General features: G+C 38.2%; 1 protein-coding gene across 3 annotated transcripts; it reads left to right on the top strand.

The window, feature by feature from the left end:
* The first annotated feature begins 2,414 nt into the window (after positions 1–2,414).
* Positions 2,415–41,929, top strand: LOC103103755 (uncharacterized). 3 transcript variants are annotated; one of them, XM_056809963.1, is made up of 13 exons: positions 2,415–2,629; positions 3,146–3,310; positions 6,870–7,024; positions 7,123–8,246; positions 9,117–9,344; positions 22,654–22,872; positions 24,388–24,415; positions 26,084–27,471; positions 30,223–30,283; positions 32,945–33,469; positions 36,355–36,491; positions 37,199–37,370; positions 37,911–41,929. In XM_056809963.1, the coding sequence occupies exons 4-13, from the start codon at positions 7,188–7,190 to the stop codon at positions 38,174–38,176; spliced, it is 4,083 nt and encodes a 1,360-aa protein (XP_056665941.1). In that variant the 5' UTR covers positions 2,415–2,629; positions 3,146–3,310; positions 6,870–7,024; positions 7,123–7,187; the 3' UTR covers positions 38,177–41,929. The 3 variants fall into 3 exon arrangements, with proteins under 3 accessions (XP_056665941.1, XP_056665942.1, XP_007480186.2); XM_056809964.1 differs by lacking the exon at positions 2,415–2,629 and having other exon boundaries at positions 2,941–3,306; XM_007480124.3 differs by lacking the exon at positions 2,415–2,629 and having other exon boundaries at positions 2,941–3,310.
* Positions 41,930–60,948: the final 19,019 nt, after the last annotated feature.

The following is a 60,948-nucleotide window of genomic DNA, read 5'->3' as shown; positions in this document are numbered from 1 at the left end:
CTTTACTGATTTAGAAAAAACCATAACAAAACTCATTTGGAATAACAAAGGATCAAGGATATCCAAGGAAATAATGAAAAAAAAACCACAAATGATGGGGGCCTTGCAGTCCCAGATCTCAAACTATATTACAAAGCAGCAGTCATCAAAACAATTTGGTACTGGCTAAGAGACAGAAAGGAGGATCAGTGGAATAGACTGGGGGCAAGCGACCTCAGCAAGACAGTATACGATAAACCCAAAGATCCCAGCTTTTGGGACAAAAATCCACTATTCGATAAAAACTGTTGGGAAAATTGGAAGACAGTGTGGGAGAGATTAGGAATAGATCAACACCTCACACCCTACACCAAGATAAATTCAAAATGAGTGAATGACTTAAACATAAAGAAGGAAACCATAAGTAAATTGGGTAAACACAGAATAGTATATATGTCAGACCTTTGGGAAGGGAAAGACTTTAAAACCAAGCAAGACATAGAAAGAATCACAAAATGTAAAATAAATAACTTTGACTACATCAAATTAAAAAGCTTTTCTACAAACAAAACCAATGTAACTAAAATCAGAAGGGAAACAACAAATTGGGAAAAAAATCTTCATAGAAACCTCCCACAAAGGTTTAATTACTCAAATTTATAAAGAGCTAAATCAATTGTACAAAAAAATCAAGCCATTCTCCAATTGATAAATGGGCAAGGGACATGGATAGGCAGTTCTCAGATAAAGAAATCAAAACTATTAATAAGCACATGAAGAAATGTTCTAAATCTCTTATAATCAGACAGATGCAAATCAAAACAACTCTGAGGTATCACCTCACACCTAGCAGATTGGCTAACATGACAACTAAGGAAAATAAAGAATGCTGGAGGGGATGTGGCAAAGTAGGGACATTAATTCATTGCTGGTGGAGTTGTGAACTGATCCAACCATTCTGGAGGGCAATTTGGAACTATGCCCAAAGGGCAACAAAAGAATGTCTACCCTTTGATCCAGCCATAGCGTTGCTGGGTCTGTACCCCAAAGAGATAATGGAGAAAAATTCTTGTACAAGAATATTCATAGCCTCACTCTTTGTGGTGGCCAAAAATTGGAAAACGAGGGGATGCCCATCAATTGGGGAATGGCTGAACAAATTGTGGTATATGTTGGTGATGGAATACTATTGTGCTAAAAGGAATAATAAAGTGGAGGAATTCCATGGAGACTGGAACGACCTACAGGAAGTGATGCAGAGCGAGAGGAGCAGAACCAGAACATTGTACACAGAGACTAATACACTGTGGTATAATCGAACGTAATGGACTTCTCCATTAGTGGCGGTGTAATGTCCCTGAACAATTTGCAGGGATCTAGGAGAAAAAACACTATTCATAAGCAGAGGATAAACTGTGGGGTTAGAAACACCGAGGAAAAGCAACTGCCTGACTACAGCTGTTGAGGGGACATGACAGAGGAAAGACTCTAAACGAACAATCTAATGCAAATATTAACAACATGGCAATGGGTTCGAATCAAGAACACATGTGATACCCAGTGGAATCACGCGTTGGCTATGGGGGGTGGGGGGGGAGGAAAAGAAAATGATCTTTTTCTTTAATGAATAATGCTTGGAAATGATCAAATAAAATATAAAATTAAAAAAAAATGAATTGTACTCACTTGTAGCCTCTATGATGTGATCATGCCTCAGCTTTTTACTTGTATAAAAATGACAAATGAACCAAGGAGACAGATGAGATCACCAAAGGAAAGCTTACAGAGGAAAAAAGGGTTCAGCATTAGAGCCTTGAGAAACACCTATTCTTAGAGGGCAGGAGATGCATGATAATCTAAATAAATGTAGAATGATTTAACAGGGAGGAGAATAATAGCTAACATTTATATAGTGCTTTACAAATATTTTATCCATCCTACAACTGAGAGGGAGGTTCTATTAGCCCCATTTTTCAGCTGGAATGCTCACCTTCCTCATTGGCTTCCTTGGCTTTTTTAAAAGACCTAGTTAAACTCTTTTCTTTTACAGAAGACCAGGCCTTCCCTCTCTTGATTATTTCCAATCTATCCCTTTTATAGTTCATTTAGATATAGTTGTTTGCATATTATTTTTCCAGGAGACTGTAAGCTTTCTGAGAGCAGGGATTGCCTTTTGCCTTTTTTGTAAGTCAGCACTTAGCACAGTGCTTGGCACATAGCAAATGCTTAAATGCACTGACTGATCTGTGCATAGGAATCGGAGATTTAGATCAGGAAGGGTTCTGAGAGAAACTAAGCTAACACCCTCTTTGAACAGATTAAAAAAAAAACAAAAACTTGAGGCACCAATAGATTAAGTCATTTGTCCAAGTTCACACAGATAATGTAATTAATTAACAAAGGTAAGATTTGACCCGAAGTCTCCTGCCTCCAGAGCCTGTACTCTTTCCACTATACCAGTAGTGCCTTCTTGGTGCTCTGGAGGACACTTCCGGGTTGGGGGTGGTGTGGAGGAGGGAAGATTGCCGGATAAATCTGTCACCTGAACTTCATTCTAGCTGTCTTGCAATCCATAGTCTCATTTGGCGGAGGGTGAAAAGACAACCGCTGATTACTATCTTCTGTAGTAGAACCTATTAATGTTTGGAAGGTAGTTATTCAGTTTTCCCTTACTTTTTTCCTCTTTTGCAGATTGAATAAGCCCTCAGAGTCCTTTAATCTTTTCTCTGGAGGTTCTATCTTTTTCATTACTTGGTCGGTTTCCTCTAGATCTTCCCTTGCTTTATGGATGAAACAGCTGCTGCTGGATTGTTGCTTACTGAGCTGTAGGGGAGGAAAGGGGTGGGAAATAATTCAGTTTCAGTTTTGAGCACTTAAATCGCTGCAGAAATGGAAACTGAGAGGGGCGAGGGGCGGAGGGACGGAGGGGGTGGGGTTCAATTCTAGCTTTAAAGTCTTCAAATTTTCTCCATTTTCTCCTCACCTATCTTTATTCATATGCTCATCCTGAAAGTGTTGAGGTTTGATAAACTCGTATATATATCTCTCTTTGTCAATCTCTCCCCTCACCCCCACACCCCATATACATTTTAAACACCACCTTCTGGAGTAAAGGGATTGGGTAAATTTTCAAGGAAATGAAACTGAAATATAATTGTCTTTGGAGAGCTTGACGTTTTGATTGCTGATTGTGGGAACGATCCTATATAAAAAGAAGAGAGTCATTTGGCAGAATATACTGGATGGTCAGAGGAGAGTCACAGGGATATCTATGCTGGGAAAAAGTGATTTTTGGTAAAAAGGAATGATGGAGCCAGTATCACTTCGGTAGGTGAGTGTGGGATGTTTTTTTTTTTTTAATGTTAAAAATTGTTTAAAATAAAAGTGTCACATGTGTGGCAGACTTGGGTTTTTTTTGTTTGTTTGTTTGGTTTGGTTTTAACTCTGTTTACGGCTTAATAAATTCCTCCCAGTGAGCTCAAAACCTCAGAGCCACTTAAAGAATAGTAAGATTATGTGACTGGATGTTTATAGAAATGACTTCCTCTGGGTGGCTGGGTCTTCCATACTTGATTTAATTCAACAGCTGCTTAAGTGCCTCCCTCATGTAAGGCACTGTACCAAGATAAAAAAGAATTTTGTTCCTCAAGCACCAATATTCTGCTTGGGGATATATATTCATATGTGTATAGCTCTCTATCTGTGTATATATGTGCCCAAGTATGTGTACACACACTTATGTTATATGTGTTTAGGCACACATGTGTGCATATATGTATATATGAATGTGCACACATACCTATACTATCACAGATAAATACAAAGTGTTTGATTAAGGAAGGAGTATTAACTGTGTGAGGGGGAATGGTGGAAAGCATAACTGAGGAGATAGTATCTGAAGTGAGCTTCGAAGGAAGATAATGAAGTTGAGGATAGAATTGAGAAATACATTCACAGCATGGGATATAATTCATGCTAATATCAAGTCAGTAGATAATATATTGACTTTGGAGAATAGCCAGGAGTCCAAGTGTCTGTGATACAAAATATTTGTACTATACATTTGCTTTGTGTATCGACTTGCTACAATATTAATAATTATTACAAAACACTTTTCACACAAATAAAGACAAATTTAAACAAATGGAGAAATAGTAATTGCTGATGGGCAGGCTGAACAAATGTAATAAAAATCAGAATCTTACATAAATTAATTTACTTATTAAATGTCATCCCATATGACCAAAAATTACTTTGTAAAACTAGAAAAAATAATAAAATTTATTAGAGGGATGAAAAGTCAAGAATATTAAGGGAATCAAAGAAAAAATGTGAAGGAACATGGCCTAGTACTACAAAATTTCAAATTATACTAGCAAATGGTAAGCATCAAAACAAATAGAGTGATAGATCAGTGTAACAGATTAGATATATAATATATCAAAATAAATGACCACTGTAATTTAGTGCTTGATAAACCCAAAAACCAAGGTATTAGGGCAAGAATTATTTGAAAAATCATTTCATTATTTGATAGAATGATTTGGGAAAACTGGAAAGAGTCTGACAGAAACTAGGCGTATTACAGTACTTCATGACACTAAGATAAACTCAAGATGCATGCATGATTTAGACATGAAGGATGATATAAGAAAATTAGGAAGACATGGAAAAAATTACCTGTCAGATCAATGGATGAGAGAAGAAAGTTCATGACCCAAATAAGAGATTGAGAGGATCCTGAGAAGTGAAATAAATCAAAAAGGTTTTGCACAAACAAAACCAATATAACCAAAATTAGAAGGAAGGCAAGAAACTGGAGGGAAAATATTTATAGAAGTTTCTCTAACAAAGATTTCATTTCTCAACTATGTAAGAAACCAAACCAAAGTTATAAAAAGAGCGATTCCTCAATAAATAGTCAAAAATTATGAACAGGTTTCATATATGAAAAGCTTTTTTCAGAAGAAAAATGCTCGATACCACTAATAATTAGGGAAATGTAGTTTAAAACAACTCAGGTTCTACCTCATACCTCTCAGACTGGTTAACATGACAGAAAAGAAAAATGATAAATATTGGAGGGGATGTGGAGAAACAGGGACACTAATGCACTATTAGTAGAGTTGTAAACTGATTTGATTGGGCAGCAAGCTCAGTGCTAACAGTTTGGACCCTTCTCCCTGTTGAAAGGGGCCCACTGGTGGGAACACCAGCATCATTTAAACATCCTGCTATCAGGAATCATTTTGGAAACCCACTGGTGGGAGCTCTGGGACTGCTCCTCTCCTGATAAACTATGAGAGAATAAAATGCCCATGCTCTAATAGCACGGGTGCTCTTCATCTGAAGATGGCTCATTGCTGATAGTAATGAGAGAAGGCTTCTTGCAACAAGGTGAGAGTGAGTGTAACTCTTTCCCCCCTCTAAGTACCACCACCTACTTCCTCGCTCCTTGATCACTAGTGTGTGTTTGTGTGTACCCCACCATCCTGCTGACTGAATTGCCCAGCTGCCTCCTTTCCTGTAACTTCCTTGCCAGGCTAATAGTTTTAGTGATTGACATTCCAGGTATCTCTACTTCATTATGGGATCTGAACCCATTCACTGTTTGTTTAGCTGGCTCCCCAACCATTCAAGAGAATAATTTGGAACTAGGTCTAGTGGCCATAAAACCGTACATACTCAGACCCAGCCATTCCACTACCAGAACTGTATCCTAAAGAGATCAAAGCAAAAGCAAAAGGCCCCAATATGTACAAAAATGTTTATAGTGGTTCTTTTTGTGGTGGCAAAGAAGTGGAAACTGAGAGATGCTCATTAATTGGGGAATGGCTAATCAAGTTGTGGTATAATTGTGATGGAATACAAATGTACTATAAGAAATAATGGATGATTTCAGAAAAGACTGGGGAGACATATGAGCTGATGCAAAGTGAGGTGAACAGAACTAGGAGATCATTGTCTACAGTAACAGTAATATCATAAGGATAATTAGCTGTGAAAGACTTGGCTACCCTGATCAATACAACTGATCCACAACAGTTTCAGGGGACTCATTATTAAAAATGTTATCTACTAGGGGCAACTGGGTGGCTCAGTAGATTGAGAGCCAGGCCTAGAGGTCCTAGGTTCAAATCTGGCTTCAGACTCTTCCTAGCTGTGTGACTCTGGGAAAGTCACCCCATTGCCTAGCCCTTACCACTTTTCTGCCTTAGAACCAATACACAGTATTGATTCTAAGATGGAAGGTTAAGGTTTTAAAAAAATGCTATCTACCTCCAGGGAGAACTGATGGACTCTTAAGTGTGGATTGGAGCATATTTTTTTCACTTTATTTTTCTTGCTTTTTTTTTCACAACATGACTAGTATGGAAATATATTTTACATGACTTCATATGTATAATGGTTTCATATTTCTTGCTTTCTCATTAGATGGGAGAGAGGTTGGAGGGATGGAGAGAATTTGAAACTGAAAGTGAAAAATTAAAAGAATATTATATCATGATATTTATAGGTCATAAATGGAATAACGATTGCAAGTGAGCTATAGTAAAAAATTACTGTAGGAAAAATGCCTTCAACCCTGACATAAGAAGGAAGTAAATGGGAGGAAGGGAAGGAAGGATAGAACTAGAGTATAAGTAGGGGCATTACAGTGAACAAACAGCTGAAAAATATAGCCTCAATTTAGTTTTAGGAATATATACAAAGGTACAATCCTGATATTCCTACATAGGTTTGAAAATCCTCTGATAGCACTCCTAATTTTAATTGCATCCTAGTTTGTTTCTTATGCCATTGGGTTTTAAATAATTTTGCTCCATTCACACAGCTCTACTTCTGGAGCTCTTCCTTTAAGTGGTCTTTCTTTCCTTTTATTCCTCCAGTTCCACTCCCATAACCTTGACTAATAGGGAACAGAGACACATAGGATGAAAAAGAGAAGCAAAGAAAGACAGAAATCAAATTTTTATCCTGGCCCAGCCCTACTCCCTTCAGAATGCAAGTTGGTAAATTCTCCTGAGTATCATCTCCCACAGGGGTGAGTACATAGAGAAGTCGCTAATCATACTTAACTATTATCAATACCAGGCTGTGATTATTTTTCTTACATGACATCCTTTTTTAACCCTTTTCCAGAAAAGTAGGGGAATCTGGCAGGTGGCTTTTGAATTTTGATATAGAAGTAAAAAGGTCGATCAACTATGTCTGGGTCTCTGACCTGCAATGGACCTCATCCAAAAGCCTGCTATAAAAAAGTCTCAAATGATAAAGATCTTTGGGATCCCAGGTTCAGCTGGGACAGAGCCAAACCTTCTGATCCTTTCCTGAGAATCTCGGGGAGACAACCAAAAGGCCCCTCTGGGGACAATAAAATCTGGTTGATACAGGATCACCTTCAGAGATACCCCAGGACAAATGAAACGCTCTATGTGACCCCTGAGGAGTTCTGCTTATGGATGGTCCTACAGGAAACACTGGATTTGTCTCTCTGGAAGGTGCAAGTTGGCTGGCAACTAATCGAGAACTCTGCAATCATTTCCTTCTTTGGTCCTCAGAAAGTGGCCTCTGAGGCCAAGACTGCCATCAGTAAACTGATGATCTTTCTCAATTCCACTGTGAGGATGAACCTATGGCCTGGCCTGATTCAGGAGCGTAGAAGGATGAGTGGTTTCTTCCAGCTAGGAGATGACCTTAGTCTCTTTCTCTGGAAAGGAGAAGCTTGCACTTTTCGAGCCTCTGTTACCATAAGCCTTAGCAGTAGTCCAATGGATAGACACAGCATGGGCATAACAGCCCCCAAGGTAAGGGTGCTGAGACAGCATATAGTGAATGAACGAGGTATTCCCCAAGTACTCCTACAAGTGACACTCTTATCTTCCTGGTCTGGGCACAGCTCACGGAAGAGGCAGGCTTCTAAGGCTGAAAGCCAAGAGCTGATAGCCAATGCTGTTACTCTGGCACTGCAAGCAGCATCCCAGGAGAAAAGTGCTTCAGTGGTGATCCACCCCTCAGACCTGGCAGCTCTAGCGAAGGGAATCACTCTGGGAGTCAAGGCATTTAAGAGCAAGCAGCCTCCAGGCAGCAGCCTGAGGAACCTGACAATTGCAGCAAATGACAATGACTTTGTAGCTGAGTGTGAGGCAGAATGCTGCAGGTGGTGGCCCCGAGGAAAGGATCACCACGTCCTCCTTCCCTATGTCTTGAGCTCTTGGGAAGCTGTAAAAACGAAGGTGGTAGTTGGAAGCCTCATTGACCAGAAGGTAAGTGATCACTTACTGAGTCTCATTCCCCTTAGATCAGTAGTCCAAATTGGAGAGAATCTATGAGTGATCATTAGGAATCATCAATTGGGCAGTGGGGATCTAGGGAAAGCTCAAAGAACTGCGAATAAAGAGAAAACTAAAGGAGAGCAATAACAGATCTTAACTAGTCTAAGGGATTCAGAAGATGTAACAATGTATTTTCTATCTCCTTTAAAAGTAGAACAGGGGGCAGCTGGGTGGCTCAGTGTATTGAGAACCAGGCCTAGAGATGGTAGGTCCTAGGTTCAAATCTGGACTCTGACACTTCCTAGCTGGGTGACCCTGGGCAAGTCACTTAATCCCCATTGCCTAGCCCTTTCAGGGGGCAGCTGGGTAGCTCAGTGGATTGGAAACCAGGCCTAGAGATGAGAGGTCCTAGGTTCAAATCTGGCCTCAGCCACTTCCTAGCTGTGTGACCCTGGGCAAGTCACTTGATCCTCATTGCCTAGCCCTTACCACTCTTCTGCCTTGGAGTCAATACGCAATATTGACTACAAGAGTGAAGGTAAGGGTTTAAAAAAAAAAGTAGAACAAAATAAAATAAGATGGACAAAAGAAAGACCATCTAGACAGTGAGGATTGATACTTGGAACTGGTGATCTAGGAATACTTTGGACTTTATTTCCATGGGGATTTTTCAGCACATAAGGGATCTGGGGATCCCTATTTGGGCCAAGGGAAGGAGGAATAGAGGGCTCTGGCAATTTTAAGGCTGAGGGAAATATCTTTGAATTCTTTTACCTGATTGAAACATTTGTTTTTTTTTTTTTAAGAGGATGTTCATCTTCATTTTTGTTCTGTCTTCTTGGGCTTCTTGTTTGTTCACAGACAGATGTGGTGGTTTTACCTTGGTTTCTGAAGCCCCACAATAGGAATGGGGTCTGGGAGACTTCTGCCCAGGTCCAGGCAGCACTGAAGATCATTCTTGATGCCCAGGCTCTCTTCCATGGAAATATCATCACCCTTCCTGCTTCCAGCTTGCCTGGTCTGCATTGCCAGATCCTATACATCATCTGCCTGGATATAAGATTAATTCAACAGCACCTAGAAGACAAGGTGGGACCTAACATTTGTTTGAATATGAATGAATGAAGAAGCATTTTACTAAGCATTTATTATGTGTAAAGCATTGTACTAGGTGCTGGGGTTATAAACAGAAAAGCAGGACAGTCCCTGCTCTTGAGGAGCTCACATTCTGATGGGGGAGATCAAACATTTAGGAGGTTTCAGCTGCAAGTCAAATAGAAAGATCCCATAATCCTTAAAATACCACAACAAAGCAAATGATAATGCATTTTCTTTAATGTCATTTCCACTGATAAAATCATGTCTATTTCTGATGTTTAGTTCTTTTATCATTCCAAGGGCTTTCGAGGTAAGAACTTTCTTCTTGAAGTTTTCAGTACCTGTGGGTGCCAAGACCAAGCTGTAGTAACTGTAAAAACATCTCCATAGGGCTGTTCCCCAGGAAAATGGCCATAGGGGCTAGACTAGAAACAAGACCATGGTGTAGTGTGTGTTGATTTTAGTAGGGGTCATAGACTTATCTGCTTGTCCTTGGGAATTGGTCAGCCGTTAGTGTTGGTAGGAGTTGTGAGAAAGAGGAGCCTTTTTAATAACAATTACTTTTTCCAGTGATGGCTGACGCTGGAAATAAGGCAATGCTCTGGGTGGGGAGTAGCTATTCTCAAGGAGCTTGAGTTTAGGTTAGGGGTTATCTTCATTGAGCTTTGAGGGGAGGTAGAAATTGAGGTAGTGGTAGTGGTTTGATTTGCCTGGTTCCTGTCTTTTCCTCAGAGAATCTTGCCAGTGAGGAGTTGATCCATCAAAATTCTCACCTGTTCCCCTTCCCCTGTTGATGGCAGGTTAGTGATATGCAAGTCTCCTGCTCCACAGCTATCCAGAAGTCCAGTTCTACCCATTCATAACTGACCCTGTAGTGATTTCCAGTAAGAGACGAAGGACTCATTTGGCCTCATGTGGTTACATCTAGCTTAAGTTGGTTTTGTTTACTGAGTAAGGCAAATCTCATATTTCTCCCATCATCTCGATTTCCTATCTGTTCTATGATGGGAGTAATTCTTTGGGGGAGAGTTTCATAAAGGAATTGAGTACTAAGACTGAAGGACTGATTTGAACTTCTAATTCTAAACACAAATATAGAAATAATTCAATATATATTAAAAATAAATCTCCTCAAGGCCAATATAAAGTTTCCACTTTAGAACTCTTAGAGCTTTCCTGTTGTCTGAGGTGCAGGTGGGAATCCTTGGTGCTGCAATCAGAGTCCAGCCTCACTTATGACTTCAGGGTTCCTGAAAGGTGGCGAATGATCTGTCCAAATAAATAACAAACAGAAGAGAGCTTAATCATTATGGCCATGGAACTGCTTTGCATCTGACAGCTGCTCCGTCATTCCCAGGCTTGATTTTTATTTTTATACCCATTTTCTTGGCATGCAGATTGCATTACTTAACACACATGTTCAAAGAGAGATAATTGGAAAAGTGATACATTAACTTTTAACAAATCACTTGATTAACATTCTTATATTTTTGTATTGTGATTACAGACAGAATACAAAATAAATTATTTCATCACAGGTGGCTTAATTTTCTCATTACCCTGTGAGAAGTTTTGAGCTTACAAACAATCAAGGAAAATTACTCATTGTTTTTAATAAAATGGAATAATTAATCAGCAGTTTTTAAAAGACAATTCAGGGGGCAGCTGGGTAGCTCAGTGGATTGAGAGCCAGGCCTAGAGATGGGAGGTCCTAGGTTCAAATCTGGCCTCAGCCACTTCCTAGCTGTGTGACCCTGGGCAAGTCACTTGACCCCCATTACCTATCCCTTACCACTCTTCTGCCTTGGAGCCAATACACAGTATTGACTCCAAGACGGAAGGTAAGGGTTTAAAAAAAAAAAGACAATTCAACAATCATATTATTGAGGTTGAGGGGTACCGGGAACATAATTCAAATTTAGACTGGTCATTTCTCAGGCTTTCTACTAGGGAGTTCCTGAATTACTGATTTGTGTAATTGAGTCACTGAGGCATACTGAAGCCTGATGTACTTATTGTCTGGGCCTATATGATTGATTTGTGTACTGGCTTCATGAGAATAGGTTTCTGTAAGTGGGAAAGTTTTGGGCTTGGCCTGTAGCTGCAGTTTTGCTGGGAATTATGTACCTAAATAAAAGTTAACTCATGCTAATCTTTTGGGGATTGGTTTTAAGGGTCTGATCTTTTGGTGATTTTTTTTTAAACATTATTTTATTTGGTCATTTTCATACATTATTAATTGGAAACAGATCATTTTCTTTTCCTCCCCCATCCCCCCACCACCCTCCCCTAGCCAACGAGTGATTCCACTGTGTATCACATGTGTCCTTGCTCCGGACCCATTTCCTTGTTGGTATTTACATTAGGGTGCTCATTTAGCATCTCTTTTTTTTTTTTAATTTTAATATTATTTTATTTGGTCGTTTTCATACATTATTCACTGGAAACAAAGATCGTTTTCTTTTCCTCCCCCCCCCTCCCCCCCCCCCCCCCCCCCCGCCTTTCCCTCTCCCATAGCCGACGAATGATTCCACTGGTTATCACATGTGTTCTTGACTCGAACCCATTTCCCTGTTGTTGGAGTTTGCATTATAGTGTTCATTTAGAGTCTCTCCTCAGTCTTATCTCCTCCAACCCTGTAGTCAAGCAGTTGCTTTTCAGCGGTGTTTTTACTCCCACAGTTTATCCTCTGCTTGTGGGTAGTATTTTTTTTTTAGATCCCTGCAGATTGTTCAGGGATTGCATTGATACTAATGGAGAAGTCCATCACCTTCGATTGTACCACAATGTATCAGTCTCTGTGTACAATGTTTTCCTGGTTCTGCTCCTCTCGCTCTGCATTACTTCCTGGAGGTTGTTCCAGTCTCCATGGAACTTCTCCACTTTATTATTCCTTTTAGCACAATAGTATTCCATCACCAACATATACCACAATTTGTTCAGCCATTCCCCAATTGAGGGGCATCCCCTCATTTTCCAATTTTTGGCCACCACAAAGAGCGCAGCTATGAATATTTTTGTACAAGTCTTTTTGTCCATTATCTCTTTGGGGTACAAGCCCAGCAGTGCTATGGCTGGATCAAAGGGCAGACAGTCTTTTATCGCCCTTTGGACATAGTTCCAAATTGCCCTCCAGAATGGTTGGATCAATTCACAACTCCACCAGCAATGAATTAATGTCCCCACTTTGCCACATCCCCTCCAGCATTCATTACTTTGCATAGCTGTCATGTTAGCCAATCTGCTAGGTGTGAGATGATACCTCAGAGTTGTTTTGATTTGCATCTCTCTGATTATAAGAGATGTAGAGCACTTTTTCATGTGCTTATTAATAGTTTTGATTTCTTTGGCTGAGAATTGCCTGTTCATGTCCCTTGCCCATTTGTCAATTGGAGAATGGCTTGATTTTTTGTACAATTGATTTAGTTCTTTATAAATTTTAGTAATTAAACCCTTGTCAGAGGTTTTTATGAAGATTGTTTCCCAATTTGTTGCTACCCTTCTGATTTTGGTTACATTGGTTTTGTTTGTACAAAAACTTTTTAATTTGATGTAATCCAGATTATTTATTTTGCATTTTGTAATTCTTTCTAATTCTTGCTTGGTTTTGAAGTCTTTCCCTTCCCAAAGGTCTGACATGTATACTATTCTGTGTTCGCCTAATTTTCTTATAGTTTCCTTCTTTATGTTCAAGTCATTCATCCATTTTGAATTTATCTTGGTGTAGGGTGTGAGGTGTTGATCTAAGCCTAATCTTTCCCACACTGTCCTCCAATTTTCCCAACAGTTTTTATGAAATAGTGGATTTTTGTCCCAAAAGCTGGGATCTTTGGGTTTGTCATATACTGTCTTGCTGAGGTTGCTTGCCCCCAGTCTATTCCACTGATCCTCCTTTCTGTCTCTTAGCCAGTACCAAATTGTTTTGATGACCGCTGCTTTATAATATAGTCTGAGATCTGGGACTGCAAGACCCCCTTCCTTTGTATTTTTTTTCATTAATTCCCTGGATATCCTTGATCTTTTGTTCTTCCAAATGAACTTTGTTATGTTTTTTTCTAAGTCAGTAAAAAAAATTTTTGGAAGTTCCATGGGTATGGCACTAAATAGATAGATGAGTTTGGGTAGGATGGTCATTTTTATTATATTGGCTCGTCCTACCCATGAGCAGTTAATGTTCTTCCAATTGTTCAAGTCTAGTTTTAGTTGTATGGAAAGTGTTTTGTAGTTGTGTTCATATAGATCCTGTGTTTGTCTCGGGAGATAGATTCCTAAGTATTTTATTTTGTCTTGGGTAATTTTGAATGGGATTTCTCTTTCTAGTTCTTGCTGCTGAGCTGTGTTGGAATTATATAGAAATGCTGATGACTTATGTGGGTTTATTTTGTATCCTGCAACTTTGCTAAAGTTGTTGATTATTTCAATTAGCTTTTTGGTTGAGTCTCTAGGATTCTTTAAGTAGACCATCATGTCATCTGCAAAGAGTGATAATTTGGTCTCCTCCTTGCCTATTTTGATGCCTTCAATTTCTTTTTCTTCTCTAATTGCTACTGCTGGTGTTTCTAATACAATGTCAAATAATAGAGGTGATAATGGGCATCCTTGTTTCACTCCTGATCTTAATGGGAATGGATTTAGTTTATCCCCATTGCAGATGATATTAGCTGATGGTTTTAGATATATACTGTTTATTATTTTTAGGAATGACCCTTCTATTCCTATGCTTTCTCGTGTTTTTAGTAGGAATGGGTGTTGTATTTTATCAAAGGCTTTTTCTGCATCTATTGAGATAATCATGTGATTCTTGTTGGTTTGCTTGTTGATGTGGTCAATTATGTGGATAGTTTTCCTAATGTTGAACCAGCCCTGCATCCCTGGTATGAATCCTACTTGATCATGGTGGATGACCCTTCTAATCACTTGCTGGAGTCTTTTTGCTAGTATCCTATTTAAGATTTTTGCATCTATATTCATTAGGGAGATTGGCCTATAGTTTTCTTTCTCTGTTTTTGGCCTGCCTGGCTTTGGAATTAGTACCATGCTTGTGTCATAAAAGGAGTTTGATAGGACTCCCTCTTTGCTTATTATGTCAAATAGTTTGTATAATATTGGGGTTAACTGTTCTCTGAATGTTTGATAGAATTCACTGGTGAATCCATCAGGCCCTGGGGATTTTTTCTTAGGCAGTTCTTTGATGGCTTGATGGATTTCAATTTCTGATATGGGATTATTTAAGAAAACTATTTCTTCTTCTGTTAGTCTAGGCAATTTATATTTTTGTAAATATTCATCCATATCACCTAGGTTGGTATATTTATTGCCATATAGTTGGGCAAAGTAGTTTTTAATGATTGCCTTAATTTCCTCTTCATTTGAGGTGAGATCCCCCTTTTCATCCTTGATGCTATTAATTTGCCTTTCTTCTTTCCTTTTTTTAATTAAATTAACCAGTACTTTGTCTATTTTGTCTGTTTTTTCAAAGTACCAGCTTCTAGTCTTGTTTATTAGCTCAATAGTTCTGTCACTTTCTATTTTATTAATTTCTCCCTTAATTTTTAGAATCTCTAGTATGGTTTTCTTCTGGGGGTTTTTAATTTGTTCATTCTCAAGTTTTTTTATTTGCATTTCCAATTCCTTGGTCTCTGTCCTCCCTAATTTGTTAATATATGCACTCAGGGATATGAATTTTCCTCTAGGTACTGCCTTGGCTGCATCCCATAAGGTTTGAAAGGATGTTTCGCCGTTGTCATTTTCTTCAACGAAATTGTTAATTGTTTCTATGATTTCTTCTCTAACTATCCGATTTTGGAGTATCGTGTTATTTAATTTCCAATTAATTTTTGATTTGGGTCTCCATGTACCCTTGCCGATCAATATTTTAATTGCCTTGTGATCTGAAAAGGCTGCAGTTAATATTTCTGCTTTTCTGCATTTAAGTGCCATGTTTCTATGATCTAGTGTATGATCTATTTTTGTGAATGTGCCATGTGGTGCTGAAAAGAAGGTGTATTCTTTTTTGTCCCTATTTATTTTTCTCTATATGTCTATTAATTCTAATTTTTCTAAGATTTCATTCACCTCTTTTACCTCTTTCTTATTTATTTTTTGATTTGATTTATCTAAATTTGATAGTGGTTGGTTCAAGTCTCCCACTAATATGGTTTTACTGTCTAATTCCTCCTTCAATTCTCCTAGTTTCTCTATTAAAAATTTGGATGCTATACCATTTGGTGCATACATATTGATTAGTGATATTTCCTCATTGTCTATACTTCCTTTTAGCAGAATATATTTACCTTCCCTGTCCCTTTTGATCAGGTCTATTTGTACTTTGGCTTTGTCAGATATCATGATTGCAACTCCTGCCTTCTTTCTATCGGTTGAGGCCCAAAAGGTCTTCCTCCAACCTTTAATTCTAACCTTGTGAGTGTCAACCCGTCTCATATGTGTTTCTTGAAGACAACATATGGTAGGGTTTTGTGTTCTAATCCAATCTGCTATTTGTCTGCATTTTATGGGTGAGTTCATCCCATTCACGTTCAAAGTTATGATTGTGATTTGTGGATTCGCTGGCATTTTGATGTCTTCCCCTAGTTCTGACCTTTCTTCTTTAGCTTTCTCCTTTTGAACCAGTGATTTACTTTAGGTCAGTCCCCCTAGTCCCCTCCCTTGAGATGCTTCCCTTTCTAGCCCCTCCCTTTTTATGCTCCCTTCCCCTCCCCCTTCTCCTTCCCTCCCTTTTTGTACTCCCTCCCCCCTCCCCCTCCTTAATTTTCCTTTCTTTCTTGCCCTAATGGATAAGATAGAATTCAGGATCCCACTGGATCTAGATGTTCTTCCCTCTCAGATTTGATTTCACTGAGAGTAAGGTTTAAGTAATTCCACTTCACGCTCTCTTCCTCTCCTTCTCATATGAGAGTTCTTCCCCTCCCCTTCCCATGTGTATCTTTATATGGGAAAGTTTATTCTATTGATTCCCCCCCTATTTCTTGAAGTTAATCTTAGTATTATCACGGTTCCCCCCTCCCTTTTCCTTTTTTTGCCCCAACTTTCCCCAAATCTTCTTAATTCCCCAATCTTTCCCTATGCATGTTTCTTCTAACTACTCTTATGATGATACAATTTATGAGAGTTACACAAAACATTTTCCCCACATATTAATATATATAATTTGATGTAAATGTAGTCCTTATAGAAGAGAGTTTGACTTAAAGAAAAAGATAAGATTTATCTCCTTTTCCCTTTCTTTAATATTTACCTTTTCATGTTTCTCTTGCTTTCTGTGCTTGGATATCGAACTTTCCACAGAGCTCTGGTCTTTTCTTAGCAAATGCTTGGAAATCTTCTATTTTGTTGAATGCCCATACTTTCCCCTGGAAGTATATAGTCAGTTTTGCTGGGTAGTTGATTCTTGGTTGGAGACCCAGCTCTCTTGCCTTTCTAAATATCGTGTTCCATGCTTTGCGGTCTCTTAGTGTATTAGCCGCTAAGTCGTGTGTGATCCTTATGGGAGCCCCCTTATATCTGAAGCTCTTCTTCTTGGCTTCTTGTAGGATTTTCTCCTTTACTTGGAAGCTCTTGAATATGGCAATTACATTCCTGGGCGTTGTCTTTTGGGGATTTAGTATAGAAGGTGTTCTATGAATCCTTTCTATTTCTATTTTGCCCCCTTGCTCCAGAACGTGGGGGCAATTTTCTTTTATAATCTCCTCTAGAATAATATCCAATTTGTTGTTTACCTCTGGTTTTTCTGGGAGACCGATGATACGGAGATTTTCTCGTCTTCCTCTGTTCTCCAGGTCCGTGACCTTCTCAGTGAGATATTTTATGTTTTCTTCCAATTCATTAATTATTTGGGTTTGCTTTATTGATTCTTGCTGTTTTATCATCTCACTTTCTTCGAGGTGCTTAATTCTGGTCATTAGGGACTGGATTTGCTTTTCAGCCTTGTCTGCCCTTCTATTGGATGCTTCGAGTTCTTTTTCCAATTGAGCAGTCTTATCTGTCAGACAGCTGATCTCTTTCTCCCATTTTTCTTTCCAGAAGGTTTCCATCTTTTGGATAAGTTCCAGTTTGAGATCTTCCAGAGCTTGTTGATAGTTTCCATTTTGGGAGGCGTGTTCTGAATTTTTTTGGATTTCCTCCTCATTCTCCTCTTTTCCTTGGGTACTTCCACCATAAAAGTTTTCAATAGTCACTTTTTTCCCTTTCTTCCTGGAGGCTTGATTTTGGGCCATGTGAGCCATCCCTTTGGTGGTTTTATTTCCCTTTCCTTTTTGGTCTGTGGTCTGGGTTATAAGAGCGGTTTTTCTGTGAATTTAGGTTGCTTCAGACTAGTTCTTCCCAGCCTCCGAGCCCAGGTATTCAGCTCCGCCCAGATAATCAGCGCGCGTTGTTCAGCGCAGCCCGCCCCAAGTCCAGGTCCGCTGGATTCTCCAGTGAAAGCGCCCTGAGACGTTTTTTCCTGGCAGTCCCCAGATCCCAAGGACCCTGGAGTGCCCCCCCAGACAGAGACGCTCCCCACTCACTCGCTGTCCCGGTGAGCGCTCAGGTAGCTCACTCTGGTTTAGTGGGGGAGGTGGGGTGGGGGAAGGGCGGCTCAGTTCACTTTTCTGTGCAAGCTTTTCCTTCTTATTTTAGTGTGGAAATGTTCAAGCCCCACGTACCTTTGCCTCTGTGGGGTACTGGGGAGTCCTTCTGTTCCTCCAAAGGTGATTTTATGCTCCTTTGATGTAGTCTATTTCGTTCGGTGCTGGGGAGAGGAAGCGTGCGGCGTCTAGGTTGCAGCCATGATTACCCGGAAGTCTCTCATTTAGCATCTCTTAATCATATCCCCTCCACCTCTGTAGTCAAACAGTTGCTTTTCCTCAGTGTTTTTACTCCCACAGTTTGTCCTCTGCTTGATAATAGTTTTTTTTTTTCCTCATAGATCCCTGCAGATTGTTCAGGGACATTGTATTGCCATTAATGGAGAAGTCCATTATGTTCGATTGAACCACAGTGTATCAGTCTCTGTATACAATGTTCTCCTGGTTCTGCTCCTTCACTCTGCATCACTTCCTGGAGGTTGTTCCAGTATCCATGGAATTCCTCCACCTTATTATTCCTTTTAGCACAATAGTATTCTATCACCAACATATACCATAGTTTGTTCAGCCATTCCCCAATTAAGGGGTATCCCCTCATTTTCCAATTTTTGGCCACCACAAAGAGTGTGGCTATGAATATTCTTGTACAATAATTTTTCCTTATTATCTCTTTGGGGTATAAACCCAGCAGTGCTATGGCTGGATCAAAGGGCAGACAGTCTTTTATCGCCCTTTGGGCCTAGTTCCCAACTGTCTTCCAGAATGGTTAGATCAATTCACAACTCCACTAGCAATGCATTAATGTTCCAACTTTGCCACATCCCTTCTAGCATTCGTTACTTTCTGCATGCTGTCATGTTAGCCAATCTGCTAGGTGTGAGGTGATACCTCAGAGTTGTTTTGATTTGTATCTCTCTGATTATAAGAGATTTAGAACATTTTTTCATGTGCTTATTAATAGTTTTGATTTCTTTAACTGAAAACTGCCTATTCATGTCCCTTGCCCATTTTTCAATTGGAGAATGGCTTGATTTTTTTGTACAACTGGTTTAATTCTTTGTAAATTTGAGTAATTAGACCTTTGTCAGAGGTTTTTGTTATGAAGATTGTTTCCTAATTTGTTGCCTCCCTTCTAATTTTAGTTACATTGGTTTTGTTTGTACAGAAACTTTTTAATTTGATGTAGTCAAAATTATTTATTTTACATTTTGTGACTCTTTCTAAATCTTGCTTGGTTTTTAAATCTTTCTCTTCCCAAAGGTCTGACATGTATACTATTCTGTGTTCACCTAATTTACTTGGTGATGTTTTGAGGAATTAGGGTACAGGTGTTTTGTTCTTGCATTATTTCTTTTAAGACTAGGGGGAATAATAATCATGTCAATTCATAGGTAAGGAGCATTGATGAAAGAGGTAATGTAAAAGGGATAGAGTGGGCAGTCACATTTTGCCAAGGACCACTCTGTGGTGTCCCCATCTACCATGCTCTGTGAAGGCATCATGGGCTGATGGCTCCCAGCACCTTGGGATATGATTTCTCTTACACTGGACCAGTTACTGTCCAGTGCTGCTCCTGAGGGTTTCCAGGGCATCACCCAGAGGCTTTTTCTGCCTCCAGACAATCTTACATAGTCACATGTCTGGTCTAGGTAGATGAGAGAAATCGATGCAGGCAAGAATTAGATAGAGGAAAACAGAAAGACCAAGAAAAAAGAAATGGACAGTGATGGCTTCTCAGAGATAAAGGCAGATTTAGAATAAGAATTACATAATTATAAATACACCCTGAGATTTGGTCCATGGGCCATTCCCAGTATAGATTGATTCAGAAAAGTCTATTGGTCTACCCAGTGGTCTAGTGGTTGCAGGAGTAATTCCACCATCAGTCATTCAGAAGAGGTAGCACAAAGATGTCAACCCTTCCAAGACTGAGACCAAATGAACCCATATTGCCTTAGAATCCTAGAACTCAGCATCTTTCCATTTGAGAATACCCTTCAGCTTCTCCACTTCGTGCAGTGGAGTCAGATGGATGGAGTCTTACAAAATGGACTGTCTTAAGCCTCTCTTAATTCAGGGCTACTTCTAGTTTCTCTGAAATTGTATAAAATGATGAATTAACAAATCAATGAACATCTTCCCCCTTCCAACCACTGGTTCCTTCTCTATTGTTTTCTTTTCCTTTTTATATATTAAAAAAAAAAAACTTTAAAAATTCTTACCTTCCTTCTTAGAATCAATACTGTGTGTGGTCCCAAGGTAGATGAGTGGTATCAATTTCTGTTGAACAGGTTTTTTTGTTTTTAAGTATTTGGGAGAGGGTTTTGCTTGCCATCTCTCCTCCTAGTCCTCTGTACTCACCCATGGCAGAACAGATTATTCTGTGTCCTGTGACTTTAGGAGAGAGAGGAGAACTTTTTGTTTTATTTGTTTTTCCTCCTTAGCACTAGGACTTGATATTTTCAACTCTGGAAGAACTAAAAGATGAATAGAATGTATTTTATTTAGTTTAGGCATTTTATGTGTTTTGAGATTGTCATCCATTTCTTTGATATTCTCAAATTTCTAACCTATCTATAGTAATTACCACTAATTTCTTACGAGCTATCTTTTCTTGTTTCTCATTTTTATTTTATTCATTTTATGCATTTCTTATTTTTCTTCCTTTTTTTGATTAGACTTAGTATTTTAGCTGATTCATGGTTCTGCATTATAATTATATCAGCACTTTTCCTTGAAAAAAAAAAAGACCATTATATAGTTATAATTTGCTTCAACTTATAAGATGATGGATGTGTCCAGGATAAGTTAAACCATTGAAAGGAATTTCTAAAAGTTTCCCTCTGAAAGTTGCAGTTGATAAACACCAGTTAGAATGATGGGGTGGGAGTAGGGGGACGTGGACGTGGAGGGGGAGGGGACTCCAACTCTAAGGTGGGACTAGGAAAGGATATTTCACGATTTTTTGCCCTCCCTTCCAGGCTGATTGCTATTTTCTGGGGAATGGCAATGGGGGTAAATGACTTGCTTATTGTCACGCAGCTAGGAAATAGGTACTCGGAAGGCCAGATGTGAACCCAGAACCTCCCATTTCTATGCCTGGCTCTCAATCCAGAGACACCCAGCTTCCCCCTTCCTATTGTTTGCAAACATCCTTTAAAATTTGTTTCAATTCCTTCCTACCATTCCCTCAATCTGTAGTCCTTTTATTATTCCTCCTTTTTTGACCAAACTCCTAGAAAAAGCTTTCTACATGCATTGCCTCTACTTCATCTTGACTCACTCCTCAGCACTTTGCAATCTAGCTTCTGACTTCATCACTCAACTGAAACTGTTCTCTCCAAAGTTACCAAAAATCCAAAAACCAAACAAAACCCCACAAAGCTACCAGTCTCTAACTCACTAAATCTTACAGTTTTTTCCTCAATCATACAGTTTGAGATAGCAAAATAAAAGAGCAATGATAGGATATAACGATTCTATTGCTTCTATATCTGGAACCCTAAGGAGGCCAGTTTAGCTAGATCATAGACTACATGGAGAAAAGCAGTGTGCCAGAAGATTGGAGAATCTCAATGATTTGTCTAGCTTTGGTATGTATCACTGGGTCTTGAGAGTGAGTCTCACACCCCAGTCTTCTTGACAAGCTTTCTCAGTTTGGCTATTTATCCACTAGCCCATAATTCCTCTCAGATGTTTCCCATTCCAGTTGATTCAAACATACTGATCCTACTCTTCAAGACTGGTGTAATGGTGGGTTCTTTGGACTTGGGAGTCATAGGACCTGACTCCAAACTATTTACTAACAGTGCAACCATGGGAAAGTGGACACACTTCTCTAAGTCTCAATTTCTCAGTTTTTTAAATGGAAATAATAAACCCTGAACTATCCTTTCTACCTCACAAGAATATTGTGTGAAATGTACTTTTTAAAACTGCAAAGTTCTACAAAGTTGGGAGCTTCTTTTATTGTTTTGAATAATGTTTTTTCTAATAGTAGGTAATGAAGTGGTATTGGTGATGAAAATAGAACAGTCCTTTTTTTGGGGTTCCCTGTCCATTCTTAGCCTGTTTTTTCCCTTTTTTGGTCCAGTCCACAATGGGGAAACAACTCCTCATATACATTATGTTTATTTATACATTTGTCCTTATAGTGTTAATTTTTTACATGTGCATATCTCATATATCCAACTAGATAATAAGATGATTAGTATCTCCATGTGACTAGGGACTTTGGTCTAGCCTTTTTGTCATCTTCATTATCTACCATCATCCCCCATACATCTTGTCAGTACACAATAAGTATCACAATAAGTATATATTAATTGAAAGTATAAAGGAACATACAAAAATATCATGAACCTCAAGAACAGACTAACCTGAAAAGTACTCTGTGGCCCTATTCCTGAGAGCTGCACTAGTTTGGCAACTCCCCACTCCATTTATCTCCAGCCTGTTTTCAAGCCTATCAATCCCTTCCTACTTCATTTTAAGTGTATTGAATCAAGAGGAAGGGGGAAGAGTACCAAAATGTACCATGTATGCTTTATCTTGTTTCTCATATAAACCTTTGCCCTAGCTTCTGTCACTTTCCACCAAATAGCAAGGCATTTTTACAGGGATGGTCTATAAATATGTAATTATACTTATATTAGGATTATAATTTTAATTACATTTATATTTATTATAATTGTAATGATTCTTATCCATTGCAGCAGGTCATTCAGCAAGTGGTCTGGAGCTGCTTGAACAATTTCCTTGGTTCTTTCCTGGAATCCATCTCCTTTCCCATGTTAGACCTCAAGAATCCTGGGAATTCCAATCCCTTGTGTATTATGTTGGAAGAAATCAATAACTTCTTAAAGGAAAAACCCAACACATGGATGAAACTAGTGCAGATAGTTCAGCCCCCAAGAGCAGCTACTACTCAGAAGGTAAAGTTTCAATGAATTCAGCATCAACAATCACAGACAGAGGTATCTTAGACAAGAGTGTGAAGTAATTAGAATATATCTATGGAATCCTTCTACTCGCCTTCCTGGCTCTTTTATGCTTCTTCTTTTTAAATCCCTACCTTCCATCTTAGAATCAATATCATGTATTGGTTCCAAGGCAGAAGAGCAGTAAGGGCTAGGCAAGTGACTTGCCCAGGGTCACACAACTAAGAGGTGTCTGAGGTCAGATTTGAACCAGGACCTCTCGTCTCTAGGCCTGGCTTTCAATCCACTGAGCCACCTAGCTGCCCCCTTTTTTATGCTTCTAATATCACCTTTGCTCTGATCCTAATGTCTTCTGCTGCTTATGCCTTGGAGCCCCAATATTTTGTTGCCACATTCCACTTTTGCTCCCTAAATTTTACCCCTTGCTCCTAAGTTTTGTCTCCTTCTATGCTATCAAACTTTCAGTTCCCCAAGGGTAACTACTTTCACTTAGCTTTCTTGAGTGATTAAGCCTGGTACAATAAATTCACCCTGAAGTGTGAGTGACTTGATTGCCTCGATGAATGCATTACCTCTCTCATGTAGATTTGCACTTTAACACAAAAATTGACTAATACCAATAATAGATCTTTAATGCAGGGTGGGGGGAGGTTAGGTGGGGGGAAATCTAAGCAAGATATTTTGGGAAGAGATGGTTTTCTTCTCGAAAATTGCAATAGATTGCCTGGTTGGAGGTGGATCAGAGACAACTGAGATTTTCAGCAAGTCTTCCCCACCAGAAACAACAATAAAGTGAAAATCAGTGACATCAGATGCACATTTTTGTCATTTGTTCTTCAGATTATTGATTTGTAATTATAGGTCTAATGCTCAGGGACTCTCAAAAGTTAATGTGAGGAGAGGAGATATATATATATATAGATTTTTATTTATTTATTTATATGGAGAGAAAGATATAGAGATATATTCTCTCTCTCTCTCTCTCTCTCTCTCTCTCTCTCTCTCTCTCTCTCTCTCTCTCTCTCTCTCTCTCTCTCTCTCTCTCTCTCTCTCTCTCTCCCTCTCCCTCCCTCCCTCCCTCCCTCCCTCCTGGGAAAGGGGGTGGGGTTGTAGGGGTTGTTTTGCTCTTTAGAGGTAAAGTGCTAAAACAGCCAAATTCAAACATCCTTAGACCCTTCTAGAGGGCAGCTGGGTATCTCAGTGGATTGAGAGCCAGGCCTATAGATGAGAGGTTCTGGGTTCAAATCTGGCTTCAGATACTTCCTAGCTGTGTGACCCTGGACAAGTCATTTAACCCACACTACCTAGCCTTTACACTCTCTGCCTTAGAACCAATACACACTGTTGATTCTAAGATGAAAGCTAAGGGTTTTTTTTTTTAAAGGACCCTTCTAGAAAAAAATGTACAAAGCTGCAGTGCTTTCATGTTTATAAATGGTGTGGTTTCTTTTGTTTGCTTGATCTCAATATTTTTAAATATGTCAAGTTTTGTCCATCTTTCTGTTTCAGATGACTGAAAATTTCAAGACTCCTCCTGGTAAGATATACTGTCTAGGAATATCATAGAGTTGAAGTTACCCAGCTTTCCAGAGAGTTCAAGCATCTTCTCATTCACAAACATTGCCATTCTTCAAAAGTCTTTATCTGATATAACAAATTTATCATTGTAGTCATTCACAGCCTACTTCTTCCTAATCCCACCAGTAAAGGGAGTTTGCTTATCTTGGTATCCTCATACCAATGAAATCAAAAGTACAAGGGAAAATAAATGCTTGTTATTGGAAATAGTAAAATTAAATCAAAAGAAAAGGAGAAATCATAGTCTTAGTCTCTGTTGTGTATGCACATATATATGCATATATACACATAAAAAGAAACAAATATATGTGTGTATATATATAATCATATATATTCAGTAATGTATATCTAAAATTAATGCTAAGGGCATGGTATAGATAATAAGTACAATTCAGAGAAGAGAGATCATTGGGAGTTCGATGGAAGAGTTGATATTTGATTGAGTTTTTTTTTTTAACCCTTAGCTTCTGCCTTAGTATCAGTTCTAAGACAAAAGAGTAGCACTTGGAAATAAGTGACTTGTCCAAAATCACCCAGTTGGGAAGTGTTTGTGGCCAAATTTGAACCCAAGTCCTCCTTACTCCAAGCCTGATTTGAGTCTTTAATCGGGTAGAATTTGACCAAACAAAGAAGTTGTAGATAGGAGATTGTAGGTTAATGGAAAGGTAAAGACAAAGGGCCTTAAATCATCATGGTGTCTTTATATGGCAGGGAGATGTACTTAATGAGAAAGGAGGATTCAGGTTGGGAATTAGTTGGATGGGCAAAATAGGAGCAGAAAATGAGGAGCTTTAAAAAGTTTGCAGGTAAGTTTGGAACAGGTGTGAAAATAGATTTGGAAGCCTTTTGCAAAGAGGTAGTCATTGAAGACAGTGGCAATAGATGAATTCTCAGAGAAAAAGAGTATTTAAAAAGAGGACTATGGACAAAGCCTTGAGGAGCACCCACATTTGGTTTTCATAATGAAGAAAAAGTATGAGCAAGGGAGAGGGTACAGATTAATACCAACAAAAGAGGAGGCTCAGAAGAGTAGTGTCATGGAAGCCAAGGACATCAACAGTATCAAGGAGAAGGAAGGTGTCCAGGGGATCACAGATTTCTGAGATAGAAAAGACTTCAAGAGATTATCAAGTCCAACCCCCTCAATTTATTAATAATAATAATGATAATAGCTATCTTTATATAACATTTTAAAGCTTTATAAAGTACTTTTACAGTGCTTCACCTTTGTTAACTCATTTAATCTTCACAAGAACCCTATTAAGTAGATAAGGGAATAACTAGCACCTACTGTGTTTCAGATACTCTGCTAAGGGCTTTGCAAAAATTTTTTCACTTTAGATCAAATAATATTGTGTTGTACTATCACTATTTTGTAAACAAGTATAGCATAGCTGAGAAAAGTGAAGCAACTTGCTCAGGACGTTCTATACAGTAGGTATCTGAGGCAGGATTTGAACAAAGTTTGTTTTGGGTCTAAGTCTAGCACTCCATCCTTCATACCACCTAGCTTCATGTCCACAGGTCCACTGACTTCTCCACAAAATATTATAAATGAGAAAGGAGAAGACTTAGAAAAGATTTTTACTTAAATCTTGTTGATCAACCCTGTCCTCCTTTTTTCTAGAGGCCATCGTTGGTCTCTGTCAGAAAGAAGATTGTGCTTTCATCCGGTACCTCAATGACTTCCCAGCTGTTTTTCAAGAGTTTGAAGGTCATTTAAGGAAGATAGGCTGTGTTCTCCAAACATGTGTTTCTTCGGGAGTGCTTAAATTTATAGCAGAAGGAGGAAACATATATCCATCTAACTGGGAGAAAGCTGTAGAGTATGCCTTTCAGAAAAATAAAAAGAGATATGTTGTCTACTATGAGTCCAACTCGGATATTTTAAATGTTCTGAAGAATCAGCAATCACTAGTGAAGTCATTTGCAAATATACAAGAATATGAAGGTCCTTGCTTTGTGGGGCCAACTGAGGAAGTAAAGATGTTTATACAATGTGTTCAAGAAATGGCTTTTAATGAAAAACTAGTGTGTGTGGAACATCCCATTCTCCATCTGCCTAGATATACAGTGGTCAAAAAAACAATAAACAAGCTACTTCTTCCCCACTCTCCAGTGACCATAGCCTTAGGAGAAGATCCTTTAGGCATGATCACTTTTCAGGGGCCTCAACAGAATGTGCTTGAGGTAGAGAGGCAATTTTATAGTCTTTTGAGTGGTTTTAAGGATTGGCCAGTCCTGCTTTCTCCGTTCCAAGTACAATTTATCCAGAGCCAGGGTGAAGAATTCTTTAATGAAAACTTTTTCCTTGCTCAAGATATTTTAGCAGTACTGAGCACTTCTGACGGAGTTAGGATTTTAGGGCTTGACTGTGGAGAATTGGTACAGGCAGAAGAATTACTAAAGAATCTGGTTTGTGAAAGGAGGATTGATATAGCAGAAGAGGTTCAGTGGGCAGCCAGTGGCTTAGAATGGAAGGCTCTACTCATAGCACCAAGAAGTAAAAATAAAGTCACTTTTTATAGTGTCAAATCCCAGCAAAATATCTTGACTTCTGTGGTCATAGTAGGAACTAAAGTTGAAGTAGCTGAGGCAGAGACCAATATTAGGGAATATTTGATGACTTATTCAGCAGCTGAGGACAGAGTTATTTTCCCCCGACCAGAGCTAGCTGAAGCCAGAGAAAACCTGCTTCAGATAATGAACTGGGGAGACTTAAAAGTGAATGTTTGGATTGAGGCCAACCATTCTACTTTAACCTTGATATTAAGAGGACCAAGAAGATATGTAAAAGAAGCCAGAGGAGTTGTTCAAACTGATTTAGATTCATTGGTTTTGAGAACCATCCCCATAAGGCACAGAGAAGTACAACAATACCTTTCGAGGATTGGAGCTACAGTTCTTCTCACATTTGCTAAAGAACTCCAGTGTTTGGTGAAGATGCAAGTTCCAGAGGAAACCACAAATGCTTTGCTCTCTGACGTCTCAGCCTATAGAGAGGAGAGTGAATTGGTAAGAGTCATTAATTCTTGATGAAATTATATAATTGAAAGGGAACTTGAGGACTCTTTTTTTTTCTCCTCATTCTAAGACTAGAAAAATGCCTCTTCCAAGAGGACTCTAAAGTAGATACTCAGCTTTCTTTATCCTCTTTTTAGGGTTCACTCATTCATTAAACATTTAAATGCTTAATACATATAACACTGTTCTGAAGAATGGAGGAAATTCAAATCTGGTCCTTTTCTTCAAGGAGATTATAATCTAGTAAAATATATACATGTACAGGCATGCCTTGGAGATATTTTAGGTTTGGTTCCAGACCTTTGAAATAAAGCAAATCACATGAAATTTTTGGTTTTCCAGGGCATATAAAAGTTATGTTTACACTATGTTGTAATCTATTAAGCGTACAGTAGTATTATGTCTAAAAACAATGTACATAGCTTAATTTAAAATCTTTTATTGCTAAAAAAAATGCTAACTATTATCTGAGCCTTCAGTGAGTCATTATCTTTTTGCTGATAGAGGGTCTTACCTAGATGTTGATGGCTGCTCTCTGATTGGGATGGTGGTTGCTGAAGACTGAGGTTGCTGTGACATTTTCTTAAAATAAGACAACAATGAAGTTTGCCTCATCAGTTGAGTCTTCCTTTTACTTGAACACTTAGATGCCATTGTAGGGTTATAAACTGGTCTAATTTCAGTATTGTTCTATCTCAGGGAATAGGGAGTCATGAAGAGAGGGAGAAAGATAGGGAACAAAAGGTTGGAGGAATAGTCAGAATACATATTTGTTGATTAGATTTGCTGTCTTATACGGGCCTAGTTTGTGGCACCCCAAAATAATTATAATAGTAACATCAAAGATCACTGATCATGGATCACCATAACAGACCTAATAATAATGGAAAAGTTTGAAATATTGGCAAGAATTACCAAAATGTGACACAGGCATGATGTGAACATATATTGTTGGGGAAATAGTACTGATAGACTTGCTCAATGCAACTTTTTATTTGCATACCTTCACTTTGCAAAAAACATAATATCTGCAAAGTGCTGTAAATCAAAGTACAATAAAGTAGGGCATACCTATATGCAAATAATAATACAAATGTTGATATTGAATAACTTTCAATGTTGAAGTATTAGGAAGAAAGTTAGAATAAATTATTCCTAAAGTTGCTTTTACTTTAAAGATTCTATGATCAAGTCCTACATTATAACAGAATGTCCTGGATTTTGAGTTTATGTCCTACTTGTTGACATACTGGGAAACAATCTTCACTGACCTATTTATCTCTCATTGGCTTAACAATCTTCCTTTATCCTTCTAACTTTTCTCATCTGTTCTTGGGATGATTTTCCCATGTTTGAGTATAGTTTCTTTGTATAGATCTATATATCCATTGCCTATCCATTTCATAAGAGTCACCCAATGCAGTCACTATAAAAATATTCTTCCTGATATCTAACCACCACATTTTTGGTCCACTTATTTTTGCTCTTTTCAATGGACCCTGAATGGTATCTTCTATGTGATAATACTTATTTAGATGCCATTTAGTGGTTCTACTAGGCTAGTCCAGAATTTTAAGATATGGGGACTGCTTCAAACTCGGCTAACTAGTAATGGGGTTTATTATTAATATATTTTAAAACCTGCTACTTAATTGATGCTATTGTTTCAGATAATTTAAAAATTCTCAATAACCAAGGTTCTCTAATTTGATGATCATATATATTTTTGTGAATATAGATAGTTTAGCTTCTTCTATATCTGTTTATTCTTTTGATTTTGTTTTCTTGTCTAATTCTTATAGATAAAATTTCTAGCTTTCTATAAAATAATAATAGAAACTTCAGATACCTTTGCCTTACCTTTGATATTATTGAAACATATTCTAGTGTTTCTCCAATTATATTTTTAAATAGATTTTTTTTAAACCCTTACCTTCCATCTTGGAGTCAAGTAAGGGCTAGGCAATGGTTGGGGGTCAAGTGACTTGCCCAGGGTCACACAGCTAGGAAGTGTCTGAGGCCAGATTTGAACCTACGATCTCCCGTCTCTAGGCCTGGCTCTCAATCCACTGAGCCACCCAGCTGCCCCCTTAAATAGATATTTTTGATCCTGATAAGTGATTGGACTGGACTTCAATCTTGGCTTTGGCTCCAGGAAGGAAAGTAGAACATGAAATAATCTGAGATCACCAATTCTCCCCAAAGTTGTACAGACTGATTCTGAATGCCCTGGTAGTTAGGTTGAATAATTTTTTAAAGTACTAGGTAGACAGAGGGAGCAGAAACCTACAAATTGGGATAAGCAGAACCTAGCTACTTTTTAATACACTAATTATCACCAAATAGGGATAAACATAAAGGTGAGCAGCAGTTAAAGATTGCTCTTAATGGATTCATCAGTCATTCTGTTTTTATGTTCCTATTCCCCATCTTCCCTCTAGGGGAAGGATCCCAATCTATCCCTATCTAATCCCAATCTATCTAGACTGCATTATTGGTAATATGTCGGCATTCTATTCAAATATCCTTTAATTTCTTCATCTTTTAATTGAATTAGCTTTCCTTTTACATTAGAGAAGGGAAAAAAAATGAGCTTTCTAAATGGAAAATGGAGGAATAGTTTATAGGATTCTGAAATTCAGAATCATATGAAGTAGTCAAAAGAAAGATCTTCTCAGAGTCCTCTGAGGGATGTCATATACTATTGTATTTAGTAGGTTTCTTATTCTTTCTTTTTATTAGGCATCTGCCCATGAACTCCTGAGGGTTCTCAGAAGATACAGAAAAGAGCATTTTACTCTTGGTAAGGGTGAGGAGATGCTTGTCCTGTTCCCTGGGATCTCCATTGAATAGCTGAATTATTTTTCTTTTGTCTTCAGATGCCCAAGGATTTGAGGACATTGTCCCATTCAGAGATACCAGTACTCTAGCTATAAGTATCTTCTTCCCTATTACTGTCAAAATAGCAAGAGACATATTAAACAGCAGTTTCAAGATACTGTAGTGTTTGTGGTTGCTCAATATTTTCAGAGCAGTGATACACATTATCCTTTGAATATTGCTCTGTGACTTCTTTTAGTGTTGAAACAGTAGAAGGAACCAAAGAATAGGAGAGACAGAAAGGGGAGAAGGAAGAGGAGGATCATTATTATTAGCTGACTGAGCTGTCAATCAAGCCAATGAGTCATGATATAACAAGCAGAGAAGGGAATAAGCATTTATATAGTGCTAACTGTGTGCCAGACACTATGTTAAATACTTTTTATAAATATTATCTCATTTGATCCTTTCAACAACTCTGCAAACTAAATGTTATTATTTGTCCCATTTTATAGTTTGTAGTTGAAAAAACTGAAACAGAGGTTATGTGAGTTGCCCAGGAACACAGATCTGAGGTCATATTTGAATTAGGTTTTTCTGTCTCCAGGCCCTGCACCCTAGCTAATCTTATCACCAGCTGCTTTTAATTAAGCTATTGATGACTAGTCATGCTAACTGATGCTTCATCAGGCAGCGATATTAGTGGAAAGAGAGAGCAAGTAGTAGTCTCCAAATTAGATTTCACATTTTTATCACTATTGCTGTAAGGATCTTAGATGTCATCTAGTTCAATTCCTATGTCCTCAGTCTTATTCAAACAAGTAACTTATTGATAAATATGCCAGATAGCAATATCTTATAGATATGTTCCATAACTATTCCTAGGGTTCCTTGAGCACATGGAAATTCTTGCATATAGCAATTTTGTGTATAAGAAGTTTTTGAATAAGTAGAAATCCCATCTTGTCAATTTTTTTAAAAAGTTAAAAAAATACAACAACCTTTTATAGCATTTCCTTACTATCATCCCTCCATAATTCTCCATATGTTCATTTAATGTCATTTTTTAAAAAGTAATAAAGTTGAGGACTTCTACAAGTCATCTTGTCTTAGGTAGGCTAAGTAGAATGCCATTAGTAGTAGTAGGCAATATCCATGGGTACTATTAGAAGCCCAGTATGTGAACAGAAAAGGAGGAGGAAATGGGGGAAAATAGAGATCTAGTCTTTTAATCCTCCTTTTAAAAAATGTATTTATCTATTTGTTTATTATATTAAAACTCCCAGGTAGCTTGCTCCCTCATCTCTCCTCCCTGCATTAGAGAAGGTGTGGCATTTGAGAGAAAGATATATGTATATATAAAACTATGCCTTATTTCTATTTTATCAGTTCCTTCCCTGAAGATGGACATACACAAGTCATTCTTTTTTCTTTTTAAACCCTTACCTTCTACTTTTGAATCAATACTATGTACAATACTATGTATTGATTCTAAGGCAGAAAATTGGTAAAGGCTAAGCAATGAGGGGTTAAGTGACTTGCCCAGGGTCACAAAGCTAGGAAGTGTCTGAGGCCACATTGGAACCCAGGGCTTCTAATCCCTGGGCTTGGCTCTCAATCCACTGAGCCACCTAGCTGCCCCCCACAAGTCATTCTTCAAACAACATTTCTGTTGCTGTATATAATGTTCTCTTGGTTCTGCTCATTTTACTCTTCAAAATTCCATGTTGGTCTTTCCATGTTTTTTAAAATTAACTTTTCCATCATTTCTTTTTTTTTTGGTACTGTAGTATTCCATCACAATCATATATGCCTCAACTTGTTTGACCATTTCCCAGTTGATAGGCATTTCTTCAATTTCCAGGTCTTTGCCACCACAAAGAGAGCTGCCATATAATATTTTAGAATATATAGGTTCTTTTCCTTTTTTCCCTGATCACTTTAGGAAATAAATCTAATAGTATTGCAAAGTTAAAAGGTTTACACAGTTTTATAACTCATTGGGCATAACTCCAGATTATTCTCCAAAATGGTTGGATCACTTCATAGTTCTACCAATAGTATATTAATTGCCTCATTCCCCCCCCAACCCCCAACATCTGTTGTTTTGCCCTTTTATCATTTTAATCAATCTGGTAGGTGTGAGATATATCAGAGTTGTTTTGATGTGCATTTCTCTAATTAATAATGATTTAGAGAATTTTTTCATAGGTATATGTAGCTTCGATTTCTTCATCCAAAAACTGTTCATATTTTTTTAACATTTATCAATTGGGTAATGGCTCATATTCTTATAAATTTGATAAAGTTCTCTGTATGTTTTAGATATGAGACCTCTTTCTGAGAACTACAAAAATTCTCCTTTTGTTTCTGATATGACTAGTTTTTTGCTAAAGTTCTAGTATAATTCATTGCTTTTCTGATATAAATTAAATGAGAAAATAGTTACTCCCCATTTTCTATATGCTAGTTCTTCAGAAATTGGAGGTAATTATTCAACCTTTTTCAGACTAAGCAATTTCATTTCTTTTGATTTTTCTTTATATATCCCATTATTCCAGTCCCTTGACAGGCAGCGTGGAGTTAGGTTCCTTTTCAAGAATCAGAGGTATCTGACTCATGAATCTCTTTTCTCTGTTCTCAGGTGACACTTCAATAGGACTAGTTCAGGTATTGGGTAGGGAGGTGAATTTAAACAAATTTCAGGAAGTTTTTGATGACTTTATAAATGGATATTATAGTGAAACATTCAATAGTGATAAAATAGTCACTCTCAGTGAAGACTGCCTTCAAGAGGTCTTGGATCGGGCGTACTATTTCCCCCTCAATCTGCAGCGACATGGGAAACTCTTACAGATCCAGGGCTTCCAGGAAGATGTGAGGAAAGCTGCCACTGCTGTCCAAGCTCTCATCCAGGAAGCTCAGGACACAGATAGAGCAGAAGCCCTGAAATCAGTGGTTCAGTGGCAGTATGACTTTGGGAACACAGAACTTTCCCCATTTGACAAAACCACAAACCTAAAGCTGGAAGAAGCCTATAGGAAGGAAGAGGAGACTGCTGAAATCATGTTGGATTCTAGAAGAGCCCAAGTTTCCTTGAAGAAGAGGAAAGGTTTGGTGCCAGACACCGGAAAAATATTTAATATAAAGCGTAACATCTGCATATGGGGTAAGTTTGTCTTCCTTTTAATTGTTATTTCTTACTTAAGCAGGGTTACTTAACTTTGTCTCTCTCTCTTTAGGTTCTTATTCCTTCCCAAATTTTATTATCCTCAATGAATTCCTCTTAAATAGGAATGAGTTAAGTTCATTTAGTCACATCTGATTTGTGACCCCTTTTGGGTTTTTCTTGGCAAAGATACTAGAATGGTTTGCCATTTCTTTCTCCAGCTCATTTTACAGATGAAGAAACTGAAGCAAATGGACATTAAGTGACTTGCCCAGGGTCATACAACTAGTAAATATCTGGGACAATATTTAAACCCACATCTTCCTGACTCCAGCATGGGCACTATATCCACTGCACCACATGGTAGGGGGTGGGGGGGAGAGATGGTAATTTATGTAAGTTGATATGAATACTGGATGATGTTTATGGAACTTAGAACATCATAAAGTTGAGGTGGTAGTTGTTAGCTTATCCTATACTATTTTTTCACAAAAGTGCTCTGTCTAGTCAATTTTCTAATTGCTAATAAAGGGAGAACAAACATAAATATTTGAAGGACACTCATATTTCACAAGGCACTTACTTTAGCCAATCATTTTAACCTCTTTATTTTGTTTTATTTTTACTAACACATTGTATTTGAACATTTTCCCTCAAATACCTAAATAAAGCAACCAACTCCCCTCCTTTACCCCCTGGACATTCTCTGAATAGTGAAACAAAACTGCAACTAATAGTAGCATAGATTTTTACATTTGTAGTTTACCAATCACTAACAGACAGGAAGGCTGTGTTAATAATATTACCTTTTTTTCTCACTTAGTCTTTTATCAGAATTCTGAACAAAGATGTCTAATAAAGCACTTCCTCTTCACCAATAATCAATTAACTGGCTAAAAAAAAGAATAATTAAAAGAATACTCTGCCTTTAAGTTGTTAAGAATTCAGAAATAAATGTGGTCACTCAGTTATACAAACATTTACTCAAGTGCTTGTTATATCCAGGGCCATACCTTTTGTACATAGAGTGCTTCCAGATAACAGACTGCTTCCGAAACTCAAAGGTAAATAAAACTCCTCTAAGTAATAAAATCAGTCAAATGCATATCATGAAGGCAAGTATGCGGATAAACTATCCTGCGCATTTTTCCATTGCCTTCTTGAGTTTAGGAATGAATAACTCCAGTAACAAAATATTCTCCTTGGATCTTGGGAACAAAATGGCAGCTGACCAATTCCATTGTCCTTGTTAGTCCTTCATTTTCAGAGGGGATCAATGCCATCATGGGGTGATATCTTTCAAGAAATGTTTTTTAAGCACAAAATATGTGTAGAACACAGTGTTAGGTGCTGGGGGGGGGGGGAAATTCACTTCACCTGTTCAAGTAGGGAGATGTGACATACATACCAAGGAGTACTCATGAGCAAGGGTAGGCACTAGTAATTTAGTTAAGTTGTTATGGTGGTACTAGTCTAAGGCACATGTACAACAGATGAGGCTCTCTCCCTTCTTAGCTAGTAGTCATCTTGAACTATGGCAGGAGAGCCTTGAGTTATAATCCCTGCAAAGGTGATTTTATTTCCCTACTTTTCATTGCTTCTGGCTTGCTGCCTCCTTTCCCTCCCCAAGAAAAAACAATTTGGCGATATGTTGGTCTTGGATACTATTATAAAGGCTTGTGAAAATCTAACACCAGTCTCTGTCTTTACCTTCTTTCCCAGTTCCAATCTCTAAATTCAGCCTAATTAAACCAGATGTTGTCTAGTAAAAGAGAAACTCCTCCTTGGTCTTATCTATATTTGGACATGAAATAAAACATAAACAATTTTGGTGTTTATTGGTCAACTTTTTTTAAAAAAATCATAATCAACGACTTAGAAATAAAAATGAACATTTAAGAAAAAGACTAGAACTTCCCGAGTCCCTCCTTCGTGGAGTGGGAATTTTGTGGGGTCTTGATAAGTCAAGACAGCCTCTTCAATCACTCAAATAATTAGAGAGGCCAGGATAAGATGCAAACAGTTACAGCTTCATTGTGTATGGTACAAAGGACAGGGACATTGTGCTTAAGTCAGAGACCCAAAGATACAAATGAATTCCCCAATTCATAGGAGACTAATACAATACCCTCCACCTGTGCAAAAGAGTACCAACCAAAGGCTTATGTGAGAGACTGGGAAGGGGAAGGGTCAAGGGAGAGCGAAACTGTATCTATTTAATTAAGCTAATTAAACTTAACATCTACTTGGACTTTCTACTACTAGCCAGAAATACATTGAGAATAATACACTAATGTTCACTCCATACACTCCCTTTGTTCCCTCCTCTTCTAGTCTTTCAAATAGCCTGGCAGGAATGACTTGTCTTAATTATCTACAATACATTTGGAACCCCTCCTAGAGACAGGGAAAGAGAAGAGAGAAAAGGATGTCACAGTCTTTCTTCCTTGCTCACACTTCAACAGCAATTCAGATTTCTCTTTGATCATTTCTGCCTCCTTCTCTCATCCATCACTGCCATTCATTTCGGTTCAACTCTGGCAACTTGAACTAGCTCCTCCTGGCAAATTGCTCCAGGTGTGCCTTTCTGGAATGTTGCATCTTCGTACTTGTGATGGCTTCTTGTTCCCTTTTTCCACCCCTTCAACCTGAAGATTATGGTCAGTATTGAGGTAGGACTTGGGAATCTGGGTAATAGGTTCCTTCACCCAAATGTGTCTGTTCCCTGTGGGTATGGCCAAAATTAGGCTGCACATACAAATAACTATAATATGAAATAGAACATAAATGCATTAGAAAAACAAAAAAGTAAAGCATTTCAGTATAAAATAATAAAGCTTACAAATTTCACTTAAGATTCTAAAGATACTTCCAACTTTTTATAGAGATGAGTATCCCTCAACATTGGGAACCAATGGATGATAATACAGTGAAGACTGTGACTCTCTCACCAAATCTGAAGGAATATCAGGAAGTAGCCAGAAAATTCATGTGCTCAATGGTCAAGAATACCATCAATAAGGTGAATTCTGTTGAATGAATGGGTGATTATACTCATTAAATCAATACACAATGAAACTGTTGAATAGAACAATATTCCAATCTTGTAGACATGTGATAGGCACCATTATTCCTAAAAACATTCTTTAATGTCTCTTTCACATTTATTATTGTTTCTCTTCTTTCTCTTAAGCTAATTTTGAATAATCTTTTTGAAGACAGTGTGTCATTTTAGAGTGAATCTGGAAGGGGCTTTAGACATCTAATCCAAATACCTTATTTTACAAATGGGAAAACTGAAGCCCTGCAGGAGAGAGGAAGTGACTTGCTCAGCATCATACAGCTGGTAGAGCCAGGACTAGAACTTAGATCTTCTGATTCCTAGTCCAATATCTACTGTTTCTACTAAACCAGATTTCATGTCTGAAATAATCAAAATAATAATAATAATAATCAAAAATGGGGGGAAAAGGACTTTGGAATTGATCTCCCATTCCTAGTCTCTCATTATATAGTCACCATTAAAGGAGAGAGATGTTAGAGCTTCCTAGCTTTAAAAGTAGATATGGAAAATTTTAGTCTATATTAGGAATTACTTGCTCATTCAATTAAATCTCATTTGGAAATATAGATGTGAAAACAAGATATAATATTATGACATATGTCCTTTTGTCTTTGAGTTATTATCATTTGAGTTATGACCAGACCCTCTCTGATTTTGTTACTTAGATAGAGAGAATACAAAACCCATACCTCTGGACCTCTTACATTTACAAGCGGAACTGGATGGAGAAAAAGAATCCTCCAGGAGTACAGAATGAAAAAGTCCTCTTTCATGGAACACCACCACAGAACTGTTTATCCATCACTGAACATGGGCTAAAGAGTACCTGTAGGAAAAGTAAGTTTGCCACAACCGAGAGAGGGTAGGGCTTAATGCTATTGAAAAGCCAGAAATATAGGTTTATTTTTTCTGATTCCTGGGCTGACTTGACCACACCAATCCCCTGGTACTGTGTAATGGAACAAAATGATTTTGTGGATCATTCAGTAGTTAACAAGGAAATTTACTTAGCCAGAGCAAGAGAAGGATATTCAATAGGAATAGGCACTGAGGATCCCCCTAATTGATACAGCTGAGCAAAGCTCCCTTGCCTGAATTGTCCTTTGTGCTCCACCAACCCAAGCATCAGGTCACCAAGAGCTCCTCTTGTTTGCTTTGTACTCAGCAACCAGAAAGTGATGTCAGTAGCCTGAGCCTTTAGTTCCTTTGTGCCAATCATATCTTGAGGGTGACTCCAATACCTTTTAAGGAAAAACTATCCTATTGTGTTGAGGTAGGAGTTGGGTTCCTGCTAATCCTATATTCCTTTATCCTAAGAGATATTTAACTTCTCATGTTATATGTCCAAGGTCTAATGACAAATCCTTATTTTTACAGATGGAATGTATGGCCAAGGGATCTACTTTGCAAAGGAGGCATATATGTCCTCCCAGTATTGTGGCCACCAAAGATACAAGCTTATGTTCCAGGTCCGTGTCCTTACTGGAGAGTACTCTAAAGGTGATGTGTCAATAACATTTCCTCCGGAAAAGCCAGGAGGAGGGAGATATGATAGTTTAGTTGATTCAGTGGGCATGCCAAAGATATTTGTAACTTTTTTTGATGACCACTCATACCCAGAGTATTTAATCACATACAAATGATCCTGTATGGTTTTGTCTAGACTCTGAGTAAGCCAGAGAATCTCTAAAATAGCTCTTCCCGCCGGTGGCTGCAAGGGAGTATAGAACAGGACAGGAAAAACAGAAGTTCTAGCATCCAAGATTGTACATCTGGCAATTTCCATCTGTTTTGCATGTTGGAGTGTTGGTCCAAACCATGTTGCATTCTAGGACAATATAAACTAGATGTAATCACAAACTAAAACACCACCAAATGTTAGGTTCAGGAAAAAAGATATTAAGTTGTTACAGTGGTATTTTCTCAGGCTTCACTCCTCTCCTACTTTCCATGATATTGATCTCTTTGGTTCTTCTCTTACTAGTTAAATCACTTCTTCTTAGTCTCTTTTGGTAGCTCATCTGTCCCCTCAATGGAGTTTTCACGAAAGCTATCCTGGACTTTTTTCTCTTTTTTGCACTCTCAGGAAGCTCATAAGTTACAAAGGGTCAAATTTGTTAGCTCTATACAAAAAACTCCCATACCCACATAGGTAGCCCTAATGACTTTTTTTGGAACTCTAATCTCAAATCAGTTGCCTTCTGGAATATCCTTTAAACATCTCAAATTCCACATTTCCCAAAGAAAATTCACATTCTTTCCCAGGAACTTCCCAAATTCCATATTTTTATTTTATTGAGGATACCATCATTCTTCCAGTCCCTCAGCTTTAAAACCTAGGAGTCAGGGGCAGCTGGGTAGCTCAGTGGATTGAGAGCTAGGCCTAGAGATGGGAGGTCCTAGGGGTCTTAAACACTTCCCAGCTATGTGACCTGGGCAAGTCACTTGACCCCCATTGCCTAGCCCTTACCATTCTTCTGCCTTGGAGCCAATACACAGTATTGATTCCAAGACAACAGAAGGTAAGGGTTTTTATAAAAACAAACAAACAAAAAATAACCTAGGAGTCATCTTTGATTCTTCCTTCAGGTCACCAACTCTAATGGCCATTTTGAATTCTCAGGTTTTTGACACTCTTCATCCCCCTTTTCTCTGGGATACTCTCTTCTCCAGGGTTTTGTGACACTATTGTTTCCTGCAACCTGTCTGACAGTTCCTCCTCAGTCTCCTTTGCTGGATCTTTATTGAATTCATATATACTAACAGTCTGTCCCCATCTCTCTTCCTTTCTCCCTTACCAATTTGGACATGTCAAACTAAATGTTCTATAGACATCTCAAACTCAGTATGTATAAACAAAAACAGAACATATCACTGTTTCCCCAAAATCTTCCCTCTACCCAGCGTCTCTAGGGCAATAATCTTCTCTCAATCCTACCTAGACTCACAACTTTGATGTCATCCTTAATTTTTCACACATTTGTCCCCCATATCTAATCTGTTGCCAAGTCTTGTTATTTCTACATTTCTTGTATATTTCCCTTCTTTCCACTCACATAGTGGCCTTCCTGGAGCAGGCCCTTGGCATCTCATACCTGGCCTACTTCAACAATCTTCTGGTGGTTCTTCTTACCTTAATTTTTTCCTACTCCAATTCATTTGCCACTAATCTGCCAAAGTGATTTTCCTAAAGCACATCCTTCTAATCACTAACCCCAATTACTTCCTGTTATCTCGAGGATCAAATGTAAAGTTCTCTTTCTGGCTTTTAAAGTCCTTCACAACCTGGCCCATACTTTATGCCATGAACCCTGTGATCATTAATAATGGCCTTCTTGCCATTCCCTGCACAGGACACACCTCCTGACTCTGTCCTTTTTCAGTGGTCATCTCCCAGGCCTAGAATGCTCTTCATCCTCATATCTACTTCCTGACTTCCTGCAAGACTCAGCTCAAAATCCCATTTTCTTTAGGAAGACCTTTTTTCCATCCATGCCACTCCCTCCTTTCCTCCTTCCTCCAACTCAACACACATTAGTGCATTCCTTTTGGGTAACCTTTCATTTACATTTATTATATTTTGTGTGTATATATAATTTTATTACTATTTTTTCATGTAATCTTCCCTCATAGGAATATGAACTCCTTGAGAGTAAGGACTTTATCTTTGTCTGTCTTTGTATCCCCAGCATTTAGCCCAGTGCCTGGCATATAGAGAGTGTGTAATAAGGCTTATCCACCATAGCCATTCAGATGCAAAGTCTTGTTGATCTGTCTACACAATATTTTTTTATTCATTCCCTTTTTTCCACTTAAAAAACCACCATCCTAGTTCAGGCTATCATTTCAGTCTTCCCTAATGACTGCAATAGATTTCTAATTGATCTTCTTGCTTCTAGTCTCTTCCCTCTCTGGTCCATCAAATACACAGCTGTCAAAAGTTATATTCCTAAAGCACAGGTATAACTATATGATCAGAAGTCTTCAGTGCTCTCTATTATTTTCATTATTTTTATCAGGTGATTCATTTTACTCTCAATATTAAACATTACCTAATTTCCTTTCTTTACAATCACTTGTATTTAATGAACACATTTTGATGCATTCTTTTAATATTTCTATCCATTGCATAATTGTCTTTCTTCGTTGCATCATATTATTTGTTCAAACATTTTTCAGTTGTTGGATATTGCTGTTGCTTTTCCAGTTACAGATAATTTTGTGATAGAAATCTTAGAACCAGTAAGCTGAAAAAAATTTCATAGAATGATCCCAATAATGGAAATATTGACTCAAAGGGCATGATTATTTTTTAATTTTTACCACATCCTGCCCTCTGAACTTTAAGTTCCCCAATCTATTAGCAATGGACATGTGCCTGTTAATATAGAGCTTTACCAACATTGCTGTTTTAATTAAAATTTTGATGATTTATTTGTTATACTTTGTTGTGGCTCAGCACTGCCTTAGTCTAATAGGAAGATTAGTTTGTGGGATATTAATTAGCTATCAAAGAAGTTTACTTAGCTAACTGTGTTAGAAACTATATTCTTGGTAGTTTTATAACTGATTCATGTTGTTGTAATGTAATGCCAATTTTATTTAGTTATCTATCTTCATTGTCATTTGTTGTTGTTTAATCATTTCATTATGCCTGACTCTTATGAGTTATACCTGTTATGCCTGACCTCATTTGAAGTTTTCCTGGCAAAGATACTGGAGTAGTTTGCCATTTCTTTTTTCCAGCTCATTTACAAATGAGCAAACTTGGCCACACAGGGTTAAGTGACTTGCTCTGGATCACACAACTAGTAAATGTCTTGAGGCCATATTTGAACTCAGGAAGATAAGTCTTTCTGACTCCAGGCCAGAGGCTCTATCCATTGTGCCACCTAGCTGCTCCTTCCTTGTTGTACAACCTGTATAAATTTTGTCTCCTAATGTTTTTGTATAGTTTTAAAATGATTTAATCTTGTGTGATCAGTATTATGTACTCAAGAATAATGTATATGCGTGGTTCCATGTTCTTTTCCATCCTTTCTCTATACACATTTTTCTGTATCGATGCATACATTCCCCAAATCATAATTATAATTTGGCACAGGCAAAGCACACTATTATTTTTGTTATAAATTTGTCACTTGGGGTAATTTGGAACTCCTCTTCTGCAACTTGTAAGGCATTTCTTTAGTTATTGATTCTTGCTTTTAAATTCTGCCAGGTTTAAAAAAATAATTTAAAAAAATTTTAATTGATACAATCCTGTTTCTAAGGTATGATTTGGTATTGCAGTCCTATTTCTAAAATGCTTTTGTGTGGTTTTGTTCAATAATAGTACTTTTCTTTGTATTTTTTGAAAACAGTTGTTACTTTAATTAAAAAATTTAAATATGTAATCTTGTTGTGGGTTAATGAGTTTTCAGTTTTGGGGGGAAGAGCAAATGCTGATTCTTGCTTAAAGAATTAAAGTTCTGGGGCAACTAGGTGGCTCAGTAGACTGAGAGCAAGGCCCAGATAAAGGAGGTCTTGGGTTCAAATGTGTCTTCAGACACTTCCTAGCTATGTGACCCTAGGCAAATCACTTGACCTCCCCCAAACCCCCCCATTGCCTAGCCCTTATGTTCTTTTGCCTTAGAACCAATAGACAATACTGATTCTAAGACTGAAGGTGAGGGTTTAAAAAAAAAGAATTAAATTAAAAAAAAAGTCAGACCCTATCATCAGAAGGTATGAAAGCATTTAGCTAGTAATTTTATAAATTTTGTGACCTGGTCAACGGGGAAGATCAGGGTGATGGAAATAACCCCATTTTCCTGGGATTTTGGTTTTTGCATTTTTATTATGGGTCTAGGGTATTGTTCTCTTCCTCTTCTGTGAGTTCCTCCCCTTTGGATTCAATTTGGATTGAATTCCAGAGGAAGGGGGCAGAAGATATCCAGTTTACCTGGGTAAAAATTCCTCCCATAACTTGTTATCTGGAAAATATTCAAAATTGTTTCACCTTCAAACCCTTATCAAAAGTTTATAATGATTTATAGGTTAACTCTGATGCTGTCCCCTCCTTCACCCAGCAAGCTCTTCTGCTGGAAGTAGCTGGAGAAACTCAGAGATTCTAGTATCTGCTCACTAGTAAAAACCACAAGATCTAAAAGCATTACTATGGAAAAGGATTTCAAAGCACTTATAGCATTTTAAAGCACCATTTCCCACTGCCAAACCTCATCATCGTGAAAGAATTCCCCAAGTATATTCTTTTTTCTCTTCTTCGTATGTGGAAATGTTCATGTTGACATGGGCACTGTACCCCCAGAAATTCAGGGGAACTATTATCAGGGAAACTCCCTTGCCTTTGTATCCTTGTGACTCTTAACCTAGAAACACCCAATGACCCCACCTAGGGTCCTGAGATGACTATCTACCTTTGACTTAAAATGGACAAAGAGATGGATCTTTATGCCTCCAGGCAGACCCCAGTCAGATGACCACCTCATCCCACCAAATGCCTGAGGAACTAATACTCTAGGTCACATCCACACCAGGACATAGCATCTAAAGAGTATATAAACCCCAGAACTGATGTCCTCTGGGGGATAGCCTTTCCATCCATGCTGTCCTCCCAGGAACTGCTCTCCATCTTGCTGTCCCACCTTGCTATCCTTCTGGCCATTCTCAACATTACTTTCTAAATTAATAAATTTCTCTTTTTGTTTTTAAGCTAAGTTTTGGAGTCTTGCATTCTTGCAAAAGGTATCCTTCCAGAACCCCAAAGGGATCCTTCCTGCCCATAACATTTTGGCGCCCAGAAGAAAGAGGAAAACCCCAAGGGTACACATCGACCCCCATAACAATGTGTTTTGAAGTTTGTCAAGTTAAGAAACATCAAAAATTATTTTTTATGGGGGCAGCTGGGTAGGTCAGTGAATTGAAAGCCAGGCCTAGAGACAGGAGGTCCTAGGTTTAAATCTGACCTCAGACAATTCCTAACTGTGTGACCCTGGGCAAGTCACTTTACCCCCATTGCCTAGCCCTTACCACTCTTCTGCCTTGGAACCAATCCACAGTATTGATTCTAAGACAGAAGATAAGAGTTAAAAAAAAAAAATATATATATATATATATATATATTTAAATGTAATCTAAATATATATATATTTAAATGTAATCTAATTATTTTTCTTGACACTTAGAGAATTTATCATTTTATGGTTCAACAGTTGTATTCATTGAATGTTCACAGTTTAGATTTCTTTATATGTATTTATATATAAACTTTGTTTTCTCATTAAATTTTTTTCAAATAACAAGCATTTATTTTTTCTCCTTTTACTAAATTATTTATATATATATGAATATTCTCTCTGCAGAATATTGCCCGATATTGTCCATTCTGGGAAGTTTTTTCATTTTACTATAGAAGCTAGTTTTTAAAATATTTTCAGTGTCTTATGGAATACCAATTTTTCTTACATCTGTACTTCATCTGTTGCCCCACCCCCTAAAATCTGTTACTTTATTCTTCATATATATTAGTTTATTTTTCATTTTTACTACAGCTTGGGTCTAATCTTCAGTTTTATTATCTATTGATCTTTGTTCAGTATCATCTATTCTGCTACTTGTGACCTTGGGAAAGCCACTTAAACCCTCTGCCTAAGTTTCCTCCTCTGTAAAATGGGTATAATGATAGCATCTAACTTCTAGTGTTGTCCTGAAGATATATATGTATATATGTATACATATACATGTAAAGTGTAATATGAATACTAGATTTTATTTGGCAATACCAATGGGGTTTTTTGTTGTTGTTGTTGTTTAAAAACCCTTACCTTCCGCCATCTTGGAATCAATACTGTGTATTGGTTCCAAGGCAGAAGAGTGGTAAGGGCTAGGCCATGGGGGTTAAGTGACTTGCCCAGGGTCACACAGCTGGGAAGTGTCTCAGGCCAGATTGGAACCCAGGACCTCCCATCTCTAGGCCTGGCTCTCAATCCACTGAGCTATCCAGCTGCCCACCCCCATTGTTGTTTTGAAAGTCATTTAATGTCACTTTGACATTTTATAATGTCACAACTGTAATTTCTCTAGTTGCTCCTCCTTTCTTTAAAAAAAACTGAATTAAATTCACCTTTTATGTTCTTGAATATATCTAATTAAATCTATCATTTGGTATTTCTTTCATCTTACCCACTGATATTTCAATTTGCATTTCTTTTAAATTTTAATTTTTCTATTACCAAAAATATATTTTGTCTCCCCCACCTCTTCTTATCTTTGTAAATAAAGCAAAAACAAACCTTTATTATAAATATATTATATATATAATATATGTGCAAAAATTCTTACATTGACCATGTTCAAGAATGTCTCATTGTTTGCTTTGATTCCATCACCTCTCTGTTAGATAGCATTTTGGATTTATTTTTCTTAAAAAGTTTTCAGCAGCCACCACCTGCTCAGTCAGATTCCATCAACATCAAGGCAAGATTCTCTACCAGCAAGGAGATTATGATGCAACAAAGGCCCAGGTAATGGTTAGCATTTTTAGTATAAAAGTATTTTTTAAGATTAATTTATTTAGTCAATTTAGAACATTATTCCTTGGTTACAAGAATTACATTATTTCCCTCCCTCCCCTCCCCTTCCCCTTCCTGCAGCAATTTCACTGGGTATTACTTGTGTCTGTAATAGAAAATGTTAATCTGTGTGACTATTTCTTTTTGCAGTGACTGATAGTACTCTAGCTTGAGACTAGAGGGCTGCTACTAGTATGGGTACACGCCCAAGGATTGCCTAGTTACAATGGTGCAAATAGAAGTACTACAGAGATAGAGATGCTGAGAGATGCTGCTGCAGATAGAGGGATGCTGTTGCAGGGGAATGCTCTGGAGTTTGCCTATTGATCCCTATTTGAAGCTGATGAATCAATATTTTCCTAATCTCCTCCCTCACTCCCTCCCTTAACCACCCACTTCTTGAAGCCTTTGGCTTCCTCCCTCCCCCCCTGAGTGGACTATAAAATACTCTAGTTTTCTTTCTCAGTTAAGGGGTTTATTGGAAAACAGCAGGATGGGAAACTGAAGAAAGAGGGATGAGGGTTTCCCTAATCTCTAAGGAGAATTTAGGAGGGTTATGGAAATAGTCAGTCTTGTCACAGTTGTGACTCAGGGACAGTTAGAGAGATGGAAGACAACTGTTAAGTCTTCTTTTCTTCTCCACAAAGCCACCAACGTCTCTCAACCTAATTTTATAAGCCCACCCCCTCCCCCCAAGGGTCCTTCAGCCTGGGACAGAAGCTACAAGGATCAGTTCAGCTTCTTCCACCTACAACCAGCCACCAAGAAAAGTCTCTCCTTCAGCCTGGCTTTCCTCCAACTCTTGGTCAGTAAAATCTCAGAGAGAGAGACAGAATCAGATCCTCCTTTGGTCAGAGAGCCCAAAGCCAAGGCAGCCCCCCCCCCAAGGGTCCTTAAGCCAGCTTCAACTGCCAACACCTGGGAACATTCGGTTTGGAACCTTCTTCTTGATTGACAGACAGGTCTCCAGCCTTGTTTCTTGTATTTTGGCTTGTCCTGCAAAACTTCTCTCTCTTCATGTCTCTACCACATGTAGATCAGAACCTGTTTCCACGTTGTTGATGTTTGCACTAGGATGATCAATTACAGTCTACATCCCCAGCCATATCCCTTCAACCCATGTAATCAAGCAGTTGTTTTTCTTCTGTGTTTCTACTCCCACAGTTTTTCCTCTGTGAATGTGGATAGTGTTCTTTCTTGTAGATCCCTCCAGGTTGACTAGGATCACAGCATTGCCACTAATGGAGAAGTCCATTACATTGGATTGTACCACAATGTATCAGTTCTGTTCCTCTCACTCTGCATCAATTCCTGGAGGTCGTTCCAGTTCCCATGGAATTCCTCCAGTTCATTAGTCCTTTGAGCACAATAGTATTCCATCACCAACATATACCACAAACCACCAACATATACCACCCTCATTTTCCAATTTTTTGCCACCACAAACAGTGTGGCTATGAATATTCTTGTACAAGTTTTTTTCCTTATTGTCTCTTTGGGGTACAAACCCAGCAGTGCTATGGCTGGATCAAAGGGCAGGCAGTATTTTAGTGCCCTTTGGGCATAGTTCCAAATTGCCCTCCAGAATGGTTGGATCAATTCACAACTCCACCAGCAATGAATTAATGTCCCCACTTTGTCACATGCTCTCCAGCACTCATTACTTTCCTTTGCTGTCATGTTAGCCAATCTGCTAGGTGTGAGGTGATACCTCAGAGTTATTTTGATTTGCATCTCTCTGATTATAAGAGATTTAGAACACTTTTTCATGTGCTTATTAATAGTTTTGATTTCTTTAACTGAAAATTACTTATTCATGTCCCTTGCACATTTATCAATTGGGAATGGCTTGATTTTTTTGTACAATTGATTTAGCTCCTTATATATTTGAGTAATTAGACCTTTGTTAGAGGTTTTAGTAGCAAAGTATTTTTAAATGAAGGTATATACATTTTTTTTAGAGCTAATACTATTGAACACTTAATAGACTACAGTATAGAGTAAACATGGGCAATTTGGTAGCATAGAGGATAGAATGCCAAGTCTAGAATAAGTAAGATTTATCTTCTGGAATTCAAATCTGCCCTCAGACATTTAGCAGCTATGTGACCCTGGGCAAGTCACTTAACTGTATTTACCTCAGTTTCTTCATCTCTAAAATGAGCTGGATTAGGAAATGGCAAACTATTCCTGTATCTTTGCCTAGCAAATCCCAAAAATTAGGTCTGAGAGGACTCAACAACATAGTGTAAACATCAGTTTTATATGTACTGGGAAACAAAAAAATTTACATTATTTGCTTTATTGCCACAGTCTAGAAAAGAAACACTATCTCCAAGATATGCCCCCTTGTGTATCCTGTGTTCATTTCTATAATATGAAAAAGTTTAACCTGTACTGCTGCAAGTATTTTGTTACAGTCTTTTTGTTACAAAAATTCTTTATTAGTTCATTTTTGACTTAACTTACTACTCATTTTTTCCATGGAAGAGAGGAAGTGGTCGAAGGAACAGTTAGCAAATGTGATCCAGGTGTAACAGAAGGTGGAGCTTCAGGACCCAACATAAGATGGAACATATAGTCCGTTTCCAGGGTAGAAGTGGGACTAGTGAAAGGGACACTTCAGGCTTAATGCTGATTTACATTTTCTGGTACTAACTAGGGCAAGGGAAATGTAGGAAAATAGGCCTACAGTTCTCAGTGCATACAATCAAACTATTAGTCAACATGAACAAACAATATCCTTTTCTTTTTTTTAATTTGTTATTATTTTTTACTTTTTTATTTGAAAAAAATTTTAAATTATGAATATCTGCTAATCCTGTATAGGGTATTTGAGGATTTATTGTTAGGGAGGGGAACAACAATATACACAAGCTTAATCTGTTTTATTAATATTTTCTCCATCATTTAAGTCTAGACAATCACCAAACAATAAATCAAGCACAGATTTATAGATTCCTGAACTGATTTGAAACTAGCTCCAACTTACCTAATTATATATATTCTAGCTATGTATGTTCTTATGTTTAACAGTGTCTGTACACAGTTGATGGTTGAATCTTACCCAAATGTACACGTTTATCAGTTTTTTTAAGAAAGTACAAATATTACATTATATTATATGAAGTAGAAATTGAAGGGACCTTGAAAATATCAAAGTACACCCTTTTTAACCATTCTTTTCTTCATCAGTGCTAGATTTTCTTCTACCGATGAAAAAAATATAAACTCTCCCAAATTGAATTTTCTTCTGATGCAAATTTTGACCAGTATATCTATTTCTGACTGTTCACTTCTAATTCAGTCCATTGAAAACACCATTAATAAATAAAAACCTTTCTGTCATAAGCTGAAAAATGGGAAGACTTATTCTAAGTTTTTAATTTTAATCCCAACTGGCTGTTCTAAGAGATACAGATTGATTCTCTCCTTTTCTGCTCAATCTCATCCATTATGGTCTGCTCTCTCTCTTCCTCTATCACAGATTGTTTATGTCCCACAGTCTTTTCTTCTCAAGAATTTTAAACTCTAATCTTTAGTTATTAGCAAAAATTAGAATCCCACAACTACCTAGAGTATCTCCAGCCCAGCATTAGCGGCTCAATCCAGACCTGTCAGCCCAGATATCCAGGCCAACTACATTTTTCCTGATTCACTCTCTTGCCTGAGATCTTCCTGTGAATCAGTCCATAATTTGTTCACTTTAAACTGGATAAAAGGATATTGAGCTATTTCCCACACTTGCTAAGTCTTACATTTGACCTTTTTCCAGGGGGATTCTTCAACTGAACCCTTTTACTGTTCCCAATCCTAGTTAAAACCCCTCATCTCCCCTCAAGCCACATATATGTACACATTCACAGAGACTTCTCAGCCATTTTCCTCATGGAATAAAGGAGCCATGACACCAAAGATTCTGAACTCACTTGGCTGGGTCCTGTCAGCCAATTCTGGTGTCCAGGCTGCGTCTCTCACACACATAGGCCCAAGAGGGGAATGATCCCCTTTGGGCCCCAATTTATACTCATGAAATGATTCTTCTTAGACTGATCTTCTCAGCTTAAAGGAGTCATTGCTTTCCACTCTGCATCAGCCTTCTCACTGCTTTCTCAATACTAAGGTTCTTTAAGAACCATGAGAAATTAATTTGCCCCTGTGAAGTGGAAATTGAGGGAACCTTGAAAATGTAAAAAATATACCCTCTTTAACCACTATTAAAAAATATGACAGGAAAGATTTTAAGACCAAACAAGAGTTAGAAAAAATCACAAAATGCAAAATAATTTTGATTACATTAAATTAAAAAGGTTTTGTACAAACAAAACCAATGCAATCAAAATTAGAAGGGAAGCAACAAATTGGGAAATAATCTTTATAACAAAAACCTCTGACAAAGGTCTAATTACTCAAATTTGTAAGGAACTAAATCAATTGTATAAAAAATCAAGCCATTTCCCAGTTGATAAATGGGTAAGGGACATGAATAGTCAATTTTCAGATAAAGAAATCAAAACTATTAATAAGCACATGAAAAATGTTCTAAATCTCTTATAATCAGAGAAATGCAAATCAAAACAACTCTGAGGTACCATCTCATTCCTAGTAGATTGGCTAACATGACAACAAAGGAAAGTAATGAATGTTGGAGAGGATGTGGCAAAATTGGAACATTAATGCCTTGCTGGTGGAGTTGTGAATTGATCCAACCATTCTGGGAGACAATTTGGAACTATGCCCAAAGGGTACTAAATGACTGCCTGCCCTTTGATCCAGCCATAGCACTGCTGGGTTTGTACCCTGAAGAGATAATAAGGAAAAAGACTTGTACAAGAATATTCATAGCCACACTATTTGTGGTGGTAAAAAAATGGAAATGAGGGGATGCCCTTCAATTGGGGAATGGCTGAACAAATTGTTGTATATGTTGGTGATGGAATACTATTGTGCTCAAAGGACTAATGAACTGGAGGAATTACATGGGAACTGGAACAACCTCCAGGAATTGATGCAGAGTGAGAGGAGCAGAACCTGGAGAACATTGTACACAGAGACTGATTCACTATGGTACAATAGAATGTAATGAACTTCTCTACTAGTAGTAATGGAATGATCCAGAACTATTCCAAGGGACATGAGAAAGAACACTATCCACATCCAGAGGAAGAACTATGGGAGTAAAAATACAGAAGAAAAATAACTGCTTGATCACATTGGTCGATGGGGCTATGACTGGGAAAGTAGACTCTAAAAGATCACCCTAGTGCAAATATTAATAATATGGAAATGGGTCTTGATCAATGACACATGTTAAACCCAGTGGAATTGTGCATCAGATACGGGAAGGAGTCGGGGGAGGAGAGGGAAAGAACATAAGTCTTGTATCCATGAAAATATAGTCTAAATCATCTAATTAAATAAAATTTTAAAAATATGATAGGAGAAATCTATCACTTGAAATATAATGCTTTATTGAGAGAGAAATGAGCACTGTCTCAAGCTATTTACCCAAGACAAATGTCCTCCTTTCCCCCAAGGATTTACAAAGAAAATGTGGGGCATTGCCTCAAGTCCTTGACCTAAGACAACTGCCCAAAAACTTCACAACAAAATCCTTTATTTATAGGAGAATACTGATGCAATCAAGCCTCCCAGAAGGAAGTATAACATTTTTACTATGGTTGGACATAGAATATTGAATAGCTTTACAATGGTTTTACTATGGACAAATTCAAGCTAATTGACATCTTCAAGAAATTGGAGAATAGATTTACAGTAGGTCTAGTCTAGTAGTTGTCTCTCGGTAACCGAGGATGACTATTGTCTTTGTGCGTTTTTGTGCACAAAGACACTTGTGCATGAAGATTTAAGTGGAAAAGTCGATGCACAGAGACAGTCCCACTCTCTTGGCTTTGGAAGCCTGGGTCCAGTGGCACGAAAAGTCGTTATACCTGGAGACTTCCTCAGCTGCATTGGATGGCCGTGTTGTCTTTTGTGCTCCATCACACCCTAAGCACTCCACAGTGCCTTGCTGCATCTCCATCTCAGCCGTTGAACCTTCTTATTGGTTTCTTCTGTCTGTTCAGCTAAAGCAGTCTTCACATGCTGGGTGAGCAAAGCCCTGGTTCACCAGGGGTCCACAACGACTGATGGCTACCCTCACAAGGTTTGGCCGCCCTGTCGAAGAGTTGCCCAGGGTGTGGCTGTTGCCGCATGCTAACAGCTACTAGGAGCCACAAGTGAGAGCTGGGTGTCAGGTTAGGGTCAGAGGCTGGAGAGCTGCCCTAGAAGGGCACGACAAGCCCTCCATACCAGAGATATTACCCCTCCCTGAACACCCCATACACCCCAATGTACAGTAGGTACATTCAAGCATTTTAACATTTTAAAGAAATGATCTGGAAGTTGGAGACAGATACAGAGAGGGGAGTAGTTCAGAACTGGATTATCTAAGGAGGGAACTGATGTGAGGATCCCTCCAGCCTTGGGCTTGACCTCCTGGAATAAGCTTCAATAGATACAATACAAAGATACAATAGGAGAGACTTCTAAAACAAAAGGGCACTCAAGATTGTGTATTATTCAAATAAGATTTGAACCTGTCAGCCTGGGGCACTTGCTACAAAGACCCAACCCAAACATTTAAAACTGTCCTACAGGGAATAGATTGGGGGGAGGGAGGGACAGCAGCGTTTACAATTTTTTGGAGATATTAATAACTCTTAATAACTTGAGAATGAGACATTAATTCCTCACGCCATACAGTACCACACAACTGCTTATTTCATTGAAAGACAATTTATAGTGAAGAAACAGATTGATATAATGGAAACTTGCCCTCCAGATGAATTTCACAAGGATATGTTATCCCAGGTTTCATAAGGATATGTTGTCTCAAAGTTCGCTGACCTGACCCAGGTCACTATGACCATATGTTAAACATCTGGGTACCAAAGACTAAGATTGATGTGTTTTCCCTTTTGGGGCCTAGGTGTCAGGACAACCCTCTTTCCCTTACTCATTCTATATAAGCCTGGTCTAAGAAAGGCCAGGGGTCTTCTACTTTTTGTGGAGGCCCAAGCTATAGGGGGCTTTCACTTCTTGTGGAGACCCAGGCTATAGCTTGGATAAAAGTACCTCTTGTGTGTTGCATTACCGTGTGTGTGTGTGTGTGTGTGTGTGTGTGTGTGTGTGTGTGTGTGTGTGTGTCCTCGTGTCCTCCTTGGAATCTGAACCAGAACCGGACTGAACATTTGGGGGCTCATCTGGGATTCCAAAGGTTTGCACTACACAGTGGTAAAAGTACTTGAATCCCTGAAGGGAAATCTGAGGGTGTCTGTGTGAATGTGTATGGGGAAGGGAGAGTCTGGATCATGATATATGGCTAAGTGGATGACCATTGGTCACCAGCCTGGGGTTTATTTGGGACAGCCTAATGCTAAGTCAGGATCCATTTAGACGCCCTTTCACCTGTTTCTAAGTGAGGACCTGCCAAGTATGGGGTTCCCAAGTCCCGCAAGGGGCCAGGCCGGAAAGACTGGGAAGAGTAAGTGTTGTTTAGAGAGATTGAGAGATTTCCCTTCTAGAACATTTATTTGTTAAGAGTGCTCAGTAGGAACTTTGGGGTGGTTAGAGGCTCCCCGCCCAAGTTGTACTTGGGACAGGAACTTCAGGGTGGTTAGAGGCCCCCCATCAAAGTTGGACTTGGGATAGGAACTTTAGGGTGGTTAGAGGCCCCCGCCCAAGTTGGACTTGGGTCGACAGAGGTTCGAGTCCTCTGAGGACGCAATGCATCCTAAGGAGCACCATTGGACGGTGAGTGTGAAAAATTTCCATGCTGGCAGACTTGTTGAGGAATAAGATCTCTAAGATAAGCCCCTAGGGTCGGGGGAGTATACTCTTACCTGCCCTGAGACCTAGTGAAAGTCTGTATCTCTGTTGTTTGTCTTCTGGCTTTTACTGTTTGGCTCATGTGACTTTCTATATTTGGACCTGTTCTGTAAATCCGGATTCAGTAGAGGCTGTTGGGTTGCTGGACGCAGCTTTAGTCCCACAGTCAAGTCACTAAAGAGACGTCTTTCAGTGACTTCTGGGGAACCTTTGGGTTCAAAGGTGTATGAATGTGTGAGAGAGTGTGTCCTATAGGTTTCTGTTGAGTCTTTGTTGTTTTGGTGTGGGAGGAGGCAAAAAGAGTTTAAGATGCAGAGGGGAATTTCTTTTGCAGTGGCTGTTCCCTGCTCCCTCTGCCTACATTCCAACCAGGCAGGCTATGAAGGAGAGACACTGTGCCTGCTCCAGCAGCAAACTTCCAAGCAGGAGAGAGATCTGAATAGGAGGGGATTTAGAAGTTCCTTCCTTGAGAAATCCAGTTAGAAATCACAGTCAAAAAAAGAGATCAGGGAACCAGAAAGTCAGCTCATTCAATCAGATGGCTTAGCTCAGCACAGCTTTCCCAGTTAAAGGGGCAGTATGCTGAAACTTTTAATGAATTTTCTCCCTGCAAATATTTCTTCTTAAGAATGGATCCTAAAACATTGATTTTTTTTCCTTTCAGAGCACACTTGCCACAAAGTTGTGTGTTTCTGTTTTTTGTTGTCTTTGTCACAGTCTCATCTCTATGTAAAAATGTGGGACTTAAACTTCCCACAGTGAAAAATCTTCAACAGAGGACAAAAGCAGTTACCTGTTCAATGATTTTTCCCTCTTACTTCCTTTGGATGGGCCCCCAAAGGAGTGAAAAAGAGAAAAATTCAAAGCAGAAAAGGGAGATTTTTACTCCACAGTTAGCAATTTTCACTTAAAATTAATTCTAAGGGTTGATGTATGCAACTTGGGAGAATTGCTAATGATTTTGATATGGTACAAATGTAATTTCATGTATTACTGTTTGTCAGTTAAATGTGAAATGTTAGCCAGATCTTATTGAGCACAAAAAACTCCTGGTTAGAGGTTTGTTTTGTTAGACCTTGCAATACATAATGGTTTTAGTGAATTTGAGAATTGTCTAAATGTGATTTATAGCAAGCTTGACACAGAGAGGAATGTTTATTCTATAGGGACAGAAATTGTACTGGCTACTTTATAGATGTAAAAGTCATCCAGAAAAAGTTATATTGTTGAGAAGAACTTATTCTAGAATTTAAACTTGGTGTTTTTCAAATCAGATGTTATTTTAATGTCTTTGCTGTCAGAACTAGCAACAAGAAATCATATGACACACAAGAAGTTTTTAAAGTGGTTAATCTGTGCATGGGATTTAATAATTGAGTATTTTGCACAAGAGAGAATTTTTAGAAGGTGTTGTCTTTGAATAAGGTTATATGAATTGTTTTTAAAAATGTGCACAATGTATAGGAAGGAATTTGTGATCTAGGGATGAACATGTAGTCAGATACAAATTCCTGGAAAGTAATGGAATGAATACAAAATGTGTATGCATTTGTATTATGAAGAGATTTAAGTTTTCCACCTAAATAGGTTAAGGGTATATGATATGCAAACTGTATGTCCTTAATAAGACAAACTTAACCAGCCCTGAAATCAAGAAGGGCTTGTCATGAGGATTAAATACAATTCAGTCTAATGCCCTTCCTCTACTTATAATAATGGTAAAGAGGAGAAGCCAGAAGAAATAATGAAGTAGTCCCAATAAGTGAAGATAATTAAATTGAAGTAGATAAAGCAGATCTGTCCCTTCCTACATTTTTTTAGGAAACAGACCCAGCCACCCCTCAGGAGGTCACAAGAGTGATCCCTGTTAGCTTCTGTCCCAGGCTGAAAGACCGTAGGGGGGCTTCTGGAATTTGACTGAGAATTTAACTTTTGTTGGTGGCTTTGTGTAATTGGAAGAAGAAAGAAGATTTGAGTTGTCCTCCATCTCTCTGACTGTCTCTGTGTCACAGCTGTGACAGGACTGACATTTCCCAAACCCTCCTAATCCTCCTAATTCTCCTTGTAGATTAGGGACAAACTTCAACCCTCTCACCTCAATCCCATTCCTGTTGTTCCCAATAAACCCCCTTTACTTGAGAAAGAAAAATAAAGGAGTTTTTCCTCATAAATCTCACAGTCCACTCAGGGGGGAGGGGTGAAGTCAAAAGACTTCAAGAAGAGGGTGATTAAGGGAGGTGAAGGAAGGAGAAGGGTAGGAAATATCTGGATTTATTAGCCATTAATAGGGATCAATAGGCAACCCCAGAATACCCCAGACTAATCCCCTCTAGCAGCATCTCTACCTCTCTCTCTATCTTTAATCTATCTCCATTATAATATATTTGTATATTAAGTGTATCCATTTGGTGTATCAATCTGCTACTGTTGTGGGGGTGAAAAGGTGCACCCCTGGGGTTTGGGAAGGATACCTTTTGCAAGAATGCAAAACTCCAAAAACTTAGCTTAAAAACAAAAAGAAATTTATTAATTTAGAAAGTAATGTTGAGAATGACCAGAATAGCAAGGTGGAACAACAAGATGGGGAGCAGTTCCTTGGGAGGACAGCATGAATGGAAAAGCTGTTCCCTTGGGAGGATAGCATGGATGCAAAAGCTGTTCCCCTGGATGACATCAGTTCTGGGGGTTTTATGCTTTTTACAACAGAGAGTGTTAGTCACTCAGGCATTTGATGAGGTGGGGTGATTATCTGACTGGAATCTGCCTGGAGACATAAAGATTCCTTAGTTTTAGGGAACAAACAGATGTCTGAGATGTAGCCTGATAGGATCCAGGTGTAGACTGGAGGTGCATCTCTCTGTCCATCTTAAATCTAGAGGATGATCAAGGAGGACAATCATCTCAGGACCCTAGAGGGGTCATTGGATGTTTTTAGGCTCAGAGTCATGAGGATGTAAGGGAGCAAGGGAATTTCCCTAATAATAGTTTGCCTGAGTTTCTGGGGCTACAATGCCCATGTCACTACATTTGAAAGTTATGATAGCTAGATCTCTTTGCAACAGTTGACAAAATATTGAATCCGACTCTCAACATCCTTGCACTTAATCTAGTATAGCACAGCTGGGTTTCACTCCATTGGAAAGCAAAAATATTTTGAGAATCAGGATGCAACGGTAGAGTAAAGTAAATGTTGCTCAGGTCTAACACTGTACCACCTAGCTTCTTCAGGTATCTGAGTTATAATATCATTTGGAGATGGTGTTAAGTGTGTCTTTTCCTTATAAAATTATTCATAGCCCTCAAATCCATCACAAATCTCCAGGCAGGAGTGCCATCTTCATTTAGTTTATTCTTTTTTTTTTTAAACCCTTACCCTCCATCTTGGAGTCAATACTATGTATTGGCTCCAAGGCAGAAGAGTGGTAAGGGCTAGGCAATGGGGGTCAAGTGACTTGCCCAGGGTCACACAGCTGGGAAGTGGCTGAGGTCAGATTTGAACCTAGAACCTCCCATCTCTAGGCCTGGCTCTCAATCCACTGAGCTACCCAGATGCCCCCTAGTTTATTCTTTTTAATAGCTAATATTGGGCGATTGTATTCAGATACCATAGGTCTCAATATACCTTGCTCAAGCAATCTTTTTATGATAGGTGTTATTATCCCTTCTCTTGCTTCTCTACTCAATTTGTATTGCGGTATCTTAGGTGGTATTCCTTCCCTGCCCTCAATCCTAACAGTAGTAATCAATTTAATCCGACCCACATCATTTTGATGTTTTGCAAACACACCCTGTGGTATATCTGTGGGTATGTCATTCATAGAAGTTACAACTTGAATCTTTTCAGGTTCTTCCTCAAGTTGTTCTAAGTACAACAATGGGTAGTGCTTCAGTGAATTCTTGGGTAGATGCAAATAAATTTCCCCAGATTTCTCACATTGTAATGTTGCCTGAATCTTACACAAAAAATCTCGTCCTAAAAGGTTGTCTGGGCATGATGGAATCAACAAGAAGGTATGGTCTATAGTGAGAGGACCCAATTTAACCATAGTGCTTTTGAGCTCAGGGACCTGTTGAATTTGTCCTGTTGCTCCAGCTACAGAAACCATATTCCCTATGTTGGTATCCCCCGGACATGTCTTTAGGAAAGATTTTGAAGCACCAGTAGCTAAGAGAGCCTTGTAGTTTTTCTTCCCCACCTTAATCCATACATATGGTTCTGGCCTGTGTGTAGCTAAAGACTTTATTGCCACCGAATTACTACTCATGTCTTTGCTACCCTCTGCCAGTTGCATATGTAACCCAGTTAATTCTCTTTTATTAGATTCATTCCCTATGAAGTGTACATTAGAGGTTGTATGTTCAATGAAACATAAATCTAAATCACAGCAGTTGCTTTGACCAGATACCCGTTTGCTCCTTAGGATGTTGGCACCAACTGAATCCTTGGTTGTTACTAAGCCTGCCATCCCATCCTCCATTTCAAATTTAACTGATATGTCACTTCCAATACTTTGAAAAGGATTAGTGTTTATAAAAATAATGTCAGCTCCATTTTCAGTTAGTTTTTCCTCATCTATATCACTCATTGTTGGATGGAAGGTATTAACTTCTGGATTCAAATTATATGTATTTTCGAAGGGTACCTTTGCCATAAAGCTGTTTACAGAATTAACTAAGTTTGGTGGGATGTCATCTGTGAATGGTTTCAAAGCCTTTATATTTTCTTCTTTAGCAACAGTAACCTCTAGGGAATTGAAAGTATGTGTCTCTGTATCTGTCACAAACTTTTGCTTGAGTTCTTGTGACTTATTCTTTCTATTTCTTTTGCATAATTCAATCCCATAATCTACTCTACACTGGAAAAAGTTCTCTAAGAAAGATTTGATTTAAACATTTTTCCTTTTTGGTTATAATACAGTTCTCATCAAAGTCACTTTATCTCATTTGCAATTTCTGAAATAATTCCTTTTATTTCTATTTCTGTCTCTTTAATCTGTCTCTGCCTTTCTCTTGCCTTAATGCATGTACTGTCATTCACAGATTCACTTTCTTACATTGAATTTTCACTATTTCCCAACTTTTGTCTACTAATTTTAACTGCAGCCTTATTCTCACTATTCCTTCTATCTCCATTAGTCACATTATATATCTTATGGGCCTGGCTTCATAACTCTTTTCTGACCATATCAGAGTTTCTAGGTTTTGCTCCAGAGTTAATTGCATTTTGCATTTCTTGCAAATCACTACCTTGCTTTGAGGACTTTAATTTGCAGTGTGAACAAGTGGACTTCTTAAATCTAGTTTGTGCATTTTGTGTGTTATTATTATTAATCTCATGTTTCTTCTTTAAAAAACGATTTTTAATCAAGTGACCTTTCCTGTGACAAAAAAAATATTCCCTAGTTTCTTTCTGCACTGGTCTTTCCTTGTAACTATGTTTCTTGTAACTAGATATCGTGTAAGTTTTAACTGTGTTCAGATTCTTGATTTCTTCAATCTCCTTTTGTTTAAGATTATTCTCTGTCATTTCTAATTTTTCCTTTAGGTCCTGAACTTGCTTACTTTGTTCTGAATTATTCTCATGCAAGTAACTTGCAGCCTCCCTCAATTCAATCAGAGAATGAATCATACTTGGGGAAATAGTGTTTGAAAAAAGTTTTCAAATTAGGTGAGCATCTCCTTAGAAATTGTCTATGGACATGGCTAGCCGACTCTTCACTATCGGCTTCTAGACCTAAGATTGAATCTGCAATCTCTGACAGATGGTCTATGTATGTGGCAGGATGTTCCCTTTTACTCTGCAAGATCTGGTCGAACTTAGCTCATGCAATAGGTTTTGAACAGCATAGTTTTATGGCCTATAGCAAATCCTCCCTACATTTTCTTAGGTAGGACATGCAAGTAGGATTAGCAAAGTCCATATCTACCCTTTGCTCTATAGTTGTTCAGCTAGTTAAACTGCTGTCAGATCTTGTCTTCTCCAGGAATTGTCTCTGTTCATGGGGGCTGAACAGTTCTGATAATAGGAACTCAACATTGCTACAGACAAAAGAGTGGTTGCCATAAACTGTGACCGTGAAAATATGAGTTCAAGACTTTGAATTGGCAATAGCATAAAGATAATTTTTAGTGTCTTGATTTAAATAAAAAATAAGTGGTCGCCCTGGGAAAAATTCCCAAATATGAAATACCCAATCCAGCTGGGTTTTATGGAGATTTTAATTAATACGAATGAAGGAATTAAGGAAAAGGAGAGAGAGACAGAGTAAGAGGAAATAATAGGAAAAGGCTAGGGCCTAGGCCAATGGCCTAGGCCTTTTCGCTTTAAGAGAGAAACTAAGTCAATGTGCTGCATTACGCCCCCGGGTTTTGTTGACATGAGCAATTATTTTATTTTTTTCACGTTCACTTAAAAAAGCCTGTAGTAAGTTCTCAACGTCCTTGTAAGACGGATTATCCTGAAAAAATATGTCTCCCATCTTTTTTGTTACTAGAAAAGGATCTTGTTCATATGTGGGGATATTTCGTGTAAATTCATTTATTTCTTGGGGAGTAAACGGTATCCTATGTCTTAAAGTCACCACATCCCCATTCCATCCTATTTCAGGTACTTCTCTTAGAGGAAACAGTCCTCTAGTTGAATTTTGTACCTGTGGGTCAGTTTGACAAGGACAGGTTTCTCTAGGAGGACAAGATCTCCTTTGCATTGGAATTTGGTTTTCTGAAGGAGAGGGAACATGAGAAACTGGGATTGCAGGGGAAGGGTTTTGGGGATTAAATTCAGTCAAGATTTGCACTCCACGAGAGAAGCAGTCTGTTAACTGGGCTATAGGGAAGGTGTTTTCCATCTCTATTTCAGGGAAGGAAATTTCCTCATTCAAAGGTTCAGAAACAGGTCTGTTTCTGGTAGAGTGGGTGTTTGCCAATTGATCCTGTAAGAAACTTTTTAGATCTTCTAATTGGGCTTGCATTTTATCCTCAATTTTTTCTATTTTATCCTCAATATTTTTTATTTTAGCATCTCTAAATATAGTATTGAGGAGTACAAAAATGACAGTACCTATTAATATAAAAATTTGGAGGTATCCTGCATTCCTCAATGCTCCTAATTCTTCAGCTGCCATATAAATGTCAAAGAATGTAGTACTCATTTTTATATATATGTTTTGTAATTTCACAAAACACGTGGGGAGCAGGGCAAAGCAACAAACTTTCCACAGGGTTTTTTTTTGTTTGTTTGTTTTTTTCCTAATCTAGGAAGTTGTTCCTTAAGGGAAAGGATATTTAGAAACAGCTCTTCCAGCCAGGACTTTAGGGTCCTGTTGCTGAGATTTAAAACAGCTGTTTTCTATCTAACTGCCAGAGTCACACAGCTGGGAAGTATCTGAGGCCTGATTTGAACCCAGGACCTTCTGTCTCTAGACCTGGCTCTCAATCCACTGAGCTACCCAGCTGTCCCTTAAGATTAAAGGAAAGAAAAAGAAAAACTGCTGATTCCAATTTAACTTAAGGAGAAAAGAGAAGAGAGAAAAAGTTTTTTATACTCACATGTTCTAGCAGCTGTGTCTTTAAGCCAAGTTTCCTGTTAAAAGGGACGTGGGGTGAGACGGTAGAGTAAAAAGGCAAGGAATTTCAGAAGTTTATTGAGAGAATTCTTTAGACTCCTGTGTGGTCAGCCACAATGTGACAAGGAAATCACTTTAAAAGACTGATATATATTAATTTTAAGGTCGCCAAGGAATTCAGCTATGTAATTCCTTAATGAAAACTCAAGTCAGCAGTCAACCTTTTATGGAGTTTAATTACAAACAGGAGGAAGAAAGGTATGAGAGAGAGAGAGAGAGAGAGAGAGAGAGAGAGAGAGAGAGAGAGAGAGAGAGAGAGAGAGAGAAGGGAATAGGGCTTAAATACCCCCTCTGTTTAGGCTGGGCCAAAAGGCCCAAGCCCTTAGA

This window comes from Monodelphis domestica, chromosome 1, assembly GCF_027887165.1.
Source record: "Monodelphis domestica isolate mMonDom1 chromosome 1, mMonDom1.pri, whole genome shotgun sequence".
In the NCBI taxonomy this organism is placed as follows: domain Eukaryota; kingdom Metazoa; phylum Chordata; class Mammalia; order Didelphimorphia; family Didelphidae; genus Monodelphis; species Monodelphis domestica.
This window is presented reverse-complemented; position numbering and strand designations above follow the sequence as displayed.

Excerpts from the sequence above, each read along its gene's own strand:
- LOC103103755 (XM_056809963.1), top strand. The coding sequence starts at position 7,188 with ATGTCTGGGTCTCTGACCTGCAATGGACCTCATCCAAAAGCCTGCTAT. Across the intron at positions 22,873-24,387 it reads GAGCAGCTACTACTCAGAAG|ATGACTGAAAATTTCAAGAC; the intron begins GTAAAGTTTCAA and ends TTTCTGTTTCAG. Across the intron at positions 24,416-26,083 it reads AAATTTCAAGACTCCTCCTG|AGGCCATCGTTGGTCTCTGT; the intron begins GTAAGATATACT and ends CCTTTTTTCTAG.